The sequence below is a fragment of the Sturnira hondurensis genome, unplaced genomic scaffold (assembly GCF_014824575.4).
Source record: "Sturnira hondurensis isolate 20B ecotype Veracruz unplaced genomic scaffold, ASM1482457v3 Scaffold0008151, whole genome shotgun sequence".
NCBI classification, from domain to species: domain Eukaryota; kingdom Metazoa; phylum Chordata; class Mammalia; order Chiroptera; family Phyllostomidae; genus Sturnira; species Sturnira hondurensis.
In genome coordinates, this window is record NW_028080782.1 from 335,550 (window position 1) to 392,517 (window position 56,968).

General features: G+C 46.7%; 1 protein-coding gene and 1 non-coding gene across 2 annotated transcripts; one reads left to right on the plus strand and one right to left on the minus strand.

The window, feature by feature from the left end:
• Positions 1–6,305: 6,305 nt before the first annotated feature.
• On the plus strand, positions 6,306–53,504 carry LOC118992226 (uncharacterized). Its single transcript, XM_037053927.1, has 15 exons — positions 6,306–6,609; positions 7,327–7,458; positions 10,066–10,153; positions 13,764–13,890; positions 14,061–14,156; positions 15,948–17,821; positions 25,700–25,768; positions 26,595–26,721; positions 31,353–33,375; positions 33,712–33,749; positions 40,688–40,842; positions 41,948–42,029; positions 42,718–42,770; positions 46,818–46,944; positions 51,240–53,504. The coding sequence occupies exons 3-15, from the start codon at positions 10,094–10,096 to the stop codon at positions 52,928–52,930; spliced, it is 6,522 nt and encodes a 2,173-aa protein (XP_036909822.1). The 5' UTR covers positions 6,306–6,609; positions 7,327–7,458; positions 10,066–10,093; the 3' UTR covers positions 52,931–53,504.
• Positions 11,226–11,361, minus strand: LOC118992233 (small nucleolar RNA SNORA79). The gene has a single exon (XR_005067603.1). It is a non-coding gene; the product is annotated as a small nucleolar RNA SNORA79 (small nucleolar RNA).
• Positions 53,505–56,968: the final 3,464 nt, after the last annotated feature.

Consider the following 56,968-nt stretch of genomic DNA (forward strand, 5'->3'; position numbering starts at 1 on the left):
TGAAATAGAAAATCTGCTTAAAGAATGTTCAGCAATTCCCCAAATTTGGTGAAAGATTCATATTTCCACATTCAAGAATGTCATAAACCCCCCACAAACAGGGTAAATACAAAGAAAACCACATCTGAGGATATTATTATAAACTTGTTAAAGCCCCAATATAAAAAGAAAACCTAGAAAGTAGCCAAACAAAAGGATACATTACAGGCAGGAACAATAATATTAATATTGACTAGCTTTTCATAATCAGAAACACAGGCCAAAGTACAATGGGATGGCTTTTTTTTTTCAAATGCTGGGAAAGAAAAAAAGAAAGGAAACCTTTTTCAACCTAGAATTCCATATCTGGAGAAAATGTTCTTCAAAAATGGGGGTATAAGAGACTTTTATATAAACAAAAGACATGAATTTATTGCTAGTAAATCTACATGACATTAAGTACTAAAGGAAATTTGTTCAGGCTTGAATAAATACTTGAGAATACTTGGATCTTCAGGAAGGAATGAGGAGCACCAGAAGCAGTAAATGTGTGGTTTAAAATTTTAAAACCTACCATTTATTCTCAGTTTTTACCAACTGTTGAAAACATGATTATTATAGTCGAAATTATTGTATTGTGGAATTTATAGTGTGTATAAATGTAGCATGTATCTGTATCATAAGTGATAAGTACATAAGTAGAGCTATGTGTTTCAAATTCTTTATATTTAACAGCAAAGGGAATGATATTAACTTTAAGTACATTGAAAAATTAAGGAGGTATAATACCTTGAACAACCACTAAAATATACTGAAGATAGCATAAATGTAAAATATAGTAAATGCAAAGAATTATAGCTACAAATCAGTTAGCACTGGCTGGTGGTATATGTATATTGTGTGTGTGTGTATTTGCTTTCTTGGTATTCTCTGTGCTTCCTTAATCTGTGGTTTTGTGTCTGTCATTAACCTTGGAAAATTCTTAGCCATTAATATGAATATTCTGCTTATTTCTTTTTCTAGTATTCCAGTTATGCATTTGTTATACTTTTTGTAATTGTTTCACAGTTCTTGGATATTCTGAGGCATTTTTGTTTTTATACTTCTTTCTGTCTTCATTTCAGTTTGGGAATTTTCTATTGACATATCTTTGAATTCATTTTTTAAAAGATTTTCTTTATTTACTTTTAGAGAGAGGTTAAGGTATGAAAAGTCCAAAATCTTTGCCATATCTGAGTCTGTTTCTGATGCTTGCTTTGTCTCTTCATACTGTTTTTTCCTTGTGCATGCCTTGTAATTTTTTCGACAGTTAAACGTAAGTTCCAGGTTAAGGTTTATTTTAATCTGCATAGGAGCTGGGCTGTGTTTGATGGTTGATGTAGCTGTAGGTGCCAGGGGCTTCTGTTTTTTCTAGTTTCTTTGCTTTCTACCCGCCCCCCCGCCCCGCCCTGCCTGACCCCCAGGGTGCTTAGATTTCTCAACAACTCATTTTTTAAAAAAGATTTTTATTTATTTTTAGAGAGAGGGAAAGGGAGAGAGAGAGGGAAAGAAACATCAGTGTGGGGTGGCCTCTCATGCACCCACTACTGGGTACCTGGCCTGCATTCTAGGCATGTGCCCTGACTGGGAATTATTGAACCGGCAACCTTTTGGTTCACAGGCTGGCACTCAGCCCACTGAGTCCAGGGTCCAATAACTCCTTCTTAGAAAGAGTCTGTGTGTGTGTGTGTGTGTCTTGCTGCTTGTTGCAATCCATTGTTATACTGAGGCCCCACTGGTATAGTCGTAAAGCACTGGGAAAGGGAAGCATTCTGTAATCTTAAATTTAACTCTCAGTTGGTCAGGGGGCTTAGGTCCTTGGGCCATGACTTTCAGAGTGCTTCTCAGCTCTGACTGAGACAGGAAGGCTAGTGGGGCTGGAGCTATCCAGTTGGCACTCCCCCCAGTTCAAAAAGGCCCTAGTACTTAGTTTTCCTTGGAGATCAGGGCTTTGTTATGGAGAATGCTCCTAGGTATGTTGAAATGTTTGCTTTTCCCTGCCCCCTGCCCAAAACATGAAGGTTCTTCCCCACACGTGTACCCTGATTCCTAGTTTGAGAATTTGGTGGAGTTTCTGGAGGGAAAATCCATGCATTCGTGAGGGCTTCCAGGAGTTCTTAAGTCCCAACCAAGTCCACACTAAACCTCCAACAGTCCATCAGAATTGCCCACTAAGAATTTGTACAGTTTATGGCTCCAATAGCTTCTGCTTCAGGTCAGCTGATACTTGGTGTGATTTTTCTTTCCAAATTTTCAGGTGGTGATTTCCTTTGTATCCTCAATTCCCTGATAGATTGGTTTGTTTTTTCAAGTTTTTGATTTTCAGTTTGTTGGATGTTTTTCTGGTTGTGAAGATGTGAGCGAAGATCTCCAAGGTCTTCATATGCTAGTTCTTTTTTTTAAAAATATTTTCTTTATTTATCTTTAGAGGGGAAAGGTAGGAGAGAAGGAGAGAAACATCCATGTACAGTTGCCTCTCGTGCGTCCCCCGCTGGGAACTGGCCTGCCACCCAGGCATGTGCCCTCACTGGGAATCGAACCGCGATCCTCTGGTTCGCAGGCCCGCGCCCAATCCACTGAGCTACACCGGCCAGGGCTCATATGCTAGTTCTAAAACAGAAAGTATGGGTATTGTTTTTGCCCGACTCCAGTAACCAGCCACAAAATGTTATAAACACTAAGATTTCATTTTTAACTCTTTATTAGACTTAGCTTCATTATGGAGTCCATGAAGTCTGAAGGAAATTGGATCCTGGAAAGCCGGAGTCAGATATGGCTGTGTGGCTTTCAGTGATTGGTTATGTCTGAGAGCACCTTAATTTTTAGGTGGTATGTGGTGGATCAGTCTCAGCTGTGTCATATTGAGATTGCTAATGCTAAATTAAGTAATTTTTTTAACTGAGCATTTATTATGTTTGCCACATAATGACATTTCAGTCAACAATGGACCCTGTTTTCAACAGTGGTCCCATAAGATTATAATGGAGGTGAAAAATTTCTGTTGCCTGGTGACGTTATAAAGCAATGCGTAACTCACATGTTTATAATGATACTGGTATAAACAAATAGACTGTACTGCATTCCTTTATAGTATAGTACATACCATTATACGTATTACATGATACTTGATAATGATGGTAAATGTGCTTTGTTATGCTGGAGCAGCCTCATACAGCTCATGTTTACTATCGCTCTTGATTGCAAAATTTTCTCTTGTGCTTGACTTAATTCTATGTCGTTCTGTTCATCATAGCCCCTAAGTGTACAAAATCCACTGCTAACATTGCCATTAAGAGGCCACACCAAGCGATTGACCTGGAAATGAAGTTTAAAGTGATTAAAGACTATGAAGGTGGGAAATCAGTGATGGTTACTGCTTGCCAGTCAGGTATGTCCCATTCCACCATGGCTATGATCTTGAAGAACAAGAACAGAGTGATGGAAGCTGTTAAAGGATCTGCTTTACTGAAGACAACAAAAGTAACAAAAATTCGAGAAGGACCCGTATTAGTCATGGAGAAACTTCTCAAGGCCTGGATTGAAGACCAGGCTCAGAAGTATACCCCTCTCAGCACCATGACGATCAAAACCAAAGCAAGTTTGTTTGCGATGTTGAAAGAGAAGACTGGACCCAACTACATGTTGAATTTACTGCTAGCTGTGGCTGGTTTAAGTGATTCAAGACCTGTAGTTCCTCACATAACATGAAAGTGAGTCGTGAGTTGTGAGTTGGCCAGTGCTGTCATAAAGGCAGATGAGGAATTTTTGGAAACTTTAGCTGAGTTGATGGTAGAGGAAAATTACGTGCCAGAGCAAATATTCAATATGGATGAAACTTCACAATTCTGGAAATGGATGCCTCAAAGGACTTCCATCCACAAGGAAGTCAAGTCAACCCTAGGTTTTAAGGCTTTTAGGGACAGGTTAACAGTCTTACTTGGGGGCAATGTTGCAGGCTACAAACTGAAGCCCTTTGTGATCTGGCACAGAGAGAATCCCAGGGCCTTCCAGCAGATCAATAAGCACACATTGCCAGTGCACTATAGAAGCAATAAGAAGTTATGGATGACCCAGGTTCTCTTCCAAGAGGCTCTCCTGAACTGCTATGCTAGCAAAATGGAGAAGTGTTTGGAGAATGACAGAACTTTTTCATTTTCACTTACTGATAGTGCTCCTGGACGTCCTCCTTTTATTGGTGATCTTCATCCCAGTATCAAAGTGGTATTTCTACCTCCAAACGCTGCCTCTTTGGTACAAGCAATGGAGCAAGGAGTTTTAGCAGCGTTTAAAGCCTGTTACCTGAGGAGGAACGTTGCCCAGGCTATCGTTGCAATTGAGGAAGACACTGCTGCAATTCTGGAAGGATTACAACATCTGTAACTGCAACGAGAACCTTGCTTGGGCTTGGGATGATGTCACCAAGGAGTGTATGAGCAGCATCCGGAAGCAGACACTCAAGAGGTTTGTCCAGGACTTGAAAGGATTTGCCAACATGAGGAGGTTGCCAAAATCAGTAGGGCTGTGGTTGAGATGGCAAACAGCTTTAACCTGGGTGTGGATGAGGACCACATTGAGGAGCTTCTGGACATGGTTGCTGAGGAACTGACTAATGAGGACTTGTTGGAACTGGAACAGGAACGCATAGCTGAAGAAAAGGCAAGAGAAAGGGAAACAGCAGAAGAAAAAGGAGAACCCTCAAGAAGATTCACAGTGAAAGGTTTAACAGAAGCTTTTGTGGACCTCAACAAGCTTCTTTAAAGTTTTGAAAACATGGACCCCAGCACTGAAAGGTTTTCATTAATAGAGAAGAATGTTCACTGTGCACTATCTGCTTGGAAACAAATCTATGATGAAATAAATAGGTCAAACCACCGTGGACATATTTCTAAAGAGTGACAGCTCCTCAAGAAGAGCCTCAGGCAGGTTCTACAGGAGGTATTCATGCAGGCATTGTTGTCACAGGAGATGACAGCTCCATGTGTGTTATTGCCCTTGAAGACCTTTCAGTGGGACAAGATGTAGCAGTGGAAGACAATGATAGTGCTGATCCTGGCCTTGTGTAGGCCTAAGTTGATGTGTTTGTGTCTTAATTTTTAACAAAAATGTTTTAAAAATAAATGCATAAATTTTAATAGGAAAGAGCTTATAAAAATAAGAATGTAAAGAAATTTTTTGTACAGCTGTACGTATGTTTTTTAAGCTAAGTGTTATTACAAGAGTAGGAACGTTTTAAAAATTAAAGTTTATGTAAGAAAATTACACTTAAGGTAATATTATTCTTGAAGATAGAAAAATATTTTTAAATTTAGTGTAGCCTAAGTATACAGTAACGTCTAGGACCTTCACAATACTCACTCACCCTCACTCTCCCAAGGGCCACTTCCAGTGTTGGAAGCTCCATTTATGGTAAATGCCCTATATGGTGTCCATTTTTAATATTTTAGACAGTATTTTCACCATATCTTTTCTGTTTAGATCTATAAATGCTCAGCATGGTGTTTGTTAAGTTGCCTGCAGTATTCAGCAGGGTAACAGGCTGTGCAGGCTTGTAGTCTAGGAGCAATAAATAGGCTATATTGCAAACCAGGTGGGTAGTAGTAGGCTAGACCATCTAGGTTTGTGTAAGTACCTCCATGATGTTCATACAAAGAAATCGAGGAAGGATAAATTTCTCTGACGTCCCCGTGGTTAACCAACACATGCCAAACACTTTTTTAGTTGGTGGGAACACAAGCCTAAACAAGATTTCTAGCCGAGAGGGACAAAATGGGCGCAAGGAGTACATACCAGCAAGAGAGAACTGATTAAGACAGGTTACCCACACACACTCCAAGTGTCATAAGTCACCAGTGCACAAAACAGACAACGTCTAAATCACTTTTCCTGTCCTGAAGGCTGCAGCCGCAGACCCCACTTCCCAAGTGCCCCTCTTTCCAGGTCCACGGCTCCTGTGGGCTCCCAGAAGGCCCCAAACTTGGCTGGTATTGTGGAGGGGAACTGTATTTCTGGGACCCAGGGTTGGGCCTGAGAGGCTTCTAAGTGGCTCGCTTACCGAAGAGGAGTCACTTGTACTGGGCCAACGGCGGTGATCACTAGACTGAGAGGGGAACAGTGCTCCACCTCTTCGTCGCCCGGGTTCTGAGAGGCCTGGTTCCAAGAGAACTACATTTCCAAGGGGGCGTTATTACTCGGGGGCACGCCCACTTCCGGTGAGGTTGACTTGTGGGCGAATCAGCGGGGGTTCTGAGGCTAGAGCGGGAGGGGCTGAGGGCGTGACAAACGGCCGTGCGTGGCGTGTGCGTGCGGGTGCGAAGGGTCGTGGATTTAAGAAAAGAAGGATGCGACAGGTGGGGAACCGGGGGGTGTGTGTTTCTGCTTCGGTGCTGGTCTCAGCCGCTGGTGAGGGACGGTGGGAATTGGCCTGAGGGGTTGACGCGGCTGCGAGCTGGATCCCTGAGGAGGAGACCACCCTCCTCAGACTCAGCCGCCCAGGAGCCAGCGTGGGCCAGACCTGGGAGGCCGGGGCAGGGTTCCGACAGAGTGGCCAAACACCCAGCGGCGTCCCGTTGGCTGTACGGACTGAGTGCTGAGGTAAGAGTGACAGGTGGCTGTGGAGAGCGCTACTCCTGGAGGCGGTCCGAGGAGCTGAAATTGGGGAGGGATGTTGACTTGCCTGGCGTCCCCTAACCGAACACACCCTCCGCAGATTTTGTGGGCCTCGCCAAGGACCTGGGGAGACAGCATCCCCTCTTCAGGCATTGCTTCAGTATTGACGTGTCAGAGTCCTGTGCCGTTTTCACTGTGGGGTGAAACTAGGGTGGAGGCGAGGTTCCCAGTCTTATGGCTCAGTTACCTTGTAAGAAACGAACAAAAATATTCCCGTTCCTCCCTCTCAGTTGTCTGTGTCCTCACCCCTCACTCCAGCGAGTACGCAGAAGGGAGAAAAAGTTCTTCTCGCCCTGCCTGGTGGCTCATTTTTTTTTAAAACTCTGGTCCTGTGCAGTGAAAGGTTGTGGGTTCCATCCCTGGTCAGGGGACATATGTAAAGCAACCAGTTGATGCTTCTCTCTCTCCCTCCCTCCCTATCCCCCTTTCCTCTCTCTGTAGACTCAACAAACATATATTTTAAAATTAAACAACAGTACTGCTCTTAGCCATATTCTCTGTTTCTTTCACCACATGCAGTCACAGTTGCTAATGGTTACCATGCGCTTATTGTGGGTCAGACACAGTTGTGAGATTTTTGGGGGCGTTAACACCAAACCTCAGAACCTGTGACCTGGAAACTACCTTGTCTCCTCCTCACAGATGAGGACAGTGAAGCACAGGAAAGACAAACATCCACTAGGAAGAGGAGCCAAGATTCCCATCCGGACACACTGACTCCATACTCCCCGCTCTGTACTGGCTCTCATGTAATCCCCTCCACAGGGGCTCAAGGTAGGTTTTCGCAATCATTTCTGACCATTGAGAGCTACTCTGAGAGGGCTAGTAACTTTAAAGGTGTAGATCCCCAAAACCTCCACTGAGCATTTTTTTAAAAGAAACAGACTTGTTGTTCCATTTTATTTATTTATATTTTAACACACAAAGATATCTTTTTTTAAAGATTTTATTTATCTATCTTAGAGGGTAGGGAAGGAGAGAGAGAGAGAAATATCAATGTATGGTTGCCTCACCTGTCCCGTTGGGAACCGGGAACTGGCCTGCAACCCAGGCATGTGCCCTGACTGGGAATCGAACCGCGATTGTGTGGTTCACAGGCCCGCGCTCAATCCACTGAGCTACACCAGCCAGGGCTACAAAGATATCTTTATTAAATTTTTTAGAGAAAAAGAGGAACATTGATGTGAGAGAGAAACATCGATCAGTTGCCTCCCATACATGCTCCAACCAGGGATTGCACCTGAAACCTAGGTATGTGCCCTGACTGGGATCCAACTCACAACCTTTTGGTATACAGGATGATGCTCCAACCAACTGAACCGCCCAGCCAGATTTTCCACTTATTTATACATTCATTGGTTGGTTCTTTAATGTTCCCCAACCAGGAATTGAACCCATATCCTTGGCATACTGGGACGTTGTTCTAACCAAGTGAACTACCAAGTTGGGCTACACTTTTTATTTCCTTGCATTTTCTGAACCAGTGTCTCTTATGTAAAATGGAGATGATACTACGATATAGCTCATAGGACTGTTAGAAGGATTAAGTAAGCCCATACCTGTAAACACATGATATAGCCCCTGCCACATAGTAACTGCTCTATAGGTGTCCCTTCTTATTGGGTTGGCCAAAAGGTCTGTTATATTTTTTTTCTTATGATGGCTCTAGTAGTGCTTAGTTGTCTTTAACTTCATTCAAAATAATTTTGTTTGTATTGTGACAGCTGTCATAGCAGCATGCATTAAAAAAGAAAAAAAAACCTTACCAAAATTGGTGAATTTTTGTACAGCCATTTTAATATTGAAAATGGAAGAAGATATGCAGTATTTTGGGCATATTATGTTTTATTTTTTCAAAAAAGGTAAGCCTTGACTGGTGTGGTTCAGTGGATTGAGTGCTGGCCTGTGAACCAAAAAATTGCCACTCCAATTCCTAGACAGGGTACATGCCTGGATTGTGGGCCAGGTTCCCTGATAGAGATATGAGAGAGGCAACCAATCCATGTTTCTCTCACACATCTTTGTTTCTCTTCCTCTCTTTCTTTCTCCTTCCCTTCCCCTCACTCTGAAAAGAAGCAAAATCTTTTTTAAAAAAAGGTAAAAACGCAACTAAAACACAAAAAAACTATTTGCGCAGTATATGGAGAAGGTGCTATGACTGATCAAACATATCGAAAGTGGTTTGCAAAGTTTCTTGGTACTATTGACATTTTGGCCAAATAATTCTTTGCTGTGGGGCTGTCTTATGCATTGGGAGATGTTTAGCAGCGCCCCTGGCCTCTCCCCACTAGAAGTCAGTAGCAGGAGACAGCTGATACACTCAAAGTATCTAAATCAGTAAAGTTATTGGTGAAAGTGAAAATTGTGTCTTTTATTTAACAGAAAAAACAATGGACTTTTTGGCAACCCCAATATTACTATTATAATCATGCTTTCAGAAAGCAGTGTTTAGAGGAAAGAAACCACAATTACGTCAGAACTTTTTCCTGATGGAGGAAACTTGGCTTAGAGGGCACAAGGGACTTTTTTATTTCTATAATTCTCTCCTGAGGATATGTTTATTGATTTTAGAAAGAGGGGAAGGGAGACAGAAATATCAATGTGAGAGCAAAATTCAATTGGTTGCCTCCAGTACACACCCTGACAGGGGCATCAAACCCACAACCTAGGTATGTGCCCAACCGGGAATCAAACCTGCAGTCTTTTGGTGTATGGGACAAAGCTCCAACTCAGCCACCTGACCAAGGCAGTACTTTTTAAAAATTACTATTTGTCACGATACAAAATGAGAACCTGGGTCTGCTGATAGTTTTTTGGTCCAGTGATCTGCAAGCCACATAGACTCTTTTGGGGGAAGATGTTTTTTTTCCCTAAGTCTCATAGAATCTATACAAATCCCAGCTTGTTAGTTGCACTGGGGGCATATTTTCTGTTGTATTCTGGTGTCTGCTTGAGGAAATAACTTGGGTGATAGAGTCAGGCAGACCTGGGTTGGTGACTAGGCTCCATTATTTACAAGCCATGTATCTTGTGCAGAAGACTTCACTTCCCAGAGCTTTCATGTGGGAAGTGGTGATAGTATTTCCTATTTTCACTGAAGATTGTGAAGGTTAAATCAGAGTATTAATATATGCAGCCCACCTGATATATCTCTGTTGTTAACTAATGGGTGGCTTTGGGAGAAGGAGAAGTGCTCAGCCTGAAAACCCAGAGCAGAGCAGAGAACCCCAGCTATAAATTGCAGGACCCCCAGCAAGTGCCTGGACTGGGGGGAGGTTGGGTGGGAGTGAGAGTGAAAACAGAGGCAGCTGAAGGAAGGAGTTTCTAGGCTACGATTCTTAGAGTTGCTTGGTCTCTCACTACTCCTTTCTCCTCCTCCAGCTCTGCCCTCTCAGGTAAAGCCCTTCAAATGAGGAGCCAGGAAGAGGAGGGGGTGATGGGAATTGAACTTCTTAAAGTCATGTCCCTGGTGAGTTAGTATACCCTCTTTCCTCCTTATAATAGGTTTTTTTTTTCAGGATTTGGTAATGTTTTATTCTGAAAATTGCCTGCCTGATAGTACCACCCTGGGGCCTGATTTCTGTTTTCTCCCTTTCTGATGAGTGGTGTGGTCACAGGGACAGACTCACAACCCAGTGTCATCTCAGAGCTTCCTCCTCTTCCTATTTAGTGTTTATTCTTCGTTCAAAAAATGACCTACCTGGGCCCTTCTCTTGTGTTCAGTCTTTTTGTAAAAATATGACTATGTAGAAAGTCCTTTGAGGAAATTTGAGAAGGAACTGGGGATCTGCCTAGTTCTTGGCTCTCAGAGACTTGCCATCTGTTGAAGAAATGAAAAGTCAGCGACCACTTATTTATACAAGGTGCCTAGTGCTGCACTGGAGAGTAGACTTCCTGTGGAGCAGTGGAGAAAGGTCACTAATAGCCCATATGAGCACCTCTGATTGCATAGAGAAATGTGCCCCTCCCTCTGGACTGGTGAAGCGTTGTGACAGGCCACAGTGGGGCAAGAGGAAATCTACTTATTTTACCTCCATTTTCCCTCCTTGGGGAGAGGTTGGGAGAACTTGAATCACAAGCGGTCCCTGAAGAAGTGGTCCCTGAGTTGCTTCTTGAAGGAAGTAGAGGAGATCAAGGATAACCTAGGCCCTGGCCAGTGCAGCTCAGTTGCCTGGAGCATTGTTCCATAACCAAAAGGTTGTGAGTTCGGTCCTCAGTCTGGGTGTTTACAGGAGGACACCGATCAGTGCTTCTCTCTGGCATCCATGTTTCTCTCTCTAAAAGCAATGAAAAAAAAATGTCCTCATATGAGGAAAAAAATCTTAGAACAGTAAAAATTGCTTTCATTTTATATCAAAGTCACAAGAAGCTACTTACACCAAAGCCAAACACCTTTTCTTACCAGATATAATGCCAAAACCATGTACTACCAAGGGAACTTACTTCTTAGAGCATTTAAACATTTTAAACAAAAGCATTATCATTGTCAGAGGGAAACATTTTTTCTTTTTCCTTCTTTTTTTTCTTTTCTTCTTTTTCCTAAGTGTTTGATACCACAAATTTCAGAAAATAAACAGATAATCCCATTATCCTACTATTTTTCTGAGTGAAGAAAATCAAATTTTAATTTATGATGACCTAAAATCCTAGTGTGAGGGAAACATTTTAAGAGTGTCAAAGTATGGCATTAAGGTTAGTAACATGGACTCTGGAACCACACTACAAATTCTAGATCCACTATATACTACCTTAATTATCACCTTAATTATACTACCTTAATATATCACCTTAATTTCAGTTTTCTCAATCATAAAATGGAAATAATAATAATAGTACTACATTATAGGACTATTGTGAGGATTAATGAGTTAATATATTATAAGTGTGTAGAGAAGTGTCTGGCACATACTAAGTACTTTTTTTTAAAGATTTTATTTATATATCTTAGAGGGGAAGGGAAGGGGAGAGAGAGAGAGAGAGAGATAGATAGATATATCAATGTATGGTTGCCTCTCATGCGTCCCCTGCCAGGAACCGGGAACTGGCCTGCAACCCAGGCATGTGCCCTGACTTGGAATCGAACCACGATCGTGTGGTTCACAGGCCCGCGCTCAATCCACTGAGCTACACCAGCCAGGCCTCGTGCTAAGTACTTTATAAGCATTAGCTATATGTGCCGCTGTTTGCCTCTATGCCCATGATGTGGTTTTTCATACACATACACACACACATATTAGCTGAAGAACTGCAATATGATGTTTGATGCAGAAGAAGCACTGCACATGAGGATTTTTATTTCCAGTGAGATACTAACTTTAAAAATAATCATTTACACTGACTTAGGGCAAGTCCTGGTTCTGGGTGAGATGGACTGAGCAAGCGCACCCCGCCTTTCCCACTGAATGCTGCTGTACAACCAGAAGAGGGTGTCTGGAGCAGCGGTTTGGGATCTCTAAAAAATACACAGTAGCAGTAAATTAGAAGAAGAGCACAAAATACGGAGTACCACCAAACATGTAGTATGTGTACCGATTTTCCCCCTCCCAGTATCTTCTAGCATAAAAGCCAGAAGTGCATATTGGCCCAGATAGAAAGAACTACAGGAGAAACCTTTAGATTCAGACCCAGGTCATGGAAAAGGGATCTAATGCTCAGAGAGCAGGGGCAGAAATCTTCCTTTTAAAACAACTTTCTCTGCCCTGGCTGGTGTGGCAGAGTGGACTGAGTGCTGCTCATGAGCTGAAAGGTCGCCAGTTCGATTCCTGGTCGGCACATGCCTGGGGTGCAGGTCCCCAGTTGAGGGCATGTAAGAGGCAACTGATTAATGTATTTCTCACGCATTGATGCTTCTCCCCCTCTCTTTTTCCCTCCCTTCTCCTCTCTCTAAACATAAATAAATCAATCACTTCTCGGCCTTTTGGCTGAGATCAAGTGTAAAAGTAAATAAAATCTTTTTTTAAAAAGGCTAATTAATAAAGATAACAGAATAGGATTTGGAACATAGGTGGTCTGGCTTTAGAGACTGTGTTTTTAACTACTGTAGTATTCTGTAATTAGGCAAAATATAAGTAAAACTTTTGTTAAGTATTAAACCAAATGTTTCCCTTTTTTGTCCTCCTCCTCCTTTAAATTCTCTCCCATCCCTCCTCCATCCAAAGCCTGTAACTCTATTTAATTTTCACAATGCTGCTGTGAGAGAGATGCTAGAATTATTCCCATTTTCCAGGTGGATAAACCAAGGCACAAGGGAGTTAATTAATATAGCCAAGATTACTCAGCTAGTCAGTACCAGAGTCTGAATTTTTTTTAAATAATCTGACTTTCTATTCTTAGGTGTTGATATAAGTGAAATAACAGAGTAAGGAATGGAAAATTTGCCAGCAGCCATGGAGTGGATGGATGATTGGTACCACTTTCTAGCTGGCTCAAAAATTCAGCCCATGTAAGAAGAAAACACACATTGGCTGATGTGCTTACTTCATATGATCTCCTGATACTTCTTGGCAGATCATCAAAAAACAACTTCCCAAATGTGTTCTTCTCTTGAAATTCAAATATATTGTTATTTCAAAATAAAAGAATGTTGTTAGGCATTTTCACTTTCATTTTCTTTAAGTACACCTCATAACACCCGAAGAACACTAAGATTTCTTAGAATATGTTGTGTAGATTGAAATCAGTGTTCATCATGTCAGCATCCTTCCTTTAGGTGTTCCCAGAGCCCTTTATTTTCTCCACATAGAAAGGTGATGGACCTCCTGAATAGATAAAATAATTTAATACTTGATAATATTGTTTTGAATGCAGTCAACTTTTAAAAAAATAAGTGCTCATAAATTTCATAGGACTGTAAATGCTGAGCATTTATAAGAGTGTCTCTCTTATTTTTTATTTTTCCTTAGGCAGAAAAGTTGTCTAGTAACTAACCACCACACCTGGATCAGTGAACCCCACAGTACAATTACTTACACACATGGCTTTTTACCCCCAGAGTGTGGGCAGCATAATCCTTTACCCTAGAGCCAGCTAAGAACAGACATGAATACTGACTGAGCAAGATTATATTTGTGTCATTTCAGGATTTAGTGACTTTCACAGATGTGGCCATAGTCTTCTCCCAAGATGAGTGGGAATGGCTGAATCTTGCTCAAAGGACATTGTACAAGAAGGTGATGTTGGAAAACTACAAGAACCTGGTTTCAGTGGGTAAGAGTATCTGCCTCCTTCACCTCCCCATAGGAATCTTTCCACCTCCATCATCTTGCATGCCTTTATCAGCATTTTCCTACAACATCCCTCTTCTCTCAATCCCGTTTGAACTAAGCTATAGTTCTAGAATAGCCACAGCATAACCAATTTTTTTATTTTATGTGCAGGTCTTTGCCTGTCTAAACCAGATATGATCTCCTTATTGGAGCGAGATAAAGAGCCCTGGGTGATGAATGGAGAGGTGACAGGAGGCCTGTGCCCAGGTAAGTACAGGATTACTAGAGCTGGAAAACTAGTCTCAAAATGTTTTTATCCAGTCCTGGCTGGGTATCTCAGTGGGTTGGAGAGTCATCCTGATATGCCGGGGTTGCAGGTTTGATCCAGTCAGGGCACATACAAGAAGCAACCAATGAATGCAACAATAAGTGGAACAACAAATCACTGTCTGTCTGTCTGTCTGTCTCTCTCTGAAATCAATCAATAAAAAATTATAATAAATTTAGCCCTGGCTGATGTGGCTCAGTGGATTGAGTGCCAGCCTACGAACCAAAGGAGCTGGTTCTGTTCCCAGTTGGCACATGCCTGAGTTGCAGGCCAGGTCCCCAGCTGGGGGCATGTGAGAGGCAACCAATCTATGTAGCTCTCGCACATTGATGTTTCTCTCCTTCTTCCTCCCTTCCCCCTCTCTAAAAATAAATAAGTAAATAAAATTTTTAAATAATAAATTTAAAATGTTTCTTCTCTCTAAGACATGTTGGAAAACATCTCTCAAAATCCTTCCCAAATTGAAACATCTTATTCTGTTTTTAAAAGTGCTTCTTCTGTTCTTCACTGCTTTGTTGTACTACCTCTACCTTTATGATTTCCTACAGATTCCATAATCTGTTTCTGAATTCTGTTCCACTTATGTTGACCTATTTTTGTCAAGAACCATATTGTCATAATCATTCTGACTCCCAACATTTCTGAATTCTTTAGACAAATTGGTATATTGTTTTCTGAACTTGTTTAAAACTTTTCTTCCCTGGCTGGGTGGCAAAGTTGGTTGGAATGTTATCCTGTACACCAAGAAATTGTGGGTTTGATCCCCGGTCAAGGCACATACCTAGGTTGTGGGTTCAATCTCCAGTTGAGAGCATACAGGAAGCAGCCAATCAATGTTTCTCTCTCACATTGACATTTCTCTGTCTCTCTTTCTCTCTCACTTTCCTCTTCTGTCCCTTCCTCTCTCTAAAATCAATAAAATACAACCTTAGGTGAAAATTTAAAAACAAAACAAAACTTAGATTAAATAGGTAGTATTTTAGGAGATTATAAGTGACCACAACTGATACCACACAAGAGAGGGAATTTCAACAGACCAGTTACAATTTAAGAAATGTAGAGAGTTATCTAAGAACTGCCTCCCACAAAAAGCAAATACTCCAAATAGTTACACAAATAAATACTGTAAAACCTTTAAGGAAAAATATCATCAATGTTAGTTAAAATATTTTGTGACAGAGAATAAGAACTTTGAAAAAATAAAGACAGCATAACTTTTAATACCAAAATCTTTTTTTAAAGATATTATTTATTTATCTTTAGAGGGGAAGGAAAGGAGAGAGGGAGAGAACATCAATGCATGGTTGCCTCTCATGAGTCCCCTGCTGGGAACTGGCCTGCAACCCAGGCATGTGCCCTGACTGGGAATCGAACTGTGATCATGTGGTTCGCAGGCCTGTGCTCAATCCACTGAGCTACACCAGCCAGGGCTTAATACCACAATCTTAACCAAAATAGCACCCAAGAAGAAAATTACAGAAAAATCTCAATTATGAGTATTGCTATAAAATCTTAAATTAAAAGTCATGTTGAAATAATATACCTTAGATAAGGAGGCTTTATTCCAGATATGTAAAATTAGACTGCATTGCCTAACTTCATCTAAGAGCTGTCAAAAACATTAACCTCTGTGGGTTCAGTAACTGTGTGATTCACCTGTTTTCCTTTGGGAAGTTTCCATTCTTCTAGCATTAAATAAAGAAGGCATTTGCTTTCTTAATATCTTTCAGACTTGGAGTATATGTGGATGACCAAAGAGTTATCTCAAAACCAGGACGTTTATGAAGAAAAATTATCCCAGGTAATGATAATGGGAAGACTTACAAGCTATGATAACCTTGAATGTTCCACATTAGGGGAAAACAAGAAGGGTGAAGAACTATCAGAGAAGGAGCTGCTAAGTCAGCAGCCACATTTTAAGCAAGAGATAGTCAGTCATATAGATGCACTTATCGAGAAAAAGGGCCACTTTAACAAATCCAGGACAATTTGTCACCTGAATACATTATCTTATATAAAACACATATTCCCCATTGAAGAGAGAATATGCAATTTCAACACAAATAAGGAAAGCCTAAAAACGCATTCATTTGTCAAAAAACACAAGCAAGTCTATGGAGAAAAGAAACTTCTGAAATGTAAAGACTGTGACAAAACTTTCAGCAAAATCTCAACCCTTACTCTTCATCAAAGAGTTCATACTGGAGAGAAACCCTATGAATGTACTGAGTGTGGGAAAGCCTTTAGCCAGAGCGCCCACCTTGCTCAGCACCAGAGAATACACACGGGAGAAAAACCCTTTGAATGCACTGAATGTGGGAAGGCCTTCAGCCAGAACGCTCATCTCATCCAACATCAGAGAGTTCACACTGGAGAGAAGCCATATCAGTGTCGTCAGTGCACTAAAGCCTTCAGCCAGCTTGCGCACCTTGCTCAACATCAGAGGGTCCACACTGGAGAGAAACCCTATGAATGTGTTGAATGTGGGAAGGCCTTTAGTGATTGTTCCTCCCTGGCTCACCATCGAAGAATTCACACTGGAAAAAGACCCTATGAGTGTGTGGACTGTGGGAAAGCATTCCGGCAGAATGCTTCCCTCATACGACATCGGAGATATTATCACACTGGGGAGAAACCCTTTGACTGTATCGATTGCGGGAAGGCCTTCACAGATCACATAGGACTTATTCAGCATAAGAGGATCCACACTGGAGAGAGACCTTATAAATGCCATGTGTGTGGGAAGGCCTTTAGCCACGGCTCATCCCTGACTGTGCATCAGAGAATTCACACGGGAGAGAAGCCTTACGAATGTGCGCTCTGTGAGAAAGCCTTCAGCCACCGTGGCTCTCTTACTCTGCATCAAAGAGTTCACACCGGAGAGAAACCCTATGAATGCAAGGACTGTGGGAAAGCCTTTCGGCAGAGCACACACCTCGCTCATCATCAGAGAGTTCACACTGGGGAGAAACCTTATGAATGTAAGGAGTGCAGCAAAACCTTCACCCAGAATGCACATCTTGCTCAGCATCAGAAAATACACACTGGAGAGAAACCTTACGAATGTAAGGAATGTGGTAAGGCCTTCAGTCAAATCGCGCACCTTGTTCAACACCAGCGGGTTCATACTGGTGAGAAGCCTTATGAATGCACTGAGTGTGGAAAGGCCTTTGGTGATGGCTCCTATCTTGTTCAACATCAGAGACTCCACACTGGAAAAAGACCGTATGAATGCCTCGACTGTGGGAAGGCGTTCAGGCAGAGGGCATCCCTGATTTGTCACCAGAGATGCCATACAGGAGAGAAACCTTATGAATGTAACATATGTGGGAAAACCTTTAGCCATCGTAAATCCCTCACCCTGCATCAAAGAGTTCACACAGGAGAAAAACCTTACGAGTGCGAGGAATGCAGCAAGGCCTTCAGCCAGATTGCCCATCTTACGCTGCATCGGAGGATCCATACCGGAGAAAGGCCCTATGGATGTAAAGCATGTGGAAAGGCTTTCAGGCAGAGTGTACATCTAGCTCATCATCAGCGAGTTCACACTGGAGAGTCGTCCTCAGTGCTTCCCTCCTCCTCACCCCCGTACCACCAAGTCCTCTAGATTCAATCTCCCAAACACCTCTAGCGTCAATCCACTTTCCCCCAGTCTGTGTCCCATCATCACAGTCCAAGATTTTTGCAATAGCGTTACTGCCATTTTCCCTCTTGCTGCCCTCAAGTGCATAATTTAAACTGTAGCCAGCTTAATCTCTTAAAAATAAAAATCTGCATTCATGTTACTTTTCAATACAAAACACGTTTTGAAGACTATGTTACAAAATCCAGTTACTCCTTAGCATATAATTAGTGCCATTAAGATTAGGGCTGGTTGCCTAACAGTCATGTTCAGCCACAAGTGAAATGAAACCAGTAGCTGAGGATTAAGAAACCTGTGTATTTTACAGCAGACAGAGGACTCTTTACTCTGCTGCAGGTGTGAAAGACAAACACATTCCAAATGGAAAGATTCTGATGCGCCAGTACCATGGTGGCTTACTGCTCCCTCTGCATGAATAAATATGAGGACACATAGCATTCTTGATGAGGAACTCTCTTCACCTAGCACTTGAGTGAAAATAGGCCAATTAGGACAGAAGCATTTGGTAGAATGTACAACTAGCCAGGGACAATATTAAAAACACTCAAACTAGAAAACAGATTTATAGCCATGAAATAAACTGAAAAAGGTAGTTCAGCACTTTGACCTGTAGAAATGCACCACAGACAATTTCTGAGATACTTACATTGTTCTAGAGCATAAAATAAGGCTTCCCATCTTGTTGCATGAAACTAAAGACTGACACCAAAACAAAACATACTACAAATAGCTTATAAATGTACATGTTAAAATGTAGTTAAACTTACTTCAAAAGTAGATGTGTCTGTCTATAGAAAGACTCCGTCTGGCCAAAGATGTAAATTCATTGATGTTCCAATAAAAATCCCAATATATATTTTTAATTTATTTTTTAAGGTTTTATTAATTTATTTTTAGAGAAGGGAAGGGAGGGAGGAAAAGAGAAACATCAATGTGTGATTGCCTCTTGAGCGCCCCCTCCTGGGGACCTGACCTGCAACCCAGGCTTGTGCCCTAGAGTGGGAATTGAACCGGTGACCCTTTGGTTTGCAGTCCAGTGCTCAACTATTGAGTCACACCAGCCAGGGCAAAATCCCAATATATTTTTAAGCTGACAAGACAGTTCTGACTTTCTGTAGAATTGTGATATAGCAAGGAATATAGTAGTATGTAGCTAATGTATTGTATTACTCATTTAATTGTTAATTGAGCTCTTAGTGATGTGCTAGGCACTGTTTTAGGTGCTGAGGATACAGCAGGGTGGAAAATGTGTGAAGAATCAAATGGGAGAAGACAGAAAAAACTGAAATACACATGACGTGGTAAGTATGTGATATGTACCATCGTGAGAAATGATCTAAAGAAGGAGCTAGGGCCCTGGCTGGTGTGGCTCAGTGGATTCAGTGCCAGCCTGTGAACCAGGGGTCACGTTTCATTCCCAGTCAGGGCACATCCCTGGGTTGCAGGCCAGGTCCCTAGTAGGAGGCGCTCAAGAGGTAACCACACATTGATGTTTTTCTTCTTTCTCCTCACTTCCCCTCTCTAAAAAAATAAATAAATCTTTTTAAAAAGAGAAGGAGCTAGAAGTTGTGGAAGGAATGCCTAACTACCCCCCAGAACATGTGGGCATTAGAGGCAGGGGAGAGGGAAGTTTTGGACACAAAGGGCATAATGAGAATAGTCACAATGGCCCCAAAGCAGATAGTTAGGACACTTTGAGTGGTGCAGGAAGAGAGAATTCATGGTTTAACAAGGGTCATGGGAGTTCTGTTCCCTCTTTAGTAGTGGTGGTTTAGCCTCACTGAGATGTAACTCACAACCATACAGTTGAGCTATTTGAAGTATACAATTCAACGACTTATGTTCAGAGTTGCGTAACCATCACCACAGTTAATTTCTGAATATTTTCATCACCCGGAAAGAAACCCCATGTCCTTCAGTAGTTCCCCCCACCCTGGAGTACTCTCACCTGGCGCATCAGGGCCCCTGGGTTCCATCGTGACTGCTGCTGACGGCAGCACGGAGGGCCGTGTGAGGGACCAGAGCTTTGGGGCTCCCTCTTTACTTTGGCATGGAAGCCAGATGGGCAGGCTCGTCCAGAGTGTGTGGGGGGTTTACATAACTCTCCTTATACATGATAAAAAGGGATTCTTCGTTGCGTTGGGGAAAACAGTGATCAGATGGCTGTGGGACACTCAGCTCTCTGGAGAGACAGACGCCTCCCTGGCACACTAGTGAAGCTCTAGAAGATTGAAGATGGATGTGTAAGATATAAACGTGCAAGACAAACAGACTACAGTCTTTGCTTAAAACATACCTTCTTAAGCACTGCACATAACCCAGGAGATGATTTTTAGGTGGTTCACATCAGAGTCCAAGTTAATAGACAAACGAGAGGCTGAAAGAAATCGTTTGCAACTAATAAGGGAAAACCCTGATCAAATCAGTAATACTAACATCTGCAACTCATTATTAAAATAGACAAAGCTAACAGCCGGTTCAAACAAGATGAAATAAAAACAGCTAATGAAAATTACCCAATACCACTAGTAATAAGAAAAATGTCAAATAAAAGTGATGATATATCTACTTTTCCCCAATAAATTGATTTTAAATCACAGAAGAGTAATAATAGTTTTGGTGAATGTGTGAAAAGACAATGCCATTGTCACTTATATAAGTTGCCATATGTGTACAGTGTATATTGAATCAATATTCCTCAGAAACCAAAGTGTGCAAAGGTGGGTAATTATATAACGGCCAAAAAAATTTAAGTGGCAAACTATTAGGATAATGGGTAATTATTGTTCTTAGTCGATAGAATTATACAGTTGTTTAAAAAAATATATAAATGTGTATAGAGGCATAGAAAGGCAACTCTGCTATCCAAAATGAGAAAAATTTTCAGACCTGTATTCTAGTATAAACTCATTAATTGTAATATCAAAAATAAAACCTAAATTATGTACTTCTCTGTTTTTCTCTTCCTGGTTTTCCTTGTTTTTTTTTATTTTAATTTTAATTTTTTAATTTCAATTATTTTATTGTTCAATTACAGTTGTCCGTATTTTCTCCCCACCCCCTTCAGACCCACCTCCCTCCCTTGTTTCCATCCTCCCCCTTGGTTTTGTCCACTTGTCCTTTCTAGTAGTTCCTGAAAACCCTTCTCCCCACTGTCCCTTCCCTCCTCCCCTCTGGCTATTGTTAGATTGCCAGAGGGGAAATCTTAATTTCAGTGACTCTGGTTATATTTTGCTTGCTTTTTTCTTTTGTTGATTATGTTCCAGGTAAAGGTGAGATCATATGGTATTTGTCCCTCGCCACCTGCCTTATTTCACTTAGCATAATGCTCTCCGGTTCCATCCATGCTGTTGCAGAGAGTACAAACTCCTTTCTCTCTGCTACATAGAATTCCATTGTGTAAATATACCATAGTTTTTTGATCCACTTGTTTGCTGATGGGCACTTGGCTATTGCAAATTATGCTGCTATGAACATTGGGGTGCATAGGTTCTTTTGAATTGGTGTTTCAGGGTTCTTAGGGTATACTCCCAGCACCAGAATTGCTGGGTCAAATGGCAGGTCCATTTTTACTTTTCTGAGGAAATTCCACACTATCTCCCACAGTGGCTGCATCAGTCTGCATTCCCACCAGCAGTGCACTAGGGTTCCCTTTTCTCTGCATCCTCTCCAACACTTGTTGTTTATTGATTTGTTTATGTTGGCCACTCTGACCAGTGTGAGGTGGTATCTCATTGTGGTTTTAATTTATATCTCTGATGGCTAGTGATGCTGAGCATCTTTTCATGTCTCTGGATCCTCTGTATGTCCTCTTTAGAGAAATGTCTGTTCAAGTCTTTGCCCATTTTTTGTCTTCCTGGAGTGGAGTTGTGTGAGTTCTTTATATATTTGGAGATCAAGCCCTTGTCTGAGGTGTCATTGGCAAATATATTTTCCCATACAATTGGCTCTTTTCATTTTAATGCTGCTTTCTTTAGCTATGCATGTTTTTAATTTGATGTGGTCCCATTTGTTTATTCTTTCCTTTATGTCCCTTGCTTTAGGGGACATATCTGTGTGGAATGTCTGAGATTTTCCTGCCATTGTTCCTTGCCTCCTTTTGACTACAGCATCTCTTATCCTTTGGTTAACTGGCCACCCCTGCCATATGGTTGTGATGAACCTGGCTGACCAAATTTTCTGGGGTTGAATGCAGTTGGATCTGTGTTGTCCAGCGGCAACACCCTGAAGGGGGTGATCTTCTGAGCCACCGGAGGTATTGTGCTTTCTAAGGTTGTAATCTCTCAGACTACTGGTTATACTCCATCTTCCTGCTACCGAACAAACTTACCTGATGATTTGGTGTGGAGATTGAGTAGTAGGCAATAGGACCTTCAGAAAATTTGAGGTGTTAAGGATTGGTTTGGGGTGAGATGGGGCAAGTGAGACTCCTGTTTCTTTTCTAGCCTAGAAAAAATAGCAGCTCACAGTGTGGGCACTGGGCAGACATCCAGTGAATTTTATTAGTTGCAGTCTCCTGACAGAACAGAAGTGTACGGTCCTCATAATGACCATTTTAAGAGGAAGAGGAATGCTAGTCCAAAGCAAATATTTGATGCTGGTATCCAATTGCTTTGGGTAATTTAAAAGTCAGTTTGTCAACTTCTCATATCAAGGCAAAAAATTTCAACTAAGGTTTTTGTATGATGTTGTTGAAATGTCTTACAATGTTTGAAGTCATATTGTTAAGATTGTTCAAGATTGGACAACCTAGCTGTGTAGCTCAGTTGGTTAGAGCATTGTCCCAATACACCAAGATTATGGGTTCGATCCCCAGTTAGGGCACATATAAGAATTAACTAATGAATACATAAATAAATGCAACAAGTTGATGTTTCTCTCTCCCTCCCCCATTCCTTTCTCTTCAAACAAAATCGATTAAAACCAAACTGAGAGTCTCATTTCATTGGTTGCCAAAGTGGGATGTTGTTGAATTCAATATTTAGTTGTACAGGCGTGGCTATGGACTGAATTGTATCCCCACCCCCAAAACTCGAATGTTGAAGCCTTAAACCCCAATGTGACATATTTAGAAATAGGACCTTTAAGGAGGGGATTAAAGTTCAATAAAGTGATAATGGTGGGTCCCTAACCTGACAGGACTGGTGTCCTTATAAAAAGTGAGAGACTCCAGAGCTACTACTGAAAGAAGTTGTGACAACTGAGAAATGTTCTAGAAATGTAACCCAGGACTGGCCTGTACAGAAAGTTGGTCTGGATGTTGACACTGGAGCCATGTGATTAGGTGAGGGAATTAAAATTTCTAGATCACCGTGGGAAAAACTCCCACCATCCACGCCAGACACGGCCTTCACAAAACCCTTTTGCACATGGCTTTGTGAGGTTCATAGTGTAAGAGTTCCCCAGCCGGGAGGCCTCTTTGCCAGCCCAGCTCCCCCATTTTCCTCTCCTTTGACCTTCCTTGTCTGTATCACTGTCCTCATCTGGAAAATAGCTTGGTTGCGAGAATTAAATGGATTTGTACATCTTAATGATACCCATTGTGGGGAGGACTGCTGGGAGCGCGTGGAGGGCAGGAACAGGAGGGACCAGCAAGGGAGAGATTCGAACCAACACGGCCAAGGCGAGGCAGCGGACAGGCCGCTTTGTCCGGTAACGGAGCTCCTGCCTTTTGAAAGCTCGGCGCACACGCCTGTTACCCACCCTCTCCTGCCCTCCCCCCGCAACCTCCCACCTCAGGTATGGAGCCTCCAGCTCTGGGTGGCTGATGCCCCCGTCCCCAGGCAAGATGGTGGCAGTGAGAAGTAGGGCACTGAGCACCTGCAAGGCTAGCAAGATACTTGGACAGGGGCACCTAATTGGGGGCGGAACCAGGGGAAGGCTGGCAAAGGCGCCCCAGAGGGCCCAGCAGCGGCTGTGGGGAGGCGTTGGACCGAAGAGGCCTGACAGTGTAGTCTGTGGAAACGGGATTGGTCCCCGGTCAGCCTAGCCTGGGGAAAAGGAGGGATGGAGGTGGGTGGGGACAGGTCTTCCCGGGCGCACGTAAGTTTGGTGAGTTAATTAGCAATTCTGACCGTCCCACACCTGAAACTAATATAAATACAGGGGAAGAAAAGGATGCTCTCTCACGCGCCTGGTGAAAGTATTAGCCGCTGAGTTCGCCCTGAGTTGGGCCCTGGAAGCGGTCTGGCTGATGGTGGCGCAGGGCCGCACACGGGTCCCAGGAGGGAGACTGACTGCGGCCTGGAGCAAGCTGAGCTGCCCGGGTGACCCTCCCCGCCTCCCTCCTCATCTTCTCTCTACCGTTTTCTCCTTCTCGGCCCCCTTGCAGGCCCCCCATTCTCGCCGTCCACCTCGTCACTGCTTTCAATTTCGTCTCCCACTCCCCGCTCCCCTGCACACCCTTCCAAACACCCCGCCTTCTGCCGCTGAGCCGCGGGGACCCCTGGGAGACGGAGCCTGGTGACTCGGGTGGGCGCTTCCGGGGTGCTTCCGGGTTTGGGTCCGTTTGGTAGCGGAGGGGCCAGTGGGGCGTGGGCTTCTGGGAAGTGTAGTCCGACGTCTGCACAGGCGCAGTGCGACAGGGGGCCTAGTGGGCGCCTGGCCTCAGGGGAGCTGCGCGTGAGTCCAGTTGCGGACTGGGCGGGCGTGGGAGGAGACGGGATGCGAGTTGGTGGAAGGGAAGTGTAGACTCCGGATGAGGTGCGGATCGGGGAGGGTCGTGCATGTGAAGGTGGTGCCTGTGGCTGTGTGTGGTGTGTGTGTCTTGCACTGAGACTCCCGCGCTGTCGCTGTGCGTCTCGGTGTTTGTCACCGCCTGTGTCCAGGTGACCTCCTGTGTCTCATCTTTCCTCGTGTGTGTGTCAGAGACCATGGCTGTTTTGGTCTCTCCGGGATCCTTCTGTGTGCACCTCTGTGTGTGTGTCGTGGTGCAGGGATAGGAGTCAGAGACCTCAAGTACGAAAAGAATACGTTTGTAAAAAGTAAATTCTGTTTAAAAGATCATGAAGTCACCGCCCCCAAGGACATGACGTAACTCCTGCTTCCTAGTGGTGACTGGATGCCCGGCCTTATACCCCTTATTCATGGTTTTCTTGTTGGTTGGTTGGTGTCTTGCTTCTAGGAACAGTACTACAATAAACATCATTTGTATATTTGTTGGTTTTGGAGACAGAAACATGGATTGGTTGCCTCCCATAAGCGTCCCGCCCGGGGATCAGGCCCGCATTTTGGTGTCTGGGAAAACGCTCCAGCTGAGCCTCCTTGCCAGGGTAGGACCGAGTTCTTGACTGTGGGCCACAGGCTCCAGGCTCCCTACCTGTCTGTTCGTTGAGCCTCACAATAACCCCACAAGATCTGTGGAAGCCCAGGGGGTGTTGGGGGTGTTGGGTGTGTTCTGGGGTCAGCACTCGGACCCAGGGAGTCAGCAGAGAATCCTGTTCCTCCCAGCCCCGGGACTGGCAGTGTGGGTGTGCACGTGTGTGTTGGGGAATGTCAGTGTGTGGATCTGACCTGTGCACCAAGCACGTGGACCTGGACGTACTCAGCCCAGCTCCAATCCCAGCTGTAGTCTCAGGCAACCCATCTATCTCTTTGAGCTGTACTTTCCTCATCTGTGAAATGGGGTGAGTGGAACTAGCCCCTGCCTTGTAGGGTGTGAGGAGGGTTAAGTCAGAGACGTTTGTCAGGTGCCTTGGAGGCCATGGGTGTTGGTTATGAATGTGTATTCCTGTCCCTGTCTGCCTGTCTTTTAGTGGGTGTGCCTGTCTGTCCTGTTTGCTTTGTGGGTCAGGCCTTGATCGGGCCTCTCACTGTGCCTGTTTCTCCCCCTGTGCACAGCCTGCCCATCTCCTGGTCTGCATGGGCAGTGGAGAGATGGCCACCCCGCCGCTGACCACCAAGGCCCTGGTGAGTCATTTCGCCCTCTTGCACCTTCTTCCTAAGGGTCAGGCTCCTGGACTGGCATGACCCTCCTCACGCCCAAACTCCCCTCAGGGCCCAGGCCCCTGTCCTCCCTGATGAGGGAAGGTACTGTCGTGACATTGGCTTTTGTTAAACACAGGGGACAGGAGTGAGCTGTCCCACCCTGGGAGCTCTCAGGAGACTCCAGCAGGTACCTGGGAAGTGGTGGCTTATACATGTTCGGTCAAGTTGGCAAAGGCTCCTACAGAGGCCGTGCTAGATGAGGGACCTTCAGAACCGGGCAGATGGCACTAAATGTCCAGGGGTCAAGAGGGGGACATTGGAAGGAACCCGTACACATCCCTCATTGCTGTGACGTTTTATGATGTTTTAATGGGTGGCTATTTTGTGGTATTTTCTCTAAATTTCCTCCTATACCAGAAATACTTTACAATAATGGATGTATACATGGCCCTAGCCATGTAGCTCAGTTGGTTAGAGCATCATCTTGACAGGCCAAGGTTCTAGGTTCGTGATGCTGAGCATTTTTTATATGTCCATCTGTGTGTCCTCTTTGGGAGAAGTGTCTGTTCAGGTCCTTTGCCCATTTTTGAATCGTGTTTGCCTTCCTGTGAACAGCCCTATAGTTTATTTGCCTGGGCGAGGACCACCCAGTGTACTAGGCACCGAGGACACTGAGTGGTCAGGCCCTTCAGAGCTCCGCACCTTGCAGACACCATGTCAGGTGCATCCAGTGTGGCTTCCTGATCCTCTTGGCCCTTCTGGCTCCATCTCCTGACCTGCAGTGAGTGCTGTGCGCTTCCTTTTACAGGGGGTGGTGACGTTCAGGGATGTGATCGTGGACTTCACCCAGGAGGAGTGGCAGCAGCTGAAGCCTGCGCAGAAGGACCTGTACAGGGAGGTGATGATGGAGACCTACTGGAACCTGGTCTTGCTGGGTAAGGGGGCAGCTTCACTGCATTATCACCACCTGCCTGTCACTTCAGGATGACACAGAAATTTTAAAAAAAAAAGGTGGACAGATGTTGCTAGGTAGGACATTCAAGTTACTTGAAGCTAAAAATAAATAGGTGATGAAGTGGAGAAGAGGATGTATCGCCTGTATGAAAGTCAGAAGATTATAAGTACATAAATAGCTCCTGGAAATAAATAAGAAAGAGACCAAATGAATGATAGAAAGTTGGACCAGACTTATGAGCATGAAATTTGTAGGTGTAGACAGGCATGGAGTTAGACTTTATAAAAGATGTTGAAACTGTACTGATAGTCAAAGAAGTACCAACTGATTCTCATTAATACAGTCCTTGCTTGTGCAGGACACAGAGCTGAAGAAGACACACCTGGCTGGCCGCCCCAGTTGGTCGGAGTGTTGTGCTGTTCACCCAGAGATTGTGGGTTCGATCCTGGTCAGGGCATATATGTAGGTTGTGAGTTTGAGCCCCAGTTTGAGCACATGCAGGAGGAAACTGATCGGTATTTCTCTTCTCCACCTCCCCCGCCCCCAAGCCTTTACTCCCTCTATAAGCAAATACTCAGGTGAGTCTTAAAAAAAAAAAGTAGCAGCATCCTGTATTATGAGGATGTAGGGAAGGGGCCTCTTCAATCTAGGAGCATAAGGTTGCAGCAGCTCTTTTGAAAGATAGTTTGGCGTTATCAACCAAATTTTAATTCCATTTCTGGGACTTAGCCTTTAGATTTTTTTTCTATAAGTGTGCAGAGTTTGTCAGAGGAAGAAAAGTGAAGAAAAATACCCCAGCTGCCCACCTACGAGACTGACCCAACAAATCAGGGTGTAGCTGTGCGATGGAAATCACAGCGCTCTCGAAGATGAGCGTCCTTTGTAGTCACCGGCACAGAGAGACTTCCCTAGATAACATTGTTCAAGAAAAATGCTAACTTTCATGACTAGAGTACATTCCCTTTTCTTTAACAGCTTGTGAAGGTTTAACAGACCTACAGTTAACGACACATAATGCATGGAAACGATTGGATGCATTTTGATATCTGTATAAGAGGGGGGGCCCAAAGAAATCGGAATTTATTTGTAAAAAATTGTATCTTTATTTTTATTTGTTTAAACTTCAGTCACATTCACTGCACTCTCAATTTGATGCAATACACTATCATGACTTTTTTCCACTGCTCAAAACAGGTTTTTTTTAGCCCTGGCTGGTGTAGCTCAGCGGATTGAGTGTGGACCTGTGAACCAAAGGATCGCGGTTCGATTCCCAGTCAGGGCACATGCCTGGGTTGCAGGCCAGTTCCCAGCAGGGGAGCACAAGAGGCACCCATATGTTGATATTTCTCTCCCTCTCTCCTTTCCTTCCCCTTTTTTTTTAAAAAAAACCCTGTTTTTTTAAAGATGTTATTTATTTCAATTTAGAGAGAGGGGAAGGGAGGTAGAGGGAGAAAAACATCAAAAGGTTACCTCTCGCACACCCCCAGCTGGTGCCCTGACTGGGGATTGAACTGGTGACCTTTACGTTCACGGGCCAGCGCTCAATCCACTGAGCTACACCAGCTAGGGCTCAAAACAGTTTTTGAGCTCATCAATTTTGATACCTTTTAGGGCTTCTGCCATTTTTTTGTTTCACCTCTTCCACATCAGCAAAATGTTTCCTTTTGAGGACTTTTCTCATCCAGGGGAAGAAACCACTTAAAGCATAATCAGGTGGATAAGGAGGGTGCGGCCCTGGGTCATGCTACTTACATAAATCAGCCATGATGCAACAGAAAAACTTGTTCGAGGAGTCTTCACAAAAAATTCACTGAAGCCAAACGCAGCCTCACACGACACTGCCAGCTGGTACACTGATACAGCTGGGTTCCTAGAAACCTAGGGGGAAGCCTGCACTACTAGGGGCCCTCCAGAAGACTATTCCCATTTTGGGGGGTCCACCTTCCATACACCCAGGAAAGCATTGCCGTGATCTGAATGCATCCATTAGCTCAAAAAGTTTCCTTTTCGTTTTCCCTACCCTCCATCTCCCGGCAGACATTGCTCTGCCTTCTGTCCCGGTGGTTTAATTTGCCTATTTTAGAATTTCAAATATATCTAACCATATGACACATACTTTTTAATCTGACTTCTTACACTTGGCATCATCATTGAGGTTCACTCACATCATCCTTGTGTATCAATAGTTTACTTCTTTTTTTCATTCTTTATTTTTTAAATCCTCACCTGAAGATATGTTTATTGATTTGAGAGAGAGAGAGAAGCATAGATAGGTTGCCTCCCATATGTGCCCAGACAAGGGATTGAACTTGGAGCCTTTTGGTGCATGGATGGTGCTCCAACCAACGGAGCCACCCAGCCAGGGCAACTGTTCACTTTTTTTATTGCTGAGTAATATTCTACTTCATGGAGAAACCATGATGTGTTTATCCCTTCACTTGGTGATAAACATTTGTGTTGTTTCCAATTCTGGACATTTTTCTGTAAACACATGCCGTCCTTTCTGTTGGGTATGTTTAGGTCATATGTAGGTGCATAATTAGCTTTTTCAGAAACTGCCAGACTTTTTCCAAAGCGGATGTCTCGGTCTTTATTTCCACCAGCCTTCAGCCAAAATTGCATTGCTCCGTGTGCTTGCCAGAACTAAACATGCTCAGTCTCTCTCACTGCAGCCATTCTCGGGGGTGTGCAGTCTTACCACACTCCAGCTCACGTCTGATAGTGAGGACCTTTCCAGGTGCTTCTTCACTATTCATTAGTCAGATAGCTGAAGAGCCATAAAACTTTGAGGAACAAACTTCTTGCTTGGACCCTTATCATTTAAATGAGAGCATTCTAAACAAAGCAGGTTCCACAGGATTTTACATATTCTTTCTTAGGCCTGATCACCCCAGAGAACCGGCCCTTTGTAGCACAGGGCTGTACCGATTTTCCCCATCATAGGCTTTTAGGCTTAAGTGGGTTAGAGCCAGGAAGCACTTCTCCCAGAAGGAACTGGGGGCTTGGGTTCCCTCGGAATAGCCGAGGGACATGGGTCCATCACTCACTCTTTGTTGCAGCCCCTCCCCCCCCCGCCTGTCTGTCCACGAGGGCCTCCCAGTGATCATGTCTGGCCTAAGTTGCCCCTCTCTGAGGGGTCACACCACCGTGGACATTGCCCAAGCTTTAGGGGCAGGGGAAGGAAGCATAAGCAGCTCTTGCTGCCAGAGACAAGCTTTGTCTCCTGTGGCCCGCATGCCGGAGGTTGCTCACTCACCCACCGGAGGCAGTCACAACTCCTGGAACCAGGCAGGGCGGTTCCCAACAGCACCCCNTGTTGCAGCCCCTCCCCCCCCCCGCCAGTCTGTCCACGAGGGCCTCCCAGTGATCATGTCTGGCCTAAGTTGCCCCTCTCTGAGGGGTCACACCGCCGTGGACATTGCCCAAGCTTTAGGGGCAGGGGAAGGAAGCATAAGCAGCTCTTGCTGCCAGAGACAAGCTTTGTCTCCTGTGGCCCGCATGCCGGAGGTTGCTCACTCACCCACCGGAGGCAGTCACAACTCCTGGAACCAGGCAGGGCGGTTCCCAACAGCACCCCCTACTGGGGACCTGGCCTGCCACCCAAGCATGTGCCCTGACTGGGAATCCAACCGGCTGTCCTTTGGCTTGCAGACCGGCACTCAATCCACTGAGCCACGCCAGCCAGGTACAGATTTTTCCTTTTTTAAAAAAGTATTTTATTTATTTCTAGGAAGAGAGGAAGGGAGGGAGAAAGAGAGGGAGAGAAACATCAATGTGTGGTTGCCTCTCACATGGCCCCTGCTGGGAACTGGCCTGCAACCTAGGCATGTGCCCTGACTGAGAATCGAACTAGCGACTCTCTGATTCACAGCCCACGCTCAATCCACTGAGCTACACCAGCTAGGGCAGATACCCCCTTTTTAATGTGATTTTTATGTAAAATCTCATGATTTTTAAATGTTGGGAGGAACTCTGATGTCCATGTGCTGAGTCCAGAACTCAGGACAGCCCCCTAGGCTGGAAACAGAGATGAGGAATCCACTGGCCACACTCAGGAGGGGACTGAGCGGCTGTGGTCAGCAGGGAGGGATGAACGTGCAAAGAGGGGTCTGGACCCGGCTGTCAGGGCTGGGCTGCTCCTGGGCAGCGTAGGAAGGCGGGAGCTTGGCCGGGGGCGGGGAGGCAGAGGACAACCAGCACATCCCCAGAGAGTCAGCTCCACTTTATCATTTGTAATAAACATCAATGGTTTGCGAAGCACAGGTGGCCGGTGGAGCACAGGATGGGGCCTGGAAGCCAGGAGCTTGAGCAGTAAACTGTCACTGGGTTTGGGGGGCCTCGATCAGCCCCTCCAAGCCTGCCTTCCTGCTCTGTCTCCCCAGGGGTCCGTCGCCCGGCCCTGAGCTCCCCTCGCCAGTTTGCACCGCCTCCCAAGGGCAACCTTTGTTGCTCACTTCTCGCCACCTCACTGTCTCAGCTCACGTCTTCCCTTCTCTTTCTGTCCCCACAACAGTTTCTCCCCAGCTCTCAGGCTGTGCCTTGTCCTGTCTTAGAAAGGTCTTCCCTCTGAGCGTAGTTAACTACCTGCGTGTTGTCATCTCTTTCCCTCAGACTTGGAGACTACCCCTGACATCAACGAATCAGACCCACAGGATGGTGTTTTGGAAGACAGACCATCTGCTGTGGTGGTGGCAGAAGAATCACCGAGGAACGGTTCCACCTGCGACCAGGCGGGGTGTCGACAGGGGAGCCCAGAGACCTGTCTGGGGCAGCTGGACATGTCCCAAGCATTAGCCCCAGAATGTCATGAATTTAAGGCACTTGTCCACCAAAGCCCCAGGCTGGCCCCACTGAGATCCGAAGGACTGAAAGGGGCGGGAACCCACACGTCCACCATGTGTGGGAAGGACTCAGGCACTTCAAGCCTCCCTTCTCCCTCCAAACTTTGTGCAGAGAAGAAGCCCTACAAGTGTGCGGACTGCGGCAAGGCTTTCAGCTATAACTCGTGCCTGATGAAGCACCAACCACTCCACACTGGGGAGAAGCCCTTCTCTTGCACCACGTGCGGGAAGAAGTTCACCCGGCGGTTTTACCTCACCGTCCACCAGCGGGTCCACACAGGGGAGAAGCACTATGTGTGTGGGGAGTGCAGCAAGGCCTTCAGCTGTAACTCATCCCTGAAGAATCACCAGCGAATCCACACTGGGGAGAAGCCCTTCTCATGTGCCACCTGTGGGAAGAAATTCACCCAGCAGTCACGCCTCACGGTCCACCGGCGCATGCACACGGGGGAGAAGCCGTACGCATGCAGGGACTGCGGCAAGGCCTTCTGCCGGAAGAAGCACCTCATCGTGCACCAGAGGACACACACCGGGGAGAAGCCGTATGTGTGTGGGGAGTGCGGAAAGGCCTTCAGCCAGAAAATGCACCTCATCCAGCACCAGAGGACACACACTGGGGAGAAGCCACACGTGTGCGCCGTGTGTGGGCGAGCCTTTAGCCAGGACGTGCATCTTAGGAACCACAAACGGACACACACCGGTGACAAACCGTTCGCATGTAACGACTGCGGCAAGGCCTTCAGTCAGAGTGTGACCCTCCTCGTTCACCAGAGGACGCACACCGGGGAGAAGCCGTACGAGTGCACCGTGTGTGGGCGCACCTTTAGCCAGAGCGTGCACCTGATGGAGCACCAGCGGACGCACACCGGGGAGAAGCCGTTCGCGTGTGGAGACTGCGGCAAGGCCTTCAACAAGAGCTCCTCACTCATGCTGCACCGCGGGTCCCGGACGGGCGAGGGGCCGTACAGGTGCGGCCAGTGCAGCAAGGTCTTCAGGTGGAGGGCCTGCCTCATCCAGCACCAGCACATCCACACGGGGGCGAAGCCCTTTGAGTGCAGCGTCTGTGGCAAGACTTTCAACAAGAACTTCTTCTTCACGCAGCATCTGCGCGTGCACACGGGGGAGAAGCCATATGAGTGCGCCATCTGCCAAAAGCGCTTCGTGGCGCGCTCGTCCCTGCAGGCACACCAGACTGGCCACACGGGCGAGAAGCCCTACAAGTGCGGCCAGTGCGGCAAGGCCTTCGGCCACAAATCCTCGCTCAAGGAGCACTGGCGTGTGCACACCGGGGAGAGGCCCTACGAGTGCCCCATCTGCCAAATCCACTTTGCTGCGCGTGCGTCTCTGGTGGCACACCAGGCCAGCCACGCCAGGGAGAAGCCCTACAAGTGCAGCCAGTGCGGCAAGGCCTTTAGCAAGAACTCCTCGCTCAAGGAGCACCAGCACCTGCACACGGGGGAGAAGCCCTACACGTGCTCCCTCTGCCCGATGCACTTCTCTGGGCGCTCTTCCTTGGTGGCACACCAGGCCAGCCACACCGGCGAGAAGCCCTACACGTGTGGCCAGTGTGGCAAGGCCTTCAGCCAGGGCGCCTACCTCATTGAGCACCAGCGCATCCACACGGGCGAGAAGCCCTACAGGTGCGGTGAGTGCGGCAAGGCCTTCGTCAGGAACTTTTCACTCACCCTCCACCGGAGGACCCACACGGGAGAGAAGCCCTATGAGTGTGGCAAGTGTGGGAAAACCTTCAGCGGAAACATTAACCTCACCCGACACCAGAGGAGGATGCACTGGTAGGACGCACCAGGAGGGGCGGGGCTGGGGAAGGTTTGTGGGGTCTCAGACAAAACCCCGTTGCGCGGGTCTTGAGCCCATGCCTCCGTGACAAAGGTGACATTGGAACTCACGGTTAGGATGCAAGAGAAGTCCTGCGCAGTTAGGTCTTAGAGATGTGGGTACCGGGGACAGACCTCACCATGCACACCGGCTGCTTCCCCTCCTGTGTAAAGCAAGCCCCCCCCAGGTCTGGTATCTGGGAACGTGTCGGGGCACTGTGGCTCCAGACGGAGACCCAGCAAACTGCACTGTCTGCACCAGTGTAGTGTCTCGGGTCTCCATCTCCTGAACAGTAAAGTGGAGGAGGGAGAGAAGAAAGGAAAAAGGGAAGGTGGGCTCCTTGGGGACATTCTCCCTTTGTCACACAGAGCGAAATCCGGTCCAGAGATTAGGGTGTCAGCATCCGTGGGTGTCCTTGTTTTCTCCACACCCAGCCCCCAGTTTCCCTGCAGCAGCTGAAGCTGCCAAATGGTTCATGATGGAAAAACCATTTTTTTCAGACTTCAGGTGTCATTAACAGTAACGCCTTCAGATGCTACAGATTCTCATAGTGGTATGTTAAATTCTTTTTAAAGAAAACTTTTATTTAACAGCAACTAACATCATTTTAAACAGTCAGCAGGTACAAAAGGTACAGGTACCCTTTGTCTTGCCAAAATGAGTGTCAACACTTGTGGGGAGGAGGTGCGGGTTCCCCACTGGTTCCCCAGGAACCCAGCAGTCCTGCCCCAGAAATGAGGCCACCTGACCCTCCCAGCCCTGGATTCCTGGCTTGGGAATGCTCAGACCAGAAGGCTGGGCCCAGATCCTCAGTCTCCAAGATGGGAGAAAGGGCCCCTGCAAAAACCCCTGCAAGTGAGCCTCCCTCCCCATAGAGCTCTTTCAGTTTCAGGAGAAGAATCCTCTCTCAGGTCATAATCTGCCCCCCACCCACCCCCTTCTGACTGGAATTCTTGCAAAAATAAGGCGTCTTCAGTCAGACGTGTTATCCAATCCGTGCATCATTATTGATGATAATAGTGATATATTAGCAATAATGTATAGCAAATGATACAAGAATGGTGCTTTATAAAGGATAAAATAACACGAAGTATTTATTAATAAATAGGCCAATAACTACTACTCAGAGTCCTGTTACCCCCTGGGATTTCTGCTGTGGACACTAAGGCTCAGAGCTCTGATACTTTCCACAGGGAAAACCCCAGAGCCTGTGGACGTGTCCCAGGACTCAGTGGTTGCTGTGTGTGGGTGGGGCTTCAGCAGCTTTCTGTCCTGGGGAGAGCTCAGTCTGCTCTTGTGCAGCAGGGGGGACGTGGCCACTGCTTCCCCCGGCCTCTCCACCCCAGCACTGGGTCACGGTGGGCAGGGACAAGTGAAGGGAGGGGAGCTGGGAGGGGACAGAAGAGAAGGGAAAGAAGAACAGGAAGGAAGGAAAGGGACAGGAGGAAGATGAGATAAAGGGAAGGGGAACCCCCCCAGCAGCGCTGACAAGATCAGGAAGAAGCAGGTGACTGACCAGATCTGGTTGGGAGCAGGACCTCTGGCACCAGGTCTGCCCGGGCTCACACCCCAGCTGTGTGCTCTGACCAGTGTGGGCGTTTTCTGAGCCCCCATGTCCTCGTCTGTAAGGAGATTGAGTGAGGAAACCTGCCCTATGGTGTTAGGTGGGTTTTCTGAGCTAATTCACACATGGTTCCCACAGCACGTGCTGGGACCCGCTGGAGCAGGGCTGCCCCCAGCACTTCTGCGGGGACGGAAAGCTGTGTCTGTGCTGTCCATGTGGGGGCCACTGGCTACATGGGGCATTGAACTTGACGTGTGGCCAGTGTAGCCTCAGAACTGAATTTTTACCTGTGTTTAATTTTAATTGATTTTACAGAGATGAAGGGAGATGGAGAGATATGATGTGTTGTTCACTTATTTATGCATTTATTGGTTAATTCTTGTATGTGCCCTGACGTGTTTTTAATTTTAACTCATTTAAGTTTTCATAGTTACCTCTGTCGACAGCATTGGATCATGGTGCACTAAAGCCTTAGCTATTTTTGCCCTGGCTGGTGTGACTCAGTTGTTTGGACATCATCCCACAAACCGAAAGGTTACCAGTTCAACTCCCAGTCGGGGCATATGCCTGGTTTGTGGGTTTGGCTCCCAGTCGTGAATCCAGCAAGAGACAACCAATTGATGTTTCTGTCTCTGATTGATGATTCTTTCCCTCTCTTTCTCCCTACCTTCCCCTCACTAGAAACAATAAAAGAAAAAAAGTTAAATTAATAAAGCCCTTGCTATTTTTACTATATATTCTAAAGCTTCTGTTGTGTTTTAGAAATTTGTTGGGTCCTCCTAAAAGCCCACAACAACAATACCACCAACTGCACTTCTCTGGGTCTGTCCCAAGTACTTGGTGTGGATTAGCCTGTAGAATCCCAGTCATGTGCCTGTGAACTGGGCCCTTTGAACCGAACGTAATGGCTCTGACTGTCAGTCACTGAGTGTTCCCTGTGTCTGGCCCCCTGACAGACTCTTGATTCACGTACATGTTATTTAACTGCAGTACAGTTGCTAATTTGCTGAAATGGTCTGGTGGGCAGAGAACAGTGTACTTACCCGCCTGACCTGACACTGGGACCATCCTGGTGATTCAGTGGGTGGGAGCGTTGTCCCCATCTACCAAGGTAGTGGGTTTGATCCCAGGTCAGGTCCCAAACAACCAATGCATGCATGAATGAGTAAAACAACTTGATCTCCCCTAAATTTCTCCAAAATCAATCAATTAAAAAATACGTCACTTGATTTATAAGGATTGTGTTTAGAAGGCTTACCCCATGAGTCAGGTGACGGAAACGCCCAGTGGGAGGAGGCCTGTATTCTCTGAGCAGACTTGGCAACTCTGGCCTTCATTGCACCCCAGACACCCCTGGCGACTGGAGTCAAGGTCTGAGGCAACTAGGTGACTTTTTTTCATTTCAGTCATTCTTTTTGTCCTGCAGAAGAAACTGAAGCATTTTCAGTAGTAATGAAACACAAAGGTCATTGGGAGCTGATTGCCCTGGGTGGTTTCATGAAATCCTTGTGGATTCCTTTACGAGTTGAGTTTGGGCCTCTCCACATGGGTCTCAGGACCTCATATGATCACTTTTATAAATGACTTATGTGTCTGTCGGTTGGGGGGAAGGCGTCATAAGAACTAGGTCTATCCATACGGTGGGATTAATTCTCTATAGTTGCTAAAAAAAAAGTGGCCCTGACCAGGTAGCTGACTTGGTTAGAGTATCACCCTGATATACCAAGGTTGTGGGTTTCATCCCCAGTCAGGACACGTATAAGAATTAACCAATGAATTCATAAATAGATGGAACAACAAATCCCTCTCTCTCAAATAAATGAGAATTTTTAAAAATGAAATAGATACTTCTCCTTGTGGGGTGATCCTTACAGGAGTCTTTACTTGGTGCCTCACAGGCCTGCCTTCTGGACCAGGTCCTGAGTGGGAAGGACAGATTCCCCACCCATGGTGTGCTCTCCTGGCAGAGTCTTACCCCACAGGGGTTCCATGATCGTGGGTGACTCAACGGGGCACACCATGGACTGCACCCAAGCAACAGGTGGACTTGCTTCAGCTCACTCACTCTTTGCCGTCATGGAGATGAAATTATAGAAAGCAAGACAGACACCAATGAAGAAAAAAGATTTTTAATATGAGTTCCTATTTCTTTAGAGAACTTGGCACATCAAAACCCACTGGGCCAACACCTCCATGGAAGGTTGGAAATGTAGGGAGACCCACAGTTCAGTGGGTCGAGTTCATCAAAAGCTCTAGGCAGACCCTGAAAGCTTTCTGCTCTTTAAAAAGGTGGAAATTATCCTCTTGAGGGAAGGAGACACACCTCAGGTGTCTGGGAGTACTTAACACATAGTGGATGTTTTATGAATGTCTGTGTCTTGAGTGATGGGGGCAGCTGTGCGTTCCCTGGTGACCAGATCTTCCGGAAGCACAAACACATCCATCCCTCCACTCACCAATTCCAGAATGGCTGGATTTTTACGCCAGGGGCTTATTCCTGAAGATTTGCACCATGCCAAACCTGATCATTCAAGGCCAAACCTAACAAGAGGTGATTGTCATGTCTCTCCAGCTAATGTGACCCTAAAATAGCAAACACAGTTTACAATTTACACAGTTGATCATGTGAGACAGTAAGGATTTTTAGAAAAGTTTTAAATTGCAAGGCTTCATGTCATTCCAAAAAAAAAGTCACTGAAACCCAAATTCAAGCGTTTATAATTGGAGTCAGCATAAAATATAGCCATACTTTAGTTTTATAAATACACAATAATGTCCTTCTTGTGACCCTCAACTTTTGACATGAAAACTGAAACCTTGCCAATAAATAATTCACATATAACTACAGCACTCTCCCAATTATTCAACGCCACAGTAATAACCATCATCCTGAATCCTGGCGCATCTTTTTTTGGGGGTAAATTATTTCCACAGAAATGTTTTCCAAATGTCTGTAGAGGGGAATACCTCCAGGAGCAGGCAGAGGGTCCACCAGAGACCTCCAATCACTGAGGCATTGGCCAGGCAGTGGGTGGGTGTGTTGCCTGGGTAACCAAGCTACTGTATTAACAACCTTTTGATCCCCTGCCCTGGACAAGATGACAGCACAAGGAAGTATTGTTCTGAATTCTAGCAAAGCTATCAAGATAATTGGATATGGCCTCAACTGCTGTCGCTCAGTGGATTGAGCGCTAGACTGCAAGGGTTCAATTCCCAGTCAGGGCACTTGCCTGGGTTGCAGGCCAGGTCCCCAGTAGGGGGTGTGCAAGAGGCAACCACATAGTGATATGTCTCTTCCTCCCTCCCCTCCCTTCTGCCTTTCACCTCTGTCTAAAAATAAATAAAATCTTTTTTTAAAAAAAGATAATTAGGTATCAGAACCTGGATCGACATAGTTGACAGTGTAGGCAGGGGGTGGTGCTGGACCGAAGACTGGTCAGACTGGCCTGCGGAAAAGAGAGGATTGGTCCCAGGTGGCCCCTAACGGAGCATGCTGAACTATGGGAAGTTCATTGGGCACTCAGACCGTCCCACACTTCAAACTAATATAAACTCAGGGTAAGGAAGGGCGGCTCTCTTGCGCACTTGGCGAATGTACTAGCCGGTGTGTCTGGTGGAACCAAAGTGGCCAGGGAAACAGCCTGGCGGACGTCGGGGTCTGCAGGTTACAGAAGGGGGAGTGAAACTGGCCAGCAGCCGGAAGCGAGCTGAGGTGCCTGGGCATCTGCTCTGCGGCACCTAAGGTTCCCAAAAGGTGGTCCCTTTAGTGGGAGCAGGAACTCTGGGCACGGCCTTCCGTTGTGGTTGGGCGGAGGGAGACTGGGTTTTTCCTCAGGTTTTCCAAACGGAGGGGATGGGCTTTGGGACTAGAGCCTGCCATTCTCTCCGACCCTGCAGCGTCGGAATGAAAAACCTCTTGCCTTTCTCATTAGCCTCTGTCCGTAGAGTCTGCCTCTTGGGGGCGGCAGGCAGCAGAACCCCCACTTTGGTTCTGTAACTATAGCACGCCCAGGACAGGGGCTGGCCCATAACACGAAGTGCCAAGACTTCTTTGCTGGTTACAATCATTTGCGTCTCCGCACGCTTTACAAGTTCTCTGCGAGTCAGCAGGACTACAGGTTCCCTGTCCAGAGGCAGGACGTCTGCAGAGGTCTTACGGCTTCTTTTTCCGCCTCCAACTAACCCCGCTTTTTCTGGAACTTCCCCCTCCCCCCGCCTCCGGTGCAGCTCCCTGGGCTCCCCACCCCTGCCCGGTCGCCGTGACCCCTCTCTCCCTCCCCTCCCCGGTCCCTTACTCCCTCCGCCCCGCCTGGCCCGCTCCTGCCTGGCCCTCTCCCTGCTCCCGGGCCCGCCCTTCACCCCGATCCCTCACGAATCCCTTCTGGATCATTGTACCGTGGGTTCCTCTGGGAGATGAAGCGAGTTCAAGTCCGGTCGGCGAAGATGGGCGGGGAGGCCCTGGCGGGGGCTGTGGCGGCGCCGCACAGAGTTCTGGGAAGTGTCATTTTCCGTCGTCTGCGCAGGCGCAGTGCGGCCGGGGCCTAGTGGGCCCCAGCGTTTTTCCTGGGGGAAACTTGCTGTGAGTTCGGCTGCGGACTGGGCGGGGCCGCGGGTAGAGAGTGTGCGGGTCTGGGCGGGGTGGTGCGGGTGCAAGTGGTCCCTGTGGCTGTGTGTGTGTGTGTGTGTGTGTGGCTGAGACTCCCGGGCCGTCCCCGTAGGTCTCCGTGTCTGTCAGCGCTAGTGTGTCTGAAGCCACTTGTGGCTCCCCTTGGCTCGTGTGTGTTGGCTGCCTGTCTTTGTCCCTCCGGGGTCCCTCTGTGCTAACGTCTGCCTTTGTTTCCTTCCGCAGTGTCTCCCTGTGAGGACGCCTTCCAGGGGTCCACCTGGGTCTGGTCTCTTCCTATGAGCCTGTGTGTCTGCTGGGAGTGTGTCAGTGCGTGTGGGGTCCGTCTCTCCTGCCCGAGCCTCCCCCTGTCTGTGTGCACCTGCACCCCTGTCTCTGGGCGTGGATGACGTGTGGGAGTGGGGGTGTCGGGGGTGCCCTCCCAGAGCGTGGGGAAGACGGCCCTCCGGGACAGGCGGGCCTGGCGGGCCCTAGAGCCCCTCTCCTTCCCGCCCTCAGAGCCTCCCCTGCTCTGGGAGGGCAGGACGTGTGTGGTAGTCAGGTGTGAGGCTAAGAAGGAGGGTCAGAGACCCTGCCCCATGCTGACCGGGGTGGGTTTGTTCCAGGAGGGCGTGTTGGGTGCTCAGAGTATGATTCTGGGCATTTCATAGGCTTCCCAGTAACTCTGAGGGAGGGACCCTCACCACCCCCGTTTTGCAGATGGGGAGACTGAGGTTCGGAGACTTTAAGTGAATCTCCCAACACAACACCCAGTTATCCAGGTTCCAGTGCCACCACCCTAACCATCCCACACATGGCAAATCCTTGTTTCCCCTTAGAAACAACGGACAGAAAGAAATGCCAGAAAGCTTAGAGGAGCAGGANTGCGGGTGCAAGTGGTCCCTGTGGCTGTGTGTGTGTGTGTGTGTGGCTGAGACTCCCGGGCCGTCCCCGTAGGTCTCCGAGTCTGTCAGCGCTAGTGTGTCTGAAGCCACTTGTGGCTCCCCTTGGCTCGTGTGTGTTGGCTGCCTGTCTTTGTCCCTCCAGGGTCCCTCTGTGCTAACGTCTGCCTTTGTTTCCTTCCGCAGTGTCTCCCTGTGAGGACGCCTTCCAGGGGTCCACCTGGGTCTGGTCTCTTCCCATGCGCCTGTGTGTCTGGTGGGAGTGTGTCAGTGCGTGTGGGGTGCGTCTCTCCTGCCCGAGCCTCCCCCTGTCTGTGTGCATCTGCACCCCTGTCTCTGGGCGTGGATGACGTGTGTGAGTGGGGGTGTCGGGGGTGCCCTTCCGAGAGCGTGGGAAAGACGGCCCTCCCGGACAGGCGGGCCTGGCGGGCCCTAGAGCCCCTCTCCTTCCCGCCCTCAGAGCCTCCCCTGCTCTGGGAGGGCAGGACGTGTGTGGTAGTCAGGTGTGAGGCTAAGAAGGAGGGTCAGAGACCCTGCCCCATGCTGACCGGGGTGGGTTTGTTCCAGGAGGGCGTGTTGGGTGCTCAGAGTATGATTCTGGGCATTTCATAGGCTTCCCAGTAACTCTGAGGGAGGGACCCTCACCACCCCCGTTTCGCAGATGGGGAGACTGAGGTTCGGAGACTTTAAGTGAATCTCCCAACACAACACCCAGTTATCCAGGTTCCAGTGCCACCACCCTAACCATCCCACACATGGCAAATCCTTGTTTCCCCTTAGAAACAACGGACAGAAAGAAATGCCAGAAAGCTTAGAGGAGCAGGAGCAGGAGCAGCCGCCACCCCTGGCTCTGCAGCCACAGATCTGAGGCCACACAGGGTTCAGAGGTCACCAGACCCATGTGCATGTCACTCTAGGGCCAATGTGCTTTCCTGGCCTCCTTTTACATGACTAAAAAATTAGTTGTGACTGCATTGCTATGTGGACAAATGCAGTCCAGGCTGGATTAGATGCGCTTTTTCTATTACAAATTTAAAAGGAATTATGATACTTTCAAGGACCCTTACAGGTGTCAGGAGTCATTGGCCCACTGTGTGTCCTCGGTGAGTTGGCTCAGGTGGCACCATGTCCAGTGAAAGGAGCCCGTGTTGTTGCCCTGCGGTGCAGCGATAGGAGTCAGAGACTGCAAGTCCAGAAAGAATACATTTGTAAAAATTAAATTCTGCTTAAAACAGCATGAAGTCACTTCCCTTAGGGACATAACTCCTGTTTCCTGGAAGTGACCTGGGGTTTCAGACTGGACACCCAGTCTTCTATCCTCCTATCTAGGGTTTGTTTGTTTGTTGATTGGTTGATCTTCTATCCTCCTATCCAGGGTTTGTTTGTTTGTTGATTGGTTGATGTTACGCTTCTAGGACCAGTGCTACAATAAACATCGTTTTTATGTTTTGATTTTACAGAGAGAGGAAGAGAGAGAGATATCGATCAGTTGCCTCTGTACGCAACTCCACCAGGCATCAGAGGATCAAAACCACAACCTAGGTATGCACCCTGACTTGGGATTGAACCTGCCACCTCTTGGTGTACAGGAGGAGGCTCCAACCAACTGAGCCACCCGGCATGGGCTGGACTGAGTATTACTTTGTGCCACATGACTGTGGGCTCCTTACATGTATCTGTTTGTTAAGACTCACAGTGACCCCATGAGATCTCGGGGAGACCAGAGCATGGGGGCAGGGATGAGGTGTCTTCTGGGGCTAGCACTCAGACCAATGGAGGGGGCAAAGGGGGCCCTGTTCCTCCCTCCAGGCCTGGGGACTGTCAGATGGGTGTACATGTGTGTGTTGGGGAGTCTCAGGGTGTGGGTGTGGGTTGTGCGTTTGAGAGACAGCTTACCTTGGACTCGGGCCTAGTCATCCAAACACCAGTCCCAGCTCTGTCGTCTCAGGTGTGTGGCTTATGTCTTTGGGCCTCTGTTTCCTCATCTGTGGGATGGGGTGAATGGGAATAGTACACACCTTGTAGGGGGTCAGGATGATTAAGTCCTATGGCGCCCAGTGCCTTGGATGCCATAGCCTCCCCCATGCATTCAGTATGAACGTGTGTGCATGTCCCTGTCTTCTAGTGGGCATGTCTGTCCGTCTCGCCTGCATTGTGGGTTGAGCTCCGACCTGGTCTCTCACCATATTTGTGTCTTTCTCCTCCCGCACACAGCCTGCTTGTTGCCCAGTCCCCGTGGTCAGTGAAAGGATGGCTACCCAGCCGCGAATCAAGAAGGCCCCGGTGAGTTGTGTCACTCTCTTGCACCTCCTTCCTTAAAGTCAAACATCTGTGCGTGGATGACCCTCCAGCCCCCTTTGGTGACCAGGCCTTTGGCCTGGTCTCCTGGGGTTATTTCCACCCTCAGGAGGGAAGGTACTGTCCTGACACTAACTTTTGTTAACCACAAGGGACAGGGCAGCTCAAGAGTGACCTGTCCTACTAAGGGGTCTCTCAGGACACTCTGGCATGCACCTAGAAAGGAGCAGTTAAACACATTCTACAATTGTGATAGAGGCCTTGGGAAGCATGTGCTGGACAAGGACCCTCAGAAGTGGGCAGACTAAATGCCCAAGCGCCTGGAGGGGAGTGGGAAGAGGACACTTGGGGGCAGGGACCTGTAATGACCCTGGCTTCCACCGTCATGTTTTATGATGTTTTAGTGAGGTTTTTTTTGCAGTCTTCGTAGAGACTGCCAAAAATTGTCAGTGCCGACTATATTTCTAGTTGTCATGGCAGCATATTGGGAAAAGTTGGGTTTTTTTTTTAGATTTTATTTTATTTTTTTGACAGAGGACAAAGTAGGAAGAAAGAGGGAGAGAAACATCAGTGTGTTGTTGCCTCACACACACCCCCTACTGGGGGGACCTGGCCCACAACCCAGGCATGTGCCCCCACTGGGTATCGAACAAGAGACCCTTTGCTGGTTTGCAGGCTGGTGCTCGCTCCACTGAGGCACAGCAGCCAGGGGAAAGCTTTCAATGAAAAATAATCGCACCTCAGGTAGACCTCATTGGCTACAATACTGCCTGCGTTCAAAGCTTACTTGTGGTGTTTTTATAAATTCTCTTTTATATAGGAAATATTTTACAATAAAAATATATATATGGCTATGGCTGGGTAGCTCAGTTGATTAGAGCATCATCTTGATATGCCAAGGTTATGGGTTTGATCCCTGGTCAGGGCACATGCAGGAAGAAGACAGTGAATACATGAATAAGTGGAAAAACAAATTCTCTCTCTCCCTCTCTGTCTCTCAAATCAATAAATTAAATATGTATTGCTGGGCATAAACCTTTTTTTTTTTTATCTAACCAGAGGATATGTTCATTGATTTCTATAGAGAGAGAGATACATCGTGCTGAGAGAGAAATAGGAATGGGTTGCCTTCGCATGCACCCCAATCCGTGATTGAACCCGCGACTTTTTTTTTAAGATTTTACTTATTTATCTTTAAAGGGGAAGGGAGGAAGAGAGGGAGAGAAATATCAATGTATGGTTGCCTCTCGTGCGTCGCCTGCCCCCTGCTGGGAACTGGCCTGCAACCCAAGCATGTGCCCTGACTGGGAATCGAACTGTGATCCTTTGGTTCGCAGGCCCATGACCCACAACTTTTTAGTGTAAGGGAAAATGCTTCAACCAACTGACTTACCTGGCCAGGGCTGGGCATGAAACATTTCCCTGCACTTTATAATATTTCTTTGGGGGAGATTCCTTGCAGAAGAAGGTGGAGGTGGGTATTGTTAAGGGCTTTCAGAAGTCTTCATAGTTCTGGGTTGGGACAGGTTATTCTCCCAACAGCATGCAGCAGGGGCCGCCACTGTTTCATTTTGGCCTTTGTTCGGGGATTTATTCAGCTCATGGGATGTAAATGACAAGCGGTATAAATCTTCTGCATGGTAGGTGACATCTGATGTATCACATGTACTCTTTCTGAGTAGCAGTGTTTGTGGTATTGCTGAGGTTTGATTTTTAGAAAATGTTTATTGGCCATTTCTGCAGGTGAGCAAAGTATCCTATCCTTTGCTGGTTTATAGGAATCTTAGCATTCTGGAAGGTTTTAAAGAAGAGTGTGAGTGAGTGAGTATGTACATTTTTGTGGTGAATAGTCTTCCTGGTTTGCTTTTTGGTTTTCAGCTTATTTTATTTTTCCCCCCCACAACTTTAATTATTTATTTTTTAGAGGAACTAAAGGGGCAGGAGAAAGAGAGGAAGAGAAACGTCAATGTAGGAGAGAAATGTCAATCGCTTGCCTGTTGTACAGGCCCCAACCATGGACTGAAAGCACAACCTAGGCAAGTGCCCTGACTGGGTGTCAGACAGGAGACCTTTATATTTCTTGAGTTCAAAAGCATTGCAAAATTTTTTTAAAGTCCAGCCATGGCTGGTGTGGCTCAGTGGATTGAGTGCCGGCCTTTGAACCAAAGGGTCGCCAGTTCGATTCCCAGTCAAGGCATGTGCCTAGGTTGCAGACCAGGTCCCTAGAAGGGGGCACACAGAAGCAACCACACGTCGATGTTTCTTTCCCTCTCTTTCTCCCCCCTCTCTCTAAATATAAATAAATAAAATCTTTAAAAAATAATAATAAAGTCCAACCTGCTGGTGTTTTCCCCAAACCTGGTGTCTCCAATGTTTTTAAGCAGAGAAAGCATTTCTCCTTTGCAGGCCTCATGCCACCTACACATCTTCCTTTTTTCCATTTATCGTTAGAGTGTTAACAGTGAACTTTTGAATCTTTTCTACCCACTTGAAATTTGTTTTGCTGTATAAACATGTCGGTTCCCTTACCCATGAACTTGGGTTTCTCGTGTCCTCTAGCCCTTCATTGAGATGCACCCCACATACCACAACATGTACAGTTCACGGGTTTTCAGTTGTGTAACCATCGTCACATTCAGTTGCAGAATACAGGCTGGGGCAAATGTAGGTTTACAGTTGTGAGTACATGAAACACAGAATTTATTCTTGTATTATGGTTTATTACTATACTCTTTTCCATACAACAGCTGTAAACCTATTCTTGCCCCACCCTGTGTTTGCATCATCCTGAAAACAAAGCATCGCTCTAGATTCTTACTGTCAGTCCCTGTACCTAGTAACCAGTCACTTACTCTTTGCCTCAGGATTTGCCTATTCTGAACATTCCTTTCTTTCATTCTTTTTTAATCCTCGCCTGAGGACATGCTTACTGATTTTAGAGAGAGAGGAAGAGAGAGGGGGAGAAACAGCAATGTGAGAGAGAACCATTGATCTCTCACATAAGTTGGGATAAGCTGACCTTCTACTTATCCCAAACGGTGATCACACCACCACCTTTGGGCGAATGCGCCAGGGAAGAGTCTGTTGCCAGCGTGTCTTCCAGCTTTTGTTGGTCCTGTGGCTCGTGGCACCATAACTCCCATCCTCACATGGTGTGTCCCTGTGTGCATGTCTCTGCATCCAAATATCTCCTTTTTATAAGGACAGATGTCCTGTTGTCTAAGTGGCCACAGCTCTTCAGTGTGACCTCATCTTAACTCAATACACCTGCAGTGCGCCTGTTTCCAATCAGGTCCCATCCCGAGGAGCTGGGAGTTAGCACTTCAACACAGGAACTCAGCACAAAACCGAACCGGAAACACGGCTTAGACTAAAACCTGGCACAGAGGAACCACCTAGTGAGTGACAGGTGTTACTGCTGTGGTGATGTCATTGTCATCATTGCCTCATTGTCCACCACGCTACTGAGCCACATTTACTTCACACACAGGGTCATGGCATTGTGTCACCTGCCCCCCACCCTGGAATCTCCCCCCAAGGACCTAACCATAGACCACACCTCCCAGCTTCCCAGACACCCCCTAGAGCCAGTGCTGCTCAGACAGCTGTCAGGGTGAAATGGACTCGATTCGGTTCTGTTACGGAGCTTCCATCTGACAGGTGTGAGCTGTATCTCATTGTGGTTTACATTTCCTGCTGTCACGGTAAGTGATGTTGAGTATTCTTCATATGTGTATTGGTCATCTGTGTGTCCTCCTTGGAGAAGTGTCTATTCAGGGACTTTGTCCATTCTTTAGTCGGTTGTTTGTCTTCTTGGTGAACAGCCCCATCGTTTATTTGTCCCTCTGAGGACCATCTAGTGACTTAGGCACTGAGGACACTGAGTGGACAGGCCCTTCAGAGCTCTGCAGCTTGTCGACACCATGTCAGGTGCATCCCATGTGCCTTCCTGGTCCTCTTGGCCCTTCCAGCTGTGTCTCCCACATCTGTGAGGAGGGCCCTGTGGTGAGTGGTCTGCACTTCCTCTTACAGGGGACCGTGACGTTCAGGGATGTGATCGTGGACTTCACCCAGGAGGAGTGGCAGCAGCTGGAGCCTGCGCAGAAGGACCTTTACAGGGACGTGATGATGGAGACCTACTGGAACCTGGTCTCACTGGGTAAGGGGGCAGCTTCACCATGTTACTATTTGCCTGTCACTTCAGGATGACCCAGATATAAAAAAGATGGACAGATCTGACTAGGTAGGACATTCACATTACTCAAAGCTTAAAATGCACTTGATAGGTAATGAAGTGGAGAAGTGTATTTACTGCATGTATGGCCACCAGAGGTGTGTAAATATATAAAAAGTTCCTAGGAATAAATGAGAAAAAGTTGGAATGAATGGTAGAAAGGTGAACATAGCTTATGAGTGTGCAATTCACAGATGTAGAAATGCATGGAGTTTCACTTTATAAAAGATTTTTAAACCTTTCCCCTGGCTGGTGTGGCTCAATGGACTGAGAGCCGGCCTGTGGACCAAAGGGTTGCCAGTTCGATTGCCAGTCAGGGCACATGCCTGGGTTGCAGGCCAGGTCCCAGGTTGGGCACATGTGAAAGGCAACCACACACTGATGTTTCTCTCCCTCTTTTTCCCTCCTTTCCCCTTTCTCTAAAAATAAATAAAATCTTTTAAAAAGGGAAAAAAAGATTTTTAAACCTTACTAGTAGTCGAAGAAGTACAAATTGAGTCACAGAAACACAAATCTTGCCCATGACATACACAGATATGAAAAAGAATACCAGCCCTGGCCAGGGGCGGCTCAGCTGTCGGACCGTCTTCCTTGTATACTGAAAGGTTGCGGGTTCCATCCCAGAGCACAGCACATATCTAGGCTGCGGGTTCGATTCCTACTCAGTGCGCATGCGGGAGCAGCCTATTGATGTTTCTCTTTTTCTGTCTCCGTCTTTCTCTCCTACCCTCTCTGTCTCCCTCTCTCCACCACCCCCGCTTTCTCCCTAAGGATATCCTTGAGTAAGGTTAAAAAAATGAAAAAAGGTAATATCAGCCTGTATTGAGAGGCTGTAGGAAAAGGGAGTCTTCATTTTACAAGCATAAGGTTGAGATAACTCTTTTGGAGAACAGTTTGGCAATACCAACCAAATATCAAACGATTCCATTTCTGGGATCTATTCCTTACATTTTTTTCTGTAAGTGTGCAAAGTTTTTCATAGGAAGAAAAATCAAGAGAAATGCCCAAGACACCCACCTACAAGACTGACGGAACAAATCGGGGTGTAGCAATAAGATGGAAATCATGGTGCACTTCGAAGGTCAGCACTCTCCGTAGTCACTGACACAGAAAGGTGTCCCTGGATAATATTCTTCAGGGAAAACACTAACTTTCGGAACTAGCGTGCGGTCTCCTTTCTTTCATAGCTTATGTGGAGGTTGAACTGACCTACAGTTAACGGCACATAACTAAAGTGAACAATTTGATGCATTTTGACCTCTGTTATACACCCAGGAAACCATCACCTTAAACTGACAACACGCATGAACCCCTGCAGTCTCTCCTTCTTTGCCCCTCCATGACCTGTTGACCACTGCTCTGCTTTATGTCACTGTGCTTTAGGTTGCTCAGTTTCAAATTTTAAAGATTTTATTTATTTATTCTTAGAGAGAGGGGAAGGGAGGGAAAAAGAGAGGCAGAGAATCATCAATGTGTGGTGGCCTCTTGCGTGCCCCACCTGGGGACTTGGCCCACAACCCAGGCATGTACCCCAATTTGAACCAGCTACCCTTTGGTTCTCAACACTCAGTTCACTGAGCCACACCAGCCAGGGCTCAGTTCAGAATTTTATATGTATGGAAACATATGGCAAGGAGCCTTTTTCTTTTTACCTGACTTCTTATACTTGGCATCATTTTTTTTGAGGTTCACCCACTTGTATGTATCAGTAGTTCAATTTTCTTTCATGTTATATTTATTTATTTTTAGAGATAAGGGAATGGAGGAAGAAAGAGACAGAGAGAAACATCGGTGTGTGAGAGAGAGATTGATTGGTTGCCTCTGACATGCCCCAAACTGGGGACTTGACCCACAACCCAGGCACGTCCCCTTATTTGGGAATCAAACTAGCAACTTTTCCATTTCCAGGCCGGCACTCAATCCATTGAGACACACCAGCCAGGGCTCTTTTCTTTTTTTCTTTTAGACCCTCACTTGAGGATGTTTTATTGCTTTGAGGGAGAAAGAGAGGTAGAGAAACATCAATCAGTTTTTGTCTGGACCAGCCTCTTGGTGTACAGGACATCGCTGCAACCAACTGAGCCACCTGGCCAGGGGAATTGTTCATTTCTTCTTATTGCTGAGTACTCTTCTACTTCATGGGTAGACCACAATCTGTTTATCCATTCACTTGATGATAAACATTTGGGTTATTTCCACTTCTGCATATTTTTCTGTAGACATATGCTTTTCTTTCTGTTGAGAAGGGTTTGGTTATAGGAAGGTACATATATAAGTTGTTGTTTTTTGTGTTTTTTTAAAGAAACTGCCAGTCTTTTCCAAAGCAGTTGTCTTGTTGTTGTTGTTTTAATTTCCACCAGCACACGCTGGGAATTGCATTGCTCCACATTTTTTCAGTTGGGTTGTTTTCTTCCTTATTATTCAATTTTGAAAGTTTTTTTACGTATTCTTTTGTTGTTCATTCTTGGTACAAGTCCTTTATCAGATATGTGCTTTGCAACTCTTTCTCCCATACTGGGGGTAGTCTTTTTCTCATTGGCATCATTTGGAACACACATTTTAAATGTTGATGTGGTCCAGTTCTTTTATTTTGTTCTTGTGCTTTAGGTATTGTATCTGAAGGACCATTGCCTAACTAAAGGCCATGAAGATTTACTCCTGTTTTTCCTATGAGTTTTAGAATTTCACCTCTTTATTTAGGTCTTTGGTCCATGTAGAGTTAATTATTGTGAATGATGAATCAAAGGGACTAATGTCACTTTTTTAAAAATTTATTGTAGTGACATTTGCTAATAGGATGCTATACATTTCAAGTGTACATTTTATGATAAGTGATCTGTAGGTACATTGCGTTCCCACCACTCAAAGTCACATCACCTGCGATCACCACATTGTTGCTCTTTTGAAAAACAGTGGTTGCTCTTTCGAACAACAGTGGTTGCTCTTTCTTTTTCTTATTTGGGATTCAAGGTTCTGAAATCACAGGACTTGCACCAAATGTGTTACATTTGCGATACACAAGAGTGGTGCTCGTAGGCCTTGGATTATTCCTCAGCAGATATCAGAGAGGGATCTGGTCAGGGGTACCCATTTAGGAAGTGTCAGCATAGAGAAGAGACTGAAATTTGGTCTCCTGTGACCCAGGGGGAGGGTCTCAAACTCAGGGGTTGAGGGGCCAGTGGTGGCTTAAATGATGAAAGTGGGACACGGCTTACCATTGTTGCTTTTACTGTTACTTCGTAGGAAAGAGGGCTCTGTGTGGCTGGGTCGACACTTTATGAGATTTTTTTGGTAAGATCTCAGTTTTTAAAATGTTATGATGAGCCCGGGTTGGTGTGGCTCAGTGGATTGGGTGCTAGCCTGTGAAACAAAAGGTCTCTGGTTCAGTTCCCAGTCAGGGTACATGACTGGGATTGCAGGCCAGGTCTCCCACTTGGGGGCGTGCAGGAGGCAACTGATCTCTTGCACTCTTCCCTTTTTCTCCCTCCCTTCCCCCTCTCTAAATACAATCTTAAAGATAAAATAAAATGTTGTGATGAATCCAGAGGTCCATATGCAGAGTCTGAACTCATGACAGCCCCTAGGCTGGAAACAGAGATTGAGGAGCCCACCAGACAAACACAAGAGGGGATCAGGGTGGGCTGTGCTCAGCAGGGGGGCAGGAGTGGGCAGATAGGAGGGGTGAGGAGTCAGCTGCCAGGGCCAGGATGCTCCTGGGCTGCGTAGGATGGTGGGAGCTTGGCTGGGCAGTGGGGAGACAGAGGACAACCAGCACATCCACAAGTGAGTCAGCTGTTACTTTATCCTTTGTAATAAAGTTCAATGGTTTGAGAACCACAGGTGGCCGATGGAGTAGAGGGAGAGCGCTGCAAGCGAGGAGGCTGGTGCAGTGACCTGTCGCTGGGTTGGTAGGATCCTTCGATCCATTCCTCCAAGCCCACTTTCTTCTTTCTCTTCAGGGTTATGTCCACCCAGCTCTGTGCTCTGCTGGCTGCCTTTGTATCCACTCCCAAGGGGACCTTTCTTGCTCTCTACTCACCCCCTTTTTTTCCATTCACCTTCTTCAACTTCACTGTCTCAGGTCACTGCTACCCATCTCCAACTGTCCCCACAACAGACTGTCTTCTGCTCTCAGGCTGTGCTTTGTCTTATCTTGGGAAGCTCCTCCCTCCCAGCTGGTTAACGACGTGTGTGTTGCCATCTCTTTCCCCTCCCCTCAGACTTGGAGACTAGACCTGACAGGAAAGGATCGGACCCACAGGAGGAAGACTGGGAAGACAGACCCTCAGGGAATGGTGCCCGGGATTATGACTGTGAAGGAGCAGAGACACAGGGTGACCGAGCTGGGTATCGACAGAGGGGCCCAGGGACGTGTCTGGGGCAGTTGGACACGTCCAAAGCATTAGCCCCTAAAAGTCATGAAGTGAAGGCTTTCATCCACCAAAGCCCCATGCCAGCCCCACAGAGGGTGGGAGGACCAAGACGATCAGAGATGCGCCCAGTCACCAGGAGTGGGAAGAACTCAGGTACTTCCAGCCTCAGTCCCTCCTCTAAACTCTGCACAAAGAAACCCTACAAGTGTGGGGACTGCGGCAAGTCTTACGGCTATAACTCGTCCCTGATGAAGCACCAACGAATCCACACTGGAGAGAAGCCCTTCTCGTGCACCACGTGCGGGAAGCAGTTTATCCAGCAGTCATGCCTCACTATCCACCAGCGTGTGCACACAGGAGAGAAGCCATTTGTGTGTGGGGACTGCGGCAAGGCCTTCAGCCGGAAGAGGAACCTCATCTTGCACCAGAGGACACACACCGGGGAGAAGCCGTATGCATGTGGGGACTGCGGCAAGGCCTTCAGCCAGAACACGTACCTCATCCTACACCAGAGGACGCACACCGGGGAGAAGCCATATGTGTGTGGGGACTGCGGCAAGGCCTTCAGCCAGAAAATGCACCTCGTCCTGCACCAGAGGACACACACCGGGGAGAAGCCCTTCTCGTGTACGACGTGTGGGAAGCAGTTCACCTGGCAATCGAGCCTCACCATCCACCAGCGCTTGCACATCGGGGAGAAGCCTTATGCTTGTGGGGACTGTGGCAAGGCTTATGGCTGTAACTCTTCCCTGAAGAGGCACCAACAAATCCATTCTGGCGAGAAGCCCTTCTCCTGCACCACCTGTGGGAAGCAGTTCACCCAGCAGTCGTGCCTCACCATCCATCAGCGTATCCACACAGGGGAGAAGCCCTACAAGTGCAGCCAATGCGGCAAGACCTTTATCAAGAACTCCTCGCTCACAGAGCACTGGCGTGTGCACACTGGCGAGAAACCGTACGCCTGCAGGGACTGCGGGAAGGCTTTCAGCCAGAAACAGTACCTCATTGTGCACCAGAGGACACACACTGGCGAGAAGCCGTACATGTGTGGGGAGTGCGGCACGGCCTTTAGCAAGAACTCCTCGCTGATGGAGCACCTGCGTGTGCACACTGGGGAGAAGCCGTATGTGTGTGCGGACTGCGGCAAGGCCTTCAGTCAGAACAAGCACCTCATCCTGCACCAGAGGATGCACACCGGGGAGAAGCCCTACGAGTGCTCCATCTGCAAAATGCACTTCGCAAGGCCCTCGTCCCTGGCTACTCACCAGGCCAGCCACACTGGCAAGAAGCCCTACAAGTGCAGCCAGTGTGGCAAGGTCTTCAGCCAGGGCGCCTACCTCATCCTGCACCAGCGTATCCACACCGGTGAGAAGCCCTTCAGGTGCAGCCAGTGCGGCAAGGCCTTTGTCAGGAACTACTCACTCACCCTCCACCGGAGGATCCACACGGGAGAGAAGCCCTACCAGTGTGGCAACTGCGGGATAACCTTCAGCCGGAACTTCAACCTCACGCAACACCAGAAGAGGATGCACACATAGCTGGGGGGAAAGTGGCGGCTGTGATATTTCAGAATCCACACCCAGTGGGTGGATTCTGAGTGCTTACAGCAGTGCTAGACTTGACATTGGAGCCCTCGGGTAGGACTCGACAGAGGTCCTGCCAAGACAGATCTTAGCAATATGGGGACAGGCCACGCCCTGTACACCAGCTGCTTCCAGTGCATCCACAGGGCCATAGGGAAAGGAAGTCCCCCTGCAGGTCTAGTATCCGGGCATGTGGCCAGGGCTCTGTGGCCCATCATCCAGCTGCAGTAAACTGCTATAGGTGCCTGGACAATGCGTTCAGTGTGTCTGGGTCTCCATCTCCTGGATAGCAAAATGGAGGAATGGGAGGAGAAAGGAAATCAGGAGGTAAGCTCCATGGAGACGTTCTCCCCTTGTCACACATGCCTGGATCCAGTTCAGAGGTCAGGTTATCGCCCTCTGTGGGTTTCCCATTCCCTACACCCGGCCCCTGGTTTCCCTGCAACAGTAGAAATTGCCAAGTGGTTCATGAGAGTGGAAAATTTTTTTTCGGCATTAGGGAATAAAAGTAATCACTTCAGATGCCAAAGTTTCTCATAGTGGTCTGTTAAAAAAACTTTATAATAAACTTTTGAATTGAGACTCATGTCATTCTAAACAGTCATCGGGTGCAAAAGGTACAGGTACCAGCTGTCCTTGTCACAATGAGTGTCAACATTTGGGGCCAGTGGGCAGGAATGCTTTACCCAAATCCCAGAGACCCAGCAATCCTGCTGCAGGTACGAGGCCACCTGCCCCTCCAGCCCTGGGTTTCTGGCTCGGGAATGGTCAGACCAGAGGCAGAGCCCAGACCCTCAGCCTCAGAGATGGGGGCAAGAACTGGCCCCTGCAGAAACTAACCCAGGTGTCCCACTCCCTGCAGGGCTTTTCAGTTATAGGAGGACAATCCTGTGTCAGATCAGAAACGATCGCCCACTCACTCATACCAGCTGGAATTCTTGTGAAAATAAATGGCTTTCCATCAGGCAGGCACATTATCCAGCTATGCCTCACTACACCTTAGTCATGTCTTGCTTAGGATTTCATTACTGGTGATAATAGCAATCTATTACTGATAATAAATACCAAATGATACAGAATGGTGCTCTATTAACACTAATATAATACATAAAATACTTATTAATAAATTGGTAATTAATTTCTACTTAGAGCATTATTTTCCCAGGTTTTCCAATGAGGAAAGCAAAGCTCAGAACTAATACTTCGAATGACCAATACCTCGGGGTCCAGTGAAACCTGCAGGCAGGTGGACTCAATGGCTGCTACAGGGTAGGGGGCCTCAAGCCCCTTGGGTGCTTGAGAAGTCATCAAAGGCAAGGACCTACATCCAAGATTACTCTATTCAGCAAAGCTATCCTTTAGAATGGAGGGATAGATAAAGTGCTTCCCAGATAAGATCAAGTTGAAGGAGTTCATCATCACCAAGCCCTTGTTAAATGAAATGTTAAAGGGATTTATCTGAGAAAAAGAACATCACAACTACAAACAGTGAATGGCAACAAACTCACAACTATTAACAACTGAACCTAAAAGAAAAGCCACTAAACTAAACAACTAGAACAGGAACAGAATCAGAAATGTAGATCACATGGAGGGGTATTAGCAGGGAGAGAGAGGAGGAAGAATGGGGGGGAAAGGTACAGCAAATAAGCATAAATGGTAGGCACAAAATAGACAGGGGGAGGTTAAGAAAAGTACAGGAAATGAGAAGCCAAAGGCTGTTATGTACAACCCATGGATATGAACTAAGTGTGTGCGTGGGGTGGGGGAGGAGGAATACAGGAGTGGAGGATTGTAGAGCAATGGGGAATAAAGGGGATTAAAAAAACTGGGACAACTGTAATAGCATAATCAATATAATATACTTTAAAAAAGACACTGGAGTATTTTACATTTACAAGCCTCACCTTTTATTCATTTAACCCTTCAGAAATAAATCATAGAATATCTGGCATGTGCCGAGAACACTCCTGAGATACTCAGCTGTGTATTAGAAACATATGGTCACCACCATCATTGAGCTGGAATTACAGAAAGCAAGTTAGTATAAAGAAAAATATTTTTAATGTAATGAGTTCCAGTTTCTTTAGAGAGTTTGGAATATCCAAACCCCCGGGACAACACCACAATAAGGTTGGAAAAGTAGAGAAGATTCAAGAGGTCAGTAGGTCTACCTGATCAAAAGTTCAAATCAGACCCTCAAAACTTCCTGCTCCTTAAAAAAGTGTGGAAATTATCATCTTAGAGGAAGGGGACACACATCAGTTGTCTGTTCCGTCCCGCGGAACAGTCAACGGGGGTCCCGAGTCTACCTGAAACGGATGAATAGGGATGGGAACAAGAGGCGCGGAGAAAGGCAGCAAGACAAAGGATTCTGATCAAGCTGCAAATTTTATTTTAGGCGGGGCTGTTATATAGGGGGCAGGGGAAAAGGGGAGGTGGTCCTGATAGGTTGTCCTGTGCATGCTCACTGCATGCTCTTGGCGACGGTTGGTGGGTGGGCGCGTGATCAGCATCTTGATTGGTAGTTAGTACTCATGATCAAGGGATGCCCACAAGGGTGGGGCCACCTGGCTCGGCTGCAATATCCTGTTTGGGTTGCCTCAGCCAAGCCCTCCTGGTGCTATCTTCTTGAAAAAATTGCATCCGCCATCTTTAGGCCCCGACAGTTGTCCCTTGAAATATTGAGCACATAGTGGTTGTTTTATGAATGTGTGTCTCCTTAGTGATGGAGGGAACTATGGCTTCCCTGGTGACCAAATTTTGGGGAAGAACAAACATATCCATCGATTTAATCACTAATTCCAGAGTGGTTGAATTTTGATGTCAGGGGCTCATTTTTGAAGATCTTGCACGATTCAAAACCTGCAAAATTCAAAGCCAACCCTAACAAGAGATGATTGGCATGTCTCTTCACCAAAATAACATTGTTCACCACATACACGATTGATCATATTAGTAAGGCATTTTAGGAAATTTTAAATTGCAAGGCTTCATGTCATTCCCCCACAAAAATTCCACTGAAACATGATTTCAAATGTTTATAGTTCAAGTTAGCATAAAATGCAACCTTGTAAGTACACAATATCCTTTAACTCCACCTCACAACATAAAAACTAGAACCTTGCCAACAACTCACATATTGCTACATAGCACTGCTCAATTTTCCCCAAGCCAAGGTAACCACCATCCTGAATCATGACACATCTGTCTCTTGTTTTTCATTTTCGGGGGTACAGTTTTTCCAACAGATGTTTTAGAAGCTCTATGTTAATCATCTCAGGTTTTAGAAAGAACCTGCCATCCTAAAAACCACATTTGCCTCTTAAAAAGGACTGTGCAATTTTTACCCTCATCTGCTTTCATCCCACACTCCGCACGTCCCAGAGAGATTTGTTTACTGACAACAGCAGGGTTCTTTCCCTGGCAGATCGGTTCTCTGAAGAAGTCAGAGGTAGACAGATCTGGGCATTCTGCTTGGAGATTCAATCTGGGACAGCGCCACCCAGTCAGAATCAGCACCACGGACAGGTCTCCCACAGATGTTAGGCAAGATGGCCTCTATGAAAAGCGGGTTCAGTACCAAGGACAGTTCAGTCGGCCTGGCTAGATAGCTTGAACAGGTCTACCTGAAAGGAGGTTCAGCCCCGGCCAGGATAGGATTCAAAAAAAAAGGAGGGGTCATCATTCACCATGTAAGGCAGCGGCAGTTAGCATTTTTGTGGTCCCTGAGACATTCAGTAAATGCACTTGGCTTTGTGGTTCATAGCATAAGACTGCCTCACCCTGGAGGCTTCTTTCCCACCCCAGCTCCCCCACTTTCCTCTCCTGTGACCTTTCTTGTCTATATCACTGCCCTCACCCAGAAAGTAGCTCGGTTGCCAGGATTAAATGAGGTTGTTACATCTTAATTATACTGATAGCCTGGCTGGATCACTGGGAGCAGGCAAGGAGCAGGAACAGGAGGGGCCGCCTGAGATCTCCATCTGCCCT

Coding starts and splice junctions, on each gene's coding strand:
- LOC118992226 (XM_037053927.1), top strand. CDS start 10,094: ATGAGGAGCCAGGAAGAGGAGGGGGTGATGGGAATTGAACTTCTTAAA. Junction 10,154..13,763: donor TTCTTAAAGTCATGTCCCTG/GTGAGTTAGTAT, acceptor GTGTCATTTCAG/GATTTAGTGACTTTCACAGA. Junction 33,750..40,687: donor GAAGAAAGGAAAAAGGGAAG/GTGGGCTCCTTG, acceptor TCTCCCTGTGAG/GACGCCTTCCAGGGGTCCAC.